This window comes from Palaemon carinicauda, chromosome 18 (assembly GCF_036898095.1).
Source record: "Palaemon carinicauda isolate YSFRI2023 chromosome 18, ASM3689809v2, whole genome shotgun sequence".
Lineage (NCBI taxonomy): Eukaryota > Metazoa > Arthropoda > Malacostraca > Decapoda > Palaemonidae > Palaemon > Palaemon carinicauda.
The window spans coordinates 12,956,228-13,028,316 of record NC_090742.1 but is presented as its reverse complement, the minus strand read 5'-3'; the positions used below and the strand labels follow the sequence as shown (position 1 = coordinate 13,028,316).

At 45.5% G+C, this 72,089-nt stretch overlaps 1 non-coding gene and 1 pseudogene across 1 annotated transcript; one reads left to right on the top strand and one right to left on the bottom strand.

Annotated features, from left to right (window-relative positions):
* Positions 1 to 40,835: 40,835 nt before the first annotated feature.
* On the bottom strand, positions 40,836 to 40,954 carry LOC137658055 (5S ribosomal RNA). Its single transcript, XR_011047243.1, has one exon. It is a non-coding gene; the product is annotated as a 5S ribosomal RNA (ribosomal RNA).
* Positions 40,955 to 59,301: 18,347 nt separating this feature from the next.
* Positions 59,302 to 61,044, top strand: LOC137657171 (piggyBac transposable element-derived protein 4-like; annotated as a pseudogene).
* Positions 61,045 to 72,089: the final 11,045 nt, after the last annotated feature.

Sequence of the window (72,089 nt, the reverse complement as noted above, 5' to 3'; positions counted from 1 at the left end):
CATGTGTATTCGACTCCGTATATGCCAAGTGCGAATGGGTTGGCTGAAAGGACTGTAAGAACCTTAACAGAAATTTTGCGGATGATGAGTACGTGTGATAATGATTGGGATTTATATGTTGGGCGTGCGTTGTGGGCGTATAATGCGACGGTGCACAAGAGTACTGGTATGTCTCCGTGTAAGTTTGTGTTGAATTTTGAAAAGATAGTAAGACCGAGATTGAGTGTGTCCGAGAATGATAGAGATGTTTGGAAGAAAGCAAATGAGAGATTTGAAAGCTACAAAGTGGGAGAGAAAGTGTTAAAAGAAGTAATTGAAAAGGGAAGAATGAATGTCAATAAGGTACGTGATAAGTTTGAAGGTCCATATGAGGTGTTAGATGTCGGTTCTAGTGGGTTGAGTTATGTTTTAGGTAAGGTAAGTGTGGATGGTAGTGTGGAAAAGGTTAGGGCACACCACAATCAGTTGCGAAAATGGAAGGAGGTACCAAGATATATTCAGGAGAATGGTATGAATAAATGGCTGAAAACGAACAAGTATGAACCGAGTATGTGTGAGGCATTAGGTTTAGAAGATAAGCAATTGGTGTTAGTAGAGTATGGAAAGAAAAGGAAGTCTGAGAATTTTACTGGGGATAAAAGGCGGGAAAATTTTGTAGTTGTAGGCGGGAATCAGAATAAGCAGGACAAGGGTGTAAATGTACAGGTGAGTATGGAAGATAAATGTATTAATACAGATGAAACTTGGATGAGTATGAATGATACTTATAGTGTGTGTGGTTTTTCGTTAGATGAGGCAAGAGAACGTATGACGGACACGAGAATGAAAGATAGGAGAATGATAAGCAGTATGAATGATTCTTTTGTTAAAGTAGAAAATGGTTTAGATGTAATGGATGAATTATTGACAGAAATTAGTGGGATTTTTGGGCCAGATGAAACTGAGGTAGATGAAATAGTGAATGATATCTTAGACGAGCAGAGCATAGACGGGAATCGTAATAGTACGTCGAATGAAAACGACATGGAAGAAGTGAATGAGAGAGTGCAGGTATATGAAGGCCCAGTTACTCGAAGCCGAGGCCCTGTTCCTGATTGCGACTGGGTAATGAGAAAATAAGTAAGTGTTGTGTGAGGATTTGGCAAAGTAAGGGGGGAGGAATGTGGAGGATTAATTTTATTTTAATTTATTTTTTTTGTTTGCCAAATCAAAGAGAGAGAGAGAGAGTGTGAGTGTGTTTATTTAAGTTTTGTCAGAGAGAGAGAGAGAGAGAGAGAGAGAGAGAGAGAGAGAGAGAGAGTTGTTTTAGTATTGTTAAATAGAGACATTTTATTTGCTTTAGCTTTGTCATTAGAGAGAGAGAGAGAGAGAGAGAGAGAGAGAGAGAGAGTGTGTGTGTGTGTGTGAGAGTGAGTGTTTATTTACTTAAGTTTGTCAAACCACAAGAAGGAAAGAGTGTTTATTTGCTTTAGTTTTGTCAGAGAGAGAGAGAGAGAATTTAATTTGCTTTAGTTTTATTAGATCGCGCGTGCGCGAGAGAGTATGTGTGTATGTGCGTTTGTGTGTGCGTGTTTTGTGTGTCCGCGGTGCGCGCTGAAGAAAAAAGGGTAATTAGCGAATGATTGTTTGAAGTTGGAAAGATTGTTGGTATAATTGAGGTTGTTTGTTTACCTTTTTAGCTAGGATAGGGTGGTGATGAATGTCTTGGGCGAAAGCATTGGATATCGAACGATAGAAGGAGTCGGTTGTGTATTTTTTTTGCTCTTCGAAAGCCGGCTGTGAAGCTTTTTTTTATATTCTGAGTAAGTACTGTTTTTATTTATTTTTGTTAGGCGCGTTCATGAGTGATAGAAAGTTTATTGTTTATCTTTGATTATAGTGCGATAGTTTAGTTTAGTTAGGAGTTTTCGTAAGCGTTTTTTTTTTTTTTGGCAGGCCGCGATTCCTCCTTTGGAGAGACCGAATTTTGAAATTGGATTATTGTTGATGACCTGGCCTGTATACGATTTTTTTGGACTGTTTTATTGGATTGCTGAACTGTTGATGACCTGGCCTGTATACGATTTTTTTTGGACTTTTATTGGATTGCTGAACTGTTGATGACCTAGGCCTGTGAATTGAGATTGCTGATAATAATGATGTTTATGATGATGATTATGATTAGAACGACCACCCCAATCACTGAGACAGTTATGGCAAATGGCCACCGAGTGGATTGTTGACCACAAAGCTGTGGTAGTGGGCTGCAAAAGACAGTTGGCAGTGTGTGGACGACTGTTCCATAAAATATATATACGTACATATTTTGGTGTTGGTGGTGTGAGGTTAATGTTAAGTTTTGATAGGTTTTTTTTTTGGTTTATTTGAATGGTGTTTATTGTATATTTAGTGTTAAGTTTTGAATGCAGTTGATTCTAGTTTTAAGTGTAAGTTTTTGAGAATATAGTTTTAAGGCTATGTTTTGTTTTCATTTTCCTTCTGTCCAAGAGTCTAGTTTAAAGTAAAGTAAGGGGAAAGTTTGTGTTGTGGGATATTTTGGAAGTAAGAGTGATCAAGGGTGTGGGGGTTGTGTTTTGTATACATCCCGCTACATCTTGACTTAGAACCTGAGAGAAGAGCCCAATCATATATATCGTTAACACATATTATTGTTAAAGGAAAATATTTCCCAAAATGAAAAGTTCCTTTGTAGAATTAAAACCATTAAGTTAAGAAAGAATGAACAAAACGCTAGACACGGTTACTCTTACTGCAACGTGACACCGTGAAAATTCTCTCTCTATCGTAACGATAGAGCGCAAGTTGAACGTTCTGAAACGTCAACAACTGCAGAGACAAAACAAAACGTTAGTTCAACTTTGAAAACAGTACGAGACTATCAAAGAAATTCTTTCAAAAACATTAAAATAGCATAATATGTTAACAGGTAAAACCGAAATGACGGGCTCAATGTTAATTAACTTCGGTACAAGAAAAGACCGCCTACCATTAGGAAAGGTCGAATATATAAAAATTAATTTTAATAATTTTATAATAAAAGGAAGTTAATCGAAGAGGCCTATAAAATGCGGAGAGATATAAAATAAATCTATAACTTTTGTTAAGCAAAATTAAGAAAGAGAGTCTATACTCTCTTAGACACCAACACTTCCGTCTAAGGGAAGGGTCGGCCATTTAAAGGTGAAAGAGAGTTCATACTCTCTTCGTCACCATAATTAAATTAATTCCAAAAGCTAACTAAGCTAATATAGAAGTTTCTAGTATAGCGAATAGCTGCAAATTTTAGAGAAATACTTCACCAAACCGTGAACAATACTCCAAAATCATAAGCGTATCCAAGAACGTCTTGCCGGAAGCACGACAGAGGAAAAAGTGAGGTGGCGTCAACAACAAGTACTGTAGTACCTGGCCACAGGTGGCGCTTGTGAGTACACCCCCTTCTAGTATAGTGATAGCTGGCGTATCCCTCCCGTAGAATTCTGTCGGGCAACGGAGTTGACAGCTACATGATTATCGGGTAAGTTTAATATTGAAAAACCGCAAGCACAATAAATCAAGTGTTTATGAGGTTAGCGCACGAAGAAAACGAGAGCGTGTTGGAGGGTGGACGCTGTGTTATCACTGCTCATTACACTATTTAGCAGCAGCATCTCGAACTCCTATCTCAAATTCTTGCTCGCATAACAAAGTAAAAATAGATCAAGTTACAACTCTTATCTCTGAAAACACTTACATTAATTCACTCGTAGGTGAAGGTATTGGGCTACCATAATCTACTCTTGATAACACTATTACTGTACTTTATACATCAGTAAAATATGTGTCTTTGCAATCCATATGGTACTGTATTAGACAACTTCTTCATTAGGTTTAGAGCAATATTACATTTAGATTTTATGTAAGATACATGTACTTTCCAATTGACCCTTTTACCCCCAGGCTCTTTGGAAATTTCCAACCCTTAACCCCCAGGGGGTTATTTTTTCCCAGCACATTTTGCAGTATATTTTTTTAAATTGCTCTAACAGCCTTAATTTTTGTCATAGAGAGGTCAGGTTGGTCTCATTCTCTTGGAAAATGCCTGAATTTTCTCAAAAAATTATCAAAAATATGAAAAATAGATTTTTATAGCATTTTTTTGCAAGGACGTACCGGTACGTCCATGGGGGTAAAGGGATGGGTTTTGTGAAACGTACCAGTACGTCCTTTGGGGGTAAAAGGGTTAAGGTATCTGATATTAGTCTTGGAAGTCGATTTGAGTACTGTATTACCCAATGAGATATTTATTTCTTGATTTTGCTTCCATATGCTGTAATATTCTTATAAAACATTTTTGCTAGCCTTTTTCTTCAGAAAGTGAAACCAACAGATACAATCCAAACTTCTATTTTACAAATGAAGTTATTTAGAATTCCCTAAAGGTGAAAAAAATTGTTCGAAGAGTAGTTCATGGCTACTGTGATCTGCTTTCGTTCAAAACCTCTGCGTACATAATTTTCCAAGTGTGAAAGTCCCCCCATGGTAGATCGCTGTTACGACAAACACCAATTCAGTCTATAATTTACCATTTTTTCAAGTCATTTGCAAACACAACTGATCAGTGAAACTGGTCTATAATTGTTTGGGTTACTGGGATCTTTTCCTTGCTTAGCTAATGTTATTACTATTGCATGTTCCCATGCCTTTGGGAATACATGTACAGTAGATGTTCGGTCCAAAGGTGAATATAAAATTCTGATAAATAGGCCTTTGCCAAAGGGGCTAGATTTCTTATATCAAAATTCATGTCCTTACCAGGGGCCGATGAACCACAATTTGATATTACAAATTCCAGCTCCTGCTTAGTAAAAATCTTTCATAATAATAGATATCTTCCATTGCATCGGAACTCAATGCAAATGCTTCTTTTCTTTTAATAGATGGAAAGTGGGTATCCAGATAATTAACAATACTTATGCTTTCAATATTTCCCCCCAATAGCTTTCGAGATGATCTGTGTATCAAGAATTGGTGACCCAATATGCATTAATTCACGTGTTGCAGGTCTTTTATAGGAACCATTAATTTTTCAAAATTTATGCCATGTCTCTTGCACTGAAGTATTTTCTGATATACTAGACATTATTCTCACCATGATATTATCTTGCTTTTTATTACTTTTCTAAATTTAGCATAAATATACCGGTAATCAAAATATGTTTCACAATACATCCATTTCCATCGCTATTATCAACCAGTTTGTTAGTTGTATTTCCAAACATTAGGGGACCAGTACTCACAATTTTAAATCTTTCAATTAGTTTCTAATTTCCTTCCAATTCCATGCTTTTCCTTTATTAGCTGGACCACTTTATCAACCACCAAAGGATTGAGTGTCATTGATCGGGTTCCAGTCAGAAGTATAGACTTATCAGCTGCTTTTGTGATGTTCACAAAGAAATAATTTGTTTCATCATGATCTTATGAATAACTGAATCGTATAAAATTTTAACTTATCCCAGTCAGCTTTACTTGTATTATAATGTTGACTGGGAGGACTTTTTGTACGTCCTAAAGTGGTTATTAATACAGTGAACCCTCGCTACTTCGCGGTTCGACAATCGCGGATTCACCACTTCGCGGGGTTTTCCCATAACCCATATATATATACATATCGCGGATTTTCCGGAAAATTCGAAAATATCGCGAAATCTGAAGATAACCAAATACGATATTTTGTTACCTGTAATTCCATTAATACTGTAATTAGTAATATCTGCTCTTACTGATTGTTCATTGCATTACATATGATATATAATTCAGCACAGAAAGAAATAAAACACGAAAAGAGAATGTGATCATACGATAATTCAGTACGTAGTAAAATTAAATCGAACATGAAACGCAAATCAGATGCAGTCATACCATATTAGAATGGTGTGTACTGTAATGGATGTGCTTCTTTTCCATGAATCTTTTGTATGTATACGTACGTAGTACAGTACTGCATCCAATAATATTCTTTGTTGCAAAAATCACATTTCGAATAAGTACTGTAAGCGTACGAGAGAGAGAGAGAGAGAGAGAGAGAGAGAGAGAGAGAGAGAGAGAGAGAGAGAGAGAGAGAGAGAGAGAGAGGCGTAAAATAGCGTACGTACGTAAATTTTTATTATTATTGTTATTATTATTATTATTGTTGTTGTTGTTAATAAAATTATTATTGTTATTATTATTAATCATTATTATTATTATTATTACTGTACAGTATTATTATCATTATTTATTATTATTACGGTATTGTACTTAATCTACGTACGTTCAGTGTGCGCGGGACATCTTCTATGAGTAACCAACGCACCATAGTACTGTATAAGACGGGTTGTGATTGGTTCAAGCGCTGATAGATGACGAATCAAAACTCAAGTTTTGTTATCTAGCCTGTGATTGGTGTTTTGCCCGCATCTTCAACTTCCAGCATCACAGTTCTCGCGGGTCTGCATCGTTCACTTTCTCTTTCCGCGTATTGCTGAGTAGACGTTCTTAAGTTTGTGAAGTTGAATCTGTGCTGTGTGCGACTGTTTTAAGTTGAACTTTCTGTTAAACCCTACTGTACAATGCCTCCCAAGCCTTCTGCTTCTACTAAGGCTGGTAGTGAGCCTAAACAGCACCGAAAAATGATGATTGCTGAGAAGGTGACGCTTCTCGATACTATGTTAAAAGACGGTAGAAGTTACGCGGCCGCAGACCTCGAAGACCTGACGAAATCGGGCAGTGAAGACAGTGAAACACAGGAAGAGATCCAAGAAAATGTCGAAGAAACGGTCTTAACTATAGAACGGCTTGCCAAGCTCTGCAAGCTTGCTAATGAGGTGAAAGAAATGTCGCAAGAGTGGGACGAGGATATGGTTCGTTCTCTACAATTCTGCACCAAGATCGATGAACAAATGGCTCCCTACAGGATGCTCTTGCGAAAAAAGAAGCAGCGGCAGCAACTTCCGATCACAATGCCCTCGGAAGAAATTGAAGAAGTGTCTCAGGAAGAAGTTGAAGAGGTGTCCCAGGAAAAGACACCTCCGTCTGAAGAGACGTAAAATACTATTATTGGCTGCACAGTAGAAGACATCATCAGCTTCATCATCATCATTTCTACTGTGCAGCAAATTCATCGCCATCATCATTCAAGTTTTTCTTGAACTTCTTTCGTGGTGAGTACAGTAACAATCTTTATTTTTTACTTAAACATTTTACTGTAATATTTGTGTCTGTTTTATAGTTTAGTACTGTATGCATTAAGTTAAAGGGAAGGTTTTAAAAGCCTATCATATTTTTTTTGTTTAAAATTTACATTTACGTACGTAAAACAATCTCTCTCTCTCTCTCTCTCTCTCTCTCTCTCTCTCTCTCTCTCTCTCTCTCTCTCTCTCTCTCTCTCTCTCTCGTAAATTGTTTTCCTGCTTTGCTACGTACAGTATGTACTGTATGATTTTATATAGATACGGTAAATAATATTTGTAATAACATATTTTGTAAATGCTTTTACTGTAAATATCATTATTTATCACTTTCATCATGCGCGTTAAATGCCTTCTTTGTTCTGAGCGTGGTTGTTTACTGAGCGTACTTTATGACGCCGTCGTTTCAGGTGGCGTCATAAAGAAAAACATTTCATTTGGAAGTCCTAAGGAAAATTAAGTAAAACATTGGTAATAACAAAATCAACATACTGTATACTGTACATCAATATAATCGATGCAAAAACTAACCTATACATATATGTGTACAGTACACTAAATGAGTTTGTTTCTTCATTATGATCAGAGATAAACGTAAACAAAACATTGGTTGCCATTTTTTATCGTGCTTTTTAGGTGTTTAGGAAACGCATGATATAAAATTGCCTTTAATATTTGTGCCTGTTTTAGTTTAGGGTACTGTAGTACATGCATTAAGTGTTCTGTACATTAAAGGGTAGTTTGTTAACAGTACTACGTACAAGGGAAGGTTTTAAAAGTCCGAATATACATGTTAAATAAATAGGTAAATATGGTGTCAATACTTCGCGGATTTTCACCTATCGCGCCCGCGTCTGGAACCTATCTACCGCGATAAACGAGGGTTCACTGTATAGGCAAATGGTCACTGCTATAAGGGGCATTTAGCAGATTCCATTCACCCTTATTGACAAGATTGTTGTAACAAAGACAAAGAGTAAGGTTTATTGAGGAATATGTTCTAGGAGTTTTTAATACTAAGTACTGTATTAGAATCTACCTCGTTTAATATACAGTGAACCCTCGCTACTTCGCGGTTCGACAATCGCGGATTCACCACTTCGCGGGGTTTTCCCATAACCCATATATATATACATATCGCGGATTTTCCGGAAAATTCGAAAATACCGCGAAATCTGAAGATAACCAAATACGATATTTTGTTACCTGTAATTCCATTAATACTGTAATTAGTAATATCTGCTCTTACTGATTGTTCATTGCATTACATATGATATATAATTCAGCACAGAAAGAAATAAAACACGAAAAGAGAATGTGATCATACGATAATTCAGTACGTAGTAAAATTAAATCGAACATGAAACGCAAATCAGATGCAGTCATACCATATTAGAATGGTGTGTACTGTAATGGATGTGCTTCTTTTCCATGAATCTTTTGTATGTATACGTACGTAGTACAGTACTGCATCCAATAATATTCTTTGTTGCAAAAATCACATTTCGAATACTGTAAGCGTACGAGAGAGAGAGAGAGAGAGAGAGAGAGAGAGAGAGAGAGAGAGAGAGAGAGAGAGAGAGAGAGGCGTAAAATAGCGTACGTAAATTTTTATTATTATTGTTATTATTATTATTATTGTTGTTGTTGTTAATAAAATTATTATTGTTATTATTATTAATCATTATTATTATTATTATTACAGTACAGTATTATTATCATTATTTATTATTATTACGGTATTGTACTTAATCTACGTACGTTCAGTATGCGCGGGGGCATCTTCTATGAGTAACCAACGCGCCATAGTACTAAGACGGGTTGTGATTGGTTCAAGCGCTGATAGATGACGAATCAAAACTCAAGTTTTGTTATCTAGCCTGTGATTGTTTTGCCCGCATCTTCTACCCGCAGCATCAAAGTTCTCGCGGGGCTGCATCGTTCACTTTCTCTTTCCGCGTATTGCTGAGTAGACGTTCTTAACTTTGTGAAGTTTAATCTGTGCTGTGTGTGACTGTTTTAAGTTGAACTTTTTGTTGAACTTTCTGTTACAATGCCTCCCAAGCGTTCTGCTTCTAGTAAGGCTGGTAGTGAGCCTAAACGCCACCGAAGGATGATGACGATAGCTGAGAAGGTTACGCTTCTCGACATGTTAAAAGATGGTAGAAGTTACGCGGCCGCCGGCCGCCATTTTGGCATCAACGAATCCACCGTTCGCTACATCAAGAAGGACGAGGCGAACATTAGAAAGACTGCTGCAATCACCTTTAGCAGATCAGCGAAGCGAGTCGTTACAACGCGTAATAAAACGATCGTACGCATGGAAGGTGCTTTAGCTGTGTGGATTGCCGACTGCCGGAAGAAGAACATAGCGTTGGATACGAACACCATCCAAACAAAGGCTTTGAGCTTATATGAGAATTTTGCTGCAAAGGAACCTAAAGAGGACGACGGCAACCATGCTGAAGATGATGATGATGCAGATGATCCTCAACCAGGGACATCCACTGATTCCCAGCCTCAGAAACGTTTTTCCGCAAGCAAAGGATGGTTCGCGAAGTTTCAGAAACGCTTCGCCCTGAAAAGCGTTTCCCTGCATGGGGAGTCTGCTTCCGCTGACACTGCCGCTGCTGAAACTTACGTGAACCAGACTTTCAAGAACATTATCGCTGAAGGTGGATACAAGCCGGAACAAGTCTTTAATATGGATGAAACCGGCTTGTTTTGGAAGAGAATGCCGTCGCGAACTTTCCTGTTCAAAGAGGAAGCCAAAGCCTCTGGCTTTAAGGCATTCAAGGATCGCGTTACCCTCGTGATGTGTGGCAATGCTGCTGGATTTTTGTTAAAGCCGGGGCTTATTTATAAGTCGAAAAATCCTCGCGCTTTGAAAAATAAAAATAAGAATCTCCTTCCCGTGTACTGGATGCATAATCAAAAAGCATGGATTACGAAGATGCTGACCTCCAACTGGTTCCACCAGTGTTTCATCCCGCAAGTCCATGAATATCTCTTAGAGAAGGGCTTGCCATTCAAGATCCTTCTCCTTATGGATAACGCTGGTGGACACGCAACTGACCTGTCGCGTGAGGGCGTTCAGGTTGAGTTCCTGCCACCCAACACCACGTCATTAATTCAACCAATGGACCAGGGGGTTATCAGGGCGTTCAAGGCCCTCTACACGAAGAATACCTTGGCGGACCTCGTTGCGTGTGTGGATGCTGCCCAAGATGACGAGGATGAAGACTTCAACTTGAAGGCGTACTGGCGGCAGTACACCATAGCCACGTGCCTGCAGAATATTCAAAAGGCACTTCAAGAGATGAAACCTGCAACCGTAAATGCGAGCTGGAAGAAGCTGTGGCCCGATATTGTTTACGACGACAAGGGATTTACTCCGTCGGAAATCCAACACTCTGCAATACGGAAATCTGTGCAGTTGGCTGCCATAATTGGGGGTGACGGGTTTGGCGACATGACGACTGAAGACGTCGACGAGTTGTTGGACTGCCATTCCCAGCCCCTAACTGACGCAGACCTCGAAGACCTGACGAAATCGGCAAGTGAGGAAGAGAGTGAGGGTACCCAGGAAGAGACCCAAGAAAATGTCGAAGAAACGGGCTTAACATTAGAACGGCTTGCCAAGTTCTGCAACCATATGAAGGAGGCGAAAGAAATGTTACAAGAGTGGGACGAGGATATGGTTCGCTCGATGCAATTCTGCAACAAGGTTGATGACATCACGACTCCCTACAGGATGCTCTTGGATCGAAAAAAGAAGCAGCGGCAACAACTTCCGATCACAATGTTTTTTCAGCCTCGCAAAAAAGAGCCAGTTCCTCCTGCTAGTACGCCTTCGGAAGAAATTGAAGAAGTTGAAGAGGTGTCCCAGGAAAAGACACCTCCGTCTGAAGAGATGTAAAATACTATCATTGACTGCACAGTAGAACACATCATCAGCTTCATCATCATCATTTCTACTGTGCAGCAAATTCATCGCCATCGTCATTCAAGTTTTTCTTGAACTTCTTTCGTGGTGAGTACAGTAACAATCTTTATTTTTTACTTTAACCTGTTTTATAGTTTAGTAATGTACGTACTGTATGCATTAAGTTAAAGGGAAGGTTTTAAAAGTCTACATGTTGTAACCTATCATATTTTTTTTGTTTAAAATTTACATTTACGTACGTAAAACAATCTCTCTCTCTCTCTCTCTCTCTCTCTCTCTCTCTCTCTCTCTCTCTCTCTCTCTCTCTCTCTCTCTCAAATTGTTTTCCTGCTTTGCTACGTACAAGTACTGTATAATTTATATTTGTAAGGTAACATATTTTGTAAATGCTTTTACTGTAAATACTGTATGTACTGTATCATTATTTATCACTATCATCATGCGCGTTAAATGCCTTGTTTGTTCTGAGCGTGGTTGTTTACTGAGCGTACACGCCGTCGTTTCAGGCGGCGTCATAAAGAAAAAGATTTCATTTGGAAGTCCTAAGAAAAATACGTAAACTAAAACATTGGTAATAAAAAAATCAACATACAGTACTGTATAATCAATATAATCGATGCAAAAACTAACCTATACGTACATATATGTGTACACTAAATGAGTTTGTTTCTTCATTATGATCAGAGATGAACGTAAACAAAACATTGGTTGTCATTTTTTATCGTGCTTTTTAGGTGTTTAGGAAACACATGATATAAAATCGCCTTTAATATTTGTGCCTGTTTTAGTTTAGGGTGCTGTAGTACATGCATTAAGTGTTCTGTACATTAAAGGGTGGTTTGTTAACAGTACTACGTACAAGGGAAGGTTTTAAAAGTCCGAATATACATGTTAAATAAATAGGTAAATATGCTGTCACTACTTCGCGGATTTTCACCTATCGCGCCCGCGTCTGGAACCTATCTACCGCGATAAACGAGGGTTCACTGTACATAGGTTATGACCATTCACAATTATTTCAATCTTGGATCAATTTGTATCGACTGTAACACAATTTGCATCCCAGAGGGGTTTCTGTGCACTGAAATCTCAGATAAGAAAATTTCTTGCTTATTTGGGAATTCTTTGGCTAAATTTTACGAGTAAAGCGCAAGGTAAGTGAGGCAAAGAGGGCAGCTGACCTGAGGTGGGGTCAGGGATTGGGTCATTCATATGAAGAGAATAAGTAGTAGTTTTGGAAAAAAGTGAAGAGAGTAAGGAAGGCTGGCTCAAAAATTGAAAAGACAGTGAAAGATGGAAATGGAAGGTTGTTAAAAGGAGAGGAGGCAAGGAAAAGGTAGGCGGAATATTTTGAAAGTTTACTGAATGTTGAGGATAATAGGGAGGCAGATATAATTGCTGTTGCAGGTGTTGAGGTGGCGGTGATGGGAGATGGGAATGAGAGAGAGATTACAATAGAGGAAGTGAGGAGAGCACTAGATGAAACGAGAGTAGGAAAAGCATCTGGTATGGATGGTGTGAGAGCTGAGATGTTGAAGGAAGGGGGTGTGACTGTACTTGAATGGTTGATGAGATTGTTTAATGTGTGTTTTGTGTTGTCAATGGTACCAGTAGATTGGGTTTGTGCATGTATTGTACCACTATATAAGGGTAAGGGAGATGTGCATGAGTGTTGTAATTCAAGAGGTATTAGTTTGTTGAGTATAGTTGGAAAAGTGTATGGTAGAGTAATGATTAATAGGATTAAGGATAAAACAGAGAATGCAATCTTAGAAGTACAGGGTGGTTTTAGAAGAGGTAGGGGTTGTATGAATCAGATTTTTACAGTTAAGCAGATATGCGAGAAATATTTACCAAAAGGTAAGGAGGTGTATGTTGCGTTTATGGATCTGGAGAAAGCGTATGATAGAGTTGATAGGGAAGCTATGTGGAATGTGATGAGGTTATATGGAGTTGGTGGAAGGTTGTTGCAAGCAGTGAAAAGTTTCTACAAAGGTAGTAAAGCATGTGTTAGGATAGGAAATGAAGTGAGTAATTGGTTTCTGGTGAGAGTGGGGCTGAGACAGGGATGTGTGATGTCGCCGTTGTTATTTAACTTGTATGTTGATGGAGTGGTGAGAGAGGTGAATGCTCGAGTGCTTGGACGAGGATTAAAACTGGTAGACGAGAATGACCATGAATGGGAGGTAAATCAGTTGTTGTTTGTGGATGATACTGTACTGGTTGCAGACACAGAAGAGAAGCTTGGCCGATTAGTGACAGAATTTGGAAGGGTGTGTGAGAGAAGGGAAGTTGAGAGTTAATGTAGGTAAGAGTAAGGTTATGAGATGTACAAGAAGGGAAGGTGGTGCAAGGTTGAATGTCAAGTTGAATGGAGAGTTACTTGAGGAGGTGGATCAGTTTAAGTACTTGGGGTCTGTTGCTGCAGCAAATGGTGGAGTGGAAGCAGATGTACGTCAGAGTGAATGAAGGTTGCAAAGTGTTGGGGGCAGTTAAGGGAGTAGTAAAAAATAGAGGGTTGGGCATGAATGTAAAGAGAGTTCTATATGAGAAAGTGATTGTACCAACTGTGATGTATGGATCGGAGTTGTGAGGAATGAAAGTGATGGAGAGACAGAAATTGAATGTGTTTGAGATGAAGTGTCTAAGGAGTATGGCTGGTTTATCTTGAGTAGATAGGGTTAGAAACAAAGTGGTGAGCGTGAGAACGGGTGTAAGAAATGACTTAGCAGCTAGAGTGGATATGAAAGTGTTGAGGTGGTTTGGCCATGTTGAGAGAATGGAAAATGGCTGTCTGCTAAAGGTGATGAATGCAATTGTTGATGGGAGAAGTACAAGAGGAAGGCCAAGGTTTGGGTGGATGGATGGAGTGAAGAAAGCTCTGGGTGATAGGAGGATAGATGTGAAAGAGGCAAGAGAGCGTGCTAGAAATAGGAATGAATGGCGAGCGATTGTGACGCAGTTCCGGTAGGCCCTGCTGCTTCCTCCAGTGCCTTAGATGACCGCGGAGGTAGCAGCAGTAGGGGATTCAGCATTATGAAGCTTCATCTGTGGTGGATAATGGGGGAGGGTGGGCTGTGGCACCCTAGCAGTACCAGCTGAACTCGGTTGAGTCCCTTGTCAGGCTGGGAGGAACGTAGAGGGTAGAGGTCCCCTTTTTATTTTTGTTTCTTTTGTTGATGTCGGCTGCCCCCCAAAATTGGGGGAGGTGCCTTGGTATATTATGTATGTAAATTTTACAAAATGAAGTTTTTATGATAAAACAAAGTTTTATGAATACTTACCTGGCAGTTATATATAATTTATATAGCTTAGTCTCTGACGTTCGGCAGAATTTTTCAAAAATCGCGGCAACCGCCTTGTGGTGGTTGTGCGGTTAGGTGGTTAACAACCCTTACAGGGTGGTACTTGGAATCATTCCCGTTTTCTGTTCCTCAGATCATATTTTCCCGACCTGTCTCCTGAGGGGAGGTGGGTGGGCCTTAAAATATTTATATAACTGCCAGGTAAGTTTTCATAAAACTTTGTTTTATCATAAAAACTCTATTTTTATGAATAGAACTTACCTGGCAGTTATATATATATATATATATATATATATATATATATATATATATATATATATATATATATATATATATATATAGCTGATTCACACATTTGGAGGAGGGTGACAGACAGTAAACATCGTTGGGGAAACAACAAAAAGTTGTAGGAGAAAAAACACCTTGATTCCTTACCTGCTAAGGTAGCTGACTTCAAAGGTTCCTACCTCTTGAGTTGCTTTCCCTTATGAGTGTCAGCCAGGAGTGGACCTGTCATGCTGAAAACAACTCAATCGAGTCTGTCAATGGGGTGAGACCAACAACTTGACTAGAATTTAGAACTACCTTCGTCCCTTATATTAAACACTACAACCTTACTAAAACTAACCACCTAACCTTGCTGAATAGATATAAACTATCTATCTAGACTGAGGGTACTGTACCACAAGTCGACGTCCTCAGACAACCATAAAAAACACCAACCCACACACAGGTATACAAAACTAAGGTTGAGGGGAGGTAGTAACTCCTTTGCCTAATACATCGCCGTAGCTACGTATGGGCCCAAGGTATAACACCTTTCATAATCCACTTTCACCTCTCTGAGGTAATGAGAGGCAAACACAGAGTTGCTTCTCCAGAACGTTGCATCCATAATTTGCCTAACTAACATATTCTTACGACATGCCAGCAAAGTAGCAATGGCTCTCACTTCGTGAGCCCGCACTTTCAAAAGGCCGAAGTGCTCTTCCTCACACAAGAGGTGAGCTTCTCTTATAGTCTCCCTCAGGAAAAAAGACAAAGCGTTCTTAGAAAGGGGTTTTTGCGGATCTTTCACTGAGCACCATAAGGAGCTAGATGCACCTCTCACATTCTTAGTGTGAGACAAATAAGCTTTTTAAGGGCTCTAACTGGACAGAGGAGCCTCTCCTGCTCTTGACCCACTAGATTAGTAAGGTTAGGAACCTCAAGAGTCCTCGGCCAGGGTTTTGATGGGTTCTCGTTCTTGGCAAGGAAGTCAATCCTTAAAGCACAAACCGCTCCATTCTGATTGAAGCCCACTTGTTTTCCAATAGCAAGAACTTCGCTGACCCTTTTAGCTGTGGCTAGAGCTATCAGGAAGAGGGTTTTCTTCGTTACATCTCTAAGAGGAGCTTGTGAGATGGGTTCGAACCTCTTGGTGCAAAGAAACTTCAGAACCACATCCAGGTTCCAAGATAGGGACCTTAACTGAACCTGCTTAGTTGTCTCAAAAGACTTCACGAGGTCTTGCAAGTCTTTATTTTGAGACAAATCTAAGCCTCTATGCCTACAGACACCTGAGAGCATACTCCTATACCCTTTGATCGTGGATGCTGCCAGTTTAGCATCCTGTCTGAGGTACAACAAACAATCCGCAATCTGACTCACAGAGGTAGTGGTTGAGGAAACTTTGTGCTGCCTACACCAAGCTCTAAAAGTCTCCCACTTAGATTGGTAGACCCTTTGTGAAGAGACCCTCCTTGCTCTGGCAATAGCTTTTGCAGCTTGCGCCAAAAATCCCCTCGCTCTGACAAGCTTCTCGATAGTCTGAAGGCAGTCAGTTTGAGCGCGAGGGGGTTTTGATGATACCTCTCGAAGTGGGGTTGTTTGAGAAGCTTTGGACTTGTAGGAAAGCTTCTTGGGAAGTCCATCAACATGTCCACCACTTCCGTGAACCATTCTCTCGCTGGCCAGAATGGAGCTACTAGGATCATTCGTCCTGAATCGAGGAGAGCGAATTTCCTTACGACCAGATTGATGATCTTGAACGGGGGAAACGCATATGTGTCCATCCCCGTCCAATCCATCAAAAAGGCGTCTACCGCTATTGCCTCCTTGTCCGGGACTAGGGAGCAGTAGTTGGGGATCCTCTTGTTTTGGTTGGAGGCGAAAAGGTCTATTAAAGGTCTCCCCCACAACTTCCAGAGACTCTGACAGACCTGCTGGTTGAGGGTCCATTCTGTGGGAAAAACTTGCCCTTTCCTGCTGAGCATGTCTGCTCTTATATTTCTCTGTCCTTGTACGAATCTTGTTAACAGCTCTATCTTGTTCTCCTTCGACCATAGAAGGAGCTCCCTTGCTGTTTCGAACAGAGACAGAGAATGAGTCCCCCCTTGCTTCCTGATGTAAGCTAGAGCTGTGGTGTTGTCCGAGTTGACCTCCACTATCTTCCCTGACACTGAGTCTTTGAAGGCCTTTAGGCCTAACAGAATGGCCATCAACTCTTCCTGTTGATGTGCCATCCGATCTGACCCTTTTCCCAAGAGCCTGAGACCTCCTTGCTTCCTAGTGTTGCACCCCATCCTGACTCCGACGCGTCTGAGAACAACACTAGGTCTGGGTTCTTCTTGTACAGGGAGATCCCTTCTCCTAACAAAGCTGGATCCAGCCACCACATCAGATGATCCTTGACCTCTGCTGGAATGGGGAAGAAAAAGGAGTCTTCCTGTGTCTTCCTGTTCTACACCTTTGATAGGAAGTGTTGAAGAGATCTTAGGTGCAGTCTCCCCAAAGAGACAAACTGTTCGAGCGAGGAGAGACTTCCCAGTAAACTCATCCACTCCTTCACTGAGCACTTCTGTTTCTTCAGGAATTCTCGGACCTTCTCGAGGCCCTTGGTCTGTCTCTCCTGGGAGGGAGAAGTCTGAAAATGAACTGAATTCAGAACTATCCCCAAATAGAGAATAGTCTGATTTGGCTCGATCTGAGATTTCTCTCTGTTGATGACGAGACCCAGTTCTTGAGCCATCATGAACGTCTTTTGTAGGTCCTCGTATCAACCAATCGTCCAGATAAAAGGATACTCTTATCCCCTCTTGATGCAGCCAGCCTGCCATGTTCGCCATTATCCTGGCTAAGACTTGCGGAGCAGTGCTGAGACCGAAGCAAAGTGCCATGAACTGGAAGCACTTGCCCTGGATCACAAATCTCAGGTATTTCCTCGAAGTCGGATGGATGGGGATGTGAAAATAAGCGTCCTGTAGATCGAGAGACACCATCCAGTCCCCTGGACGTACTGCTGCCAGCACAGACAGAGTTGTCTCCATTGTAAACTTCATCTTCTCCACGAAGACGTTCAGAGAGCTGACATCCAGGATGGGTCTCCATCCACCTGAGTTCTAGGGTACCAGAAACAGGCGATTGTAGAAGCCTGGGGAGGAAAGGTCCAGAACTGGTTCTATCGCTCCCTTGTCCAGCATCTGATCGACCAGATCCAGAAGAGCCTTTTGTTTCCCCGCATCTGCGTACTGAGCCACTAAGGCTAGAGGAGTATCTGAAAGAGGAGGCTTCTTCAAAAGGGGGATCTTGTATCCTTCCTTGATGACTGAGAGGGACCAGGTGTCCGCCCCTCTTCTCTTCCAAGACTGCCAAAAACGTGAGTCTTGCCCCTATCGTTGTCTGGAGGACTTCTACTTCATTTCTTGGAGCGGGATCTGAACGAACCTCTATTCGTCCTTGCTCCTGACTCCTGTCTTCTTCCTCTGAAGTCGGATCTCGAAGGAACCCTACCTCGAAAGGGCTGTTGGAATTTTCTCTCCTCCCTCTTCCGAGACGAAGGAGCGACTGGCAAAGGCTTCCGAGCCGAGCGCGATAAGAGGTCTTGAGTGGTCTTTTGTGCAAGAGAAAGCGTAATATCTCTCACAAGAGCCTCAGGAAAGAGATGTTGCGACAGGGGGGCGTAAAGGAGTTCAGACTTCTGCGCAACAGTCACAGATCTCGAAGCAAAGCAACATAACAGGGCCCTCTTCTTCAAGACTCCTGCTGAAAAAAGGGAAGCCAACTCAGCTCCATCCCTCAGAGCTTTATCCATGCATGACATGATACTCGTTAGGTCTTGTGTTCCCTCCATTTGCTCTATCTTCCTGGCCAGAGTCCCTAGAGACCAGTCCAAAAAACTAAAAACCTCAAAGGCTCTAAAAATCCCTTTGACGAGGTGATCAAGTTCAGACATTGACCACATAACTTTGGCCGAGTTAAGGGCATGCCTTCTGGCAGAGTTCACAATACCAGAGAAGTCACCCTGGGAGGAGGCAGGCACTCCCAGACCCAGAGGTTCCCCAGTCTCGTACCACATACCAGCCTTCGAAGCAAGACGAGCTGGTGGAAAAGAGAAGGTGGTCTTAACCGCTTGTCTTATGTTCCTTCATCCATTCGTCCACTTTAGCGAGAGCCTTCTTAGCAGAAATAGAGCGCTTCATATTGATGAAGGCCGACTGTTTCTTGGCCGCCTTCTTGCTAAACTGAGATTGAGGAGAACGAAGAGCAGAAGGTTGAAACTCCTCCCCATACAGCTCAAGGAGGGAGCGAGAAAGAACTTTGTAGTCGCCAGCAGCGTCAGTAGGCTTGTCTTCGTCCTCTGAGACATCATCGAGACCCTGTCCCAACTCTATTACAGCTTTCGTTCGGTAAGAAGGTTCACCTGAATCCGAAAGAGGGAGATCGAAGGATGCGTCCTGAAGAGGAGGGATGCAAGCAGCCTGACACCAAGAACCGCTTGCGTCCTGGCGCCGAGCGCTAGAAGAGTCCTTGAGGTGGTAGGCGGATGCGTCCCGGCGCCGAGAGAAGGAAGCGTCCTTGCGCCGAGAGCTGCAATCGTCCTGGCAACGAGAAGCGGCAGGCTGGAATCATCCTGGCGCCAAGAGCGAGAGGCGAAATCGTCCTGGCGCCAAGAGCGAGAGGCGAAATCGTCCTGGCGCCTAGAGCGAGAGGCGGAATCGTCCTGGCGCCGAGAGCGAGCGACGGAATCATCCTGGAGGCGAGCAGATGAGGAAGGAGTGCTGTGTCGTGCCTTTGACGAAGCGTGCAGAGGTTCCCTTGGAGAGGAACTCCATTCCCTCTTAGAAGTCGACTTCTTGACAGGTAACGAGTCGTCCTTACGTCTGTCGGACTGGGAGGGAGGGCGGCTAAAAGCTTGCACTAAAGAGAAAAGTTGCTCTTGCATAACCGTCATGAACGATTTAGTGACCTCTGCTGGATCCTGCGGTGCCGAAGGATATGGCTGTCGAGTAGCGCTGATAGAAGGAGAAGGATCTTTCGCTGGTCTATCTTGACTATCGGCTCTTGATTTCGTCCTCTTCACAGGAACGGAATCCAAATCGTCCTCCGAAGGACAACGTTCGTGGCTACTAGAACTGGGGGTGTGAGACCGAGACCGTTCATTTTGGTTCCACCTCCTCTTCGTCGGTCTCGAAGCCTCATACCGCCACTTGCGTCTGGGAGAGGGATCCGGGGGAAGACACTATCACATCCGACACACCTTTTCCGTGGCAGTCAAGAGCAGCCTGGGAGCATACAACAGGACTGTCTGAGGCGACAGCTGACCGAAGATACGCACCTCTCACCCCCTTTCGGTTGTCGACGTACCTTCTCCCTAGGTCCTGGGAGCTTGGTAGAGGTCTAGACCTAGGGTAATGACAGGTTCGATCAGTCGCCACCTCCACTGCACTTTCACAAGCACTAACTTCACTCTCACTCTTACCTTTTAAAGACGCAAGTTGATCTTTAATAGCCTTCAACTCGGCAGCCATTCTGGCGTACCGAGGGTCATCCGCAGATACAGATTCTGTAGAAGGGGCCGGAGTTACTACCTCAGGGGAAGGATCAACTTCCAAAGAGGAATTAATTAAAGGTTCAATTGATATATCTAGACTAGGTTCACTAGCAGACTTAGATTTAGAAGATCTAGAAGCTCTCCTTACTCTATCTAGCTCTAATTTGCGCACATAGCGCTTCATAGCTAACCAATCTTTCTCATTCAAAATCTCGCATTCTTTGCACCTATTATCCAGTGTACAATCAAAACCCCTGCAACCCATACAAACCGTGTGAGGGTCTACCGAAACTTTCGGTAACCTCACCTTGCATTCCTCATTCGCACACACACGAAAATGAAGTTTCTCACTCATATCAAACAACTCAACAAATATCAGAAAAAAAACAAAAACACGATTGCCAAATCCCCAAATCAATGTACTTCACCAAAAAGAAGTCCGGTACAGCGATACAGGGAAAGCAAAACGAAAAACTCTAATGGAGGACCAACGGTGTTGTCGATCCGGCCGGCAGAGATGATCTGAGGAACAGAAAACGGGAATGATTCCAAGTACCATCCTGTGAGGTTGTTAACAACCTAACCGCACAACCACCACAAGGCGGTTGCCGCGATTTTTTAAAAAGTCTGCCGAACGTCAGAGACTATGCTATATATATATAACTGCCAGGTAAGTTCTATTCATAAAAATGTACTTGCAAGATGGTTAATTGTATATATCATTAATATTAAAAGTTATTATTCAGATGTACTTTAATTACAGATAATCGAAATTCGGACATATCAAATATCTTGGCATTGCAAGTTACACTAATATGAACACGGTATACAGTGAACCCTCGCTACTTCGCGGTTCGACCATCGCGGATTCACCACTTCGCGGATTTTTTCCATAACCCATATATATACAGTAACATATATATATATATATATATATATATATATATATATATATATATATATATATATGTATGCATGTATTTATGTATATATGTATGTATGTATATATGTATGTATGTATGTATGTATATATGTAGGTATGTATATGTGTATACATATAAATATATATATATATATATATATATATATATATATATATATATATATATATATATGCATATATATATATATATATATATATATATATATCTAAAGTAGGAAGATGTGATGTAGTTCTAAGGGAATAGTATGGGAAATATGTCTGGGTAATAAGCAAAGCTCTACCTCCAGTTTGTTTCTTCATTATGATCAGAGATAAATGTAAACAAAACATTGGTTGCCATTTTTATCGTGCTTTTTAGCGTGTTTAGGAAACACATGATATAAAATTGCCTTTAATATTTGTGCCTGTTTTAGTTTAGGGAACTGTAGTACATGCATTAGGTGTTCTGTACATTAAAGGGTAGTTTGTTAACAGTACTACGTACAAGGGAAGGTTTTAAAAGTCTGAATATACATGTTGAATAAATAGGTAAATATGGTGTCACTACTTCGCAGATGTTCACCTATCGCGGCCGCGTCTGGAACCTATCTACCGCGATAAACGAGGGTTCACTGTAGATCACATTTCTTAATGCATCAACATAAGGGACCGAGTGAGATACTAGAATGTAATTTCCTATACAGTAGAGGGAATTTTATTGTTATTATGTTATATGCATATTGCAATAAGGTTACAGTATAATTCTTTAATGGTCTTTAAACCTCCTCTAGATGCAAACTTAAGACCATCATTTCTGGTTGTTTTGCTGCAGTTGGATTTCTGTTTAACTGCGCTAGCATAATTTTTTTTTATAAGGTTTTTGGATACAGTTTCCTGATGTTTAATTGCATTATAATTTACTTTCTGGTTATTTTTAGCTTGGTTAATCTTTTCTTTAGTTTTTTCAAGAAGAAGAGTGCCGGTTGCTCACTTCTTTTCCAGATGATCAACACATACAACCAGCATTGAGAGTTTCTAATTTGCCAAAATGACAAATTCGTAGATAATTTGTATTTTTTCCTAACTATACAAACCTTAGCTATTTAATATGGGTTATTACTTCAGCGTAGCTGAAATGACGAGCCTTTAGAATTTTAACAAGGGTTTACTACCCCCTCGCTAGTTAGCGGGGGGTAGGGAGGGGTAGCTTGCTAACCCCCCCCCTCACACACACCGGTGAATACTTCATTTTGCTTAGAGGAAGGACTTCACGGGGGACAGGGCTGGCGGGCAAGTTTGATTAAATAGCTAAGGTTTGTATAGTTAGGAAAAATACAAATTATCTACGAATTTGTCATTTGTTCTGTAACTGAAATACAAACCACGCTATTTAATATGGGTGACTCACCCCTTAGGAAGGGTGGTAAGTCCCGGCCATACTGGCTTTGTCTTTGCCCGGGGACTCAATATTTGAGTGTGTAAGTACTCAAGAAATAAGGAGTCCCTGCACCTCGCTAGCATTTGCTGTGCAATTGCTGCGGCCTACATAAGCTGTGTGTGAAGGTAAGAAGTGTGACCCGTCCTAGGAAGTTGACCTGGAGTTCTTCAGATGGAATTCTAAGCTAGGACTCTCCCAATACCACCTCGTCAGGGTATGGGGACGTGACAGTATTAACCTTAATACTAGGAACACAAGGAAGCATGGTTTACCTGCAGTGGTTTGAGGTCAGCTGTGCAGAGAACCCAGGATGCTGCTTTCTCCAAGGGATGAGAGGATGAAGAAAAGAATACGGGCCAGACAAACCTTTTCATTCATGCAGACTAAAACCGGGTAACAATGCCCTCAACCTTCTGCTACCTGTCCATTAAGGAGCCTGAGGTTAGACCAGCTGTTGTGCAGCCACCACAGGGCCGATAGAGAACATATCGAGTCTCCTGTGTGTCACGTCTTGCAGGTAGAGGGCTGTGAAGGTCGTCTGACGCTTCCACACCCCAGCTTGAAGGACCTGCGTCACTGAATAGTTTTTCTTGAAGGCCAGGGACGTAGCTACGCCCCTGACATCATGTGCTCTAGGGCGACGTGACGGAGGAGGGTCAGGATTCAAGGCTAGATGTATTACCTTGCGAATCCAGGCTGAGATGGTATTCTTGGTGACCCTCCTCTTCGTTTTCCCAGTGCTCACAAACAAGGCTTGCACCTGGGGACAAACTGCAGCTGTTCTTTTAAGATATAACCTCAGACTCCTTACTGGGCACAGTAGGAGATAGTCTGGGTCATCTGTTACAGAACGAAGACTCCGGCACTCCCGGATTCTGAGTCTTGGCAATAAACTCAGGGACGACCCTGAACGTTACCTCCCCCCATCCCCTTGAATGGGCGATGTCGTATGAGAGACCATGAAGGTCACTGACTCGTTTGGCCGAGGCCAAAGCTAGCAGGAACACCGTCTTCCAAGTAAGGTGGCGATCTGAAGCCTGGCGTAATGGTTTGTAGGGAGGTCTCTTAAGAGACCTGAGAACTCGAACCACGTTCCATGGAGGCGGTCTCACTTCCGACTGAGGGCAGCTAAGTTTATAACTCCGTATGAGAAGGGAAAGTTCCAGCGAGGAAGAAATGTCCACTCCTTTGAGCCTGAAGGCTAGACTTAAGGCTGAGCGATAGCCTTTCACTGCCGAGACTGAAAGGTGCATTTCTTCCCGCAAATAAACGAAGAACTCCGCTATTGCTGGAATAGCGGCATCGAGTGGAGAGATACCCCTTCCACGACACCAACCACAGAAAACTTGCCACTTTGCCTGGTAGACCCCTGCGGATGACCTGCGCAGGTGTCCAGACATCCTATTCGCAACTTGTTGCGAAAATCCTCTCTCCAGGCGTGAAGTCGAAGCGAAGCTACGGCTTTGTGGAAGATGTTGGCGTGTGGTCGTTTGAGTAGCTCGTGTCGTGGAGGGAGTTCTCTCGGGAGCTCCGTAAGGAGTTGCAGAAGGTCCGGAAACCATTCTGCGTGATGCCATAGCGGAGCTATCAGGGTCATCCATAGATTGACTGATATTCTGGTCTTGTTGAGCACCCTCCTCATCACACAGAACGGGGGAAAGGTGTATACATCGATGTTGTCCCACCGTTGTTGGAAGGCATCTTGCCAGAGCGCCTTGGGATCCAGGACTGGGGAGCAGTACAGTGGGAGCTTGAAGTTCAGCGCTGTAGCGAACAGATCCACAGTCGGGGAACCCCACAAAGTCAGGACTTTGTTGGCTACTTGACGATCCAAAGACCACTCGGTACTCACTATTTGCGTTGCTCTGATCAGACTGTCGGCGAGCACATTCCTCTTGCCTGGAATGAAGCGAGCCGATAGTGTGACCGAGTGGACTTCGGTCCATCTCAGTATCTCTACTGCAAGATGGGATAGCTGTTCTGAAAAGGTACCTCCCTTCTTGTTGATATAAGCCACTACTGTGGTGTTGTCGCTCATCACCACCACAGAGTGGCCCGCCAGGACCTGATGGAACTTCTGAAGAGCCAGGAATACGGTCTTCATTTCTAGCAGGTTTAAATGGAGGTACTTTTCTTATTCTGACCACAGGCCTGAGGTCCTGTGGTTCAGAACGTGGGTCCCCCACCCCTTTCTTTGATGCGTCCGAAAACAACATCAAATCTGGGGGAAGGACGAGAAGATCCAATCCCTTTTGTAGGTTCTCGTCTGCCACCCACCACTGAAGATCCGTCTGTTCCGCAGGACCTATAGGGCTCAGAGTGTCTGGGGAATCGTGATCTTGATTTCACCGAGACTTGAGTCGCCACTGGAGAGATCTCATTCTTAGGCGACCATTGGGAACTAGACGGGCCAGGGACTAGAGATGGCCGAGGAGATGTAACCACGCTTGGGCTGAAAGTTCTTCTCGTTTGAGGAAAGGCCTTGCAACCTTCCTCAGCCTTGCTATCCTGTCGTCTGATGGGAAGGCTTTGTGGAGATTGGTGTCTATGACCATGCCTAGGTATACCAGTTTCTGCGTGGGCAGCAGAGAGAACTTCTCGAGATTTACCATGATCCCTAGATCTTGGCAAAGTTCGAGAAGCTTGTCTCAGTGGCGAAGAAGGGTTGCCTCCGAGTCTGCTAAGATCAGCCAGTCGTCCAGGTAACGGAGGAGACGGATACCGATCCTGTGAGCCCACGATGATATCAGGGTGAACACTCTGGTGAACACTTGAGGAGCTGTGGAGAGACCGAAGCACAGCACCTTGAACTGGTAGATCTTGTTGTCTAGGCAAAATCTTAAGTACTACCTTGAAGACGGATGTACTTTGATCTAGAAGTACGCGTCCTGCAGGTCCAGTGTACACATGAAGTCTTGCGGTCTCACTGCAAGCCTGACCGTGTCTGCCGTCTCCATGCTGAACAGTGTCTGTTTGACAAACCCATTCAGGGTTGAGAGGTCGATGACTGGTCTCCAGCCTCCAGACGCCTTCTTTGCAAGAAAGAGTCGACTGTAGAAGCCTGGGGACCGGTCTGCTACCTCTTGGAGAGCGTCCTTCTTCAACATGGTCTTGACTTCTGCCCGAAGGGCTTGCCCCCCTACCGATCCCATGGTAAGGGAGCTCAATGACACTGGATTCGCTGTCAGGGGAGGTAGAGATGTTGTGAACGGGACGCGATATCCCTGACCGATCACGGAAATCGTCCAGGTATCTGCCCAGAGTTGCTGCCACCTTGTCGCGCAACTTTGTAGGCATCCCCCACTGGTGCACATGCAGGGGGCCTGCCAATCCTAGCGTTTGCGGCCTCGGCCGCTCCCTCTAGGATTTTTACCTCCCCTGGAGGACTTTTTGCCCTTCTTGTCCTTGACAGGAAAGGGCTCAGACACCTTTGTCTTTGCTGCTGGGGTCTTCTTCGTATTCTTGGAAGGACGGGGCTGTTGGGTTGCTGGAGGATTGTAGGGCCTCGATGTCAGGGCCCTATGGAGAAGAGAATCCTGGTTGGATTTCCTCCACCTCTCAGCAGCTTGCTCCACGTCCTTAGGCTCGAACAAATTCTTACCGAGAACGGAAGAATGTCTGAGCCTGCTGACGTCGGTACTGGGGACCTTTTGATGAAATCTCTCAGCCACTGCATCCCATCGTTTCAGGATTGTGTTAGCCCACAAGCTCGAAACTTGGTGGGCTAGAAACTCGATGGGCTGTGTGCCTGAGAGCAAGGTCTCCAGAGCCTTCCTGGTGCTTTCCTTGGACAAGTCCTCGGAACGCACCAGGATTCCCAGAGACCTTAGCCAGATGTCCAGCCACGAGGTTGCCTACATGGCACACTTCGCCACCTTCTCCTGGCTTAGGATCTCTGTTGCTGAATACGAGACATGCCAGTTGGAAAGTCTCTCAGGAGGGACTCCCCGGTAAGATCTTCCAAAGAATGGTGTAAAGGAAGAGCTAAACAAGTCTCCTCCAAGATCTCGAAGTACCTCCTCTGGTGGACTCGAGGAGGTGGGAGGAGCTTGTTACTGGTGCTGGATCTGCTGGAGGAGGCAAGCTCAGAGAGCTGGCCTTCGACCTTGTCTCTGGCACTCTTCATCCCCTGTGACCAAGGCAAAGCTGCACTGGCCCTAGAAGGTTTCTGGGTACCATAGACTCGGTCCAAGACCGTGTCCTTACCCTCACGAGGAGGGATCTCTGGGTCCGGGAACCCGTTGAGATTTCTCATGAGGGTCAGAACTTGCCAGAATGCATGTTCTGACTCTTGAAGCTCTCCTCCTGAAGGGCTAGCAGCAAAGTCTCCTGTCCCCAGTGGCTCTTCCTGGGGGGACTGGTGGACATTCTCCGAAGGTCTAGCTGGCTCCTGTCTAATCCTTGCCGAAGACTTAGGTAAAGTCTTCGAGTCCTTCGGCTCCCTCCTAGGAGGGATACAGGACTCCAGTAACGATGGTTGCAGGCTCTTCTTTACCCCAATGGGAGAATACTTCTCAGGGAGAGGCGGGGTTTCCCCCATTGGTGCAATGGGGGAACGACCCGACTCCCCCGACTCCCCTGAGGACGGGAAATTCTCATCCGCCGGGGGAGGGAGAGAAAGTCTGAGGGGGAGAGGGAGCCTTGCGCAAGGACTTCCGAGGAGACAGCTTAGTCCTAGGAGAAGTTACCACGGAGGGAACTCCTCTCTTCCGCTTCAGGGGGGATGAAGCCGCCACTGCTTTGTGACCTAGTTCAGAGAATACAGGCTTAAAAGCCTGTACGAGAGCTCTAACAATGGTCCCAAAACAGGGCTGCTGGCTGACAGTTGCACTGTCAGACACTCCCTCTGGAGGGAAGGGGATCGTTCGATCCCTCTCAGGAGTCAACAAACGAGGGTTCGCCTGAAAGGAAGCTTTAGAGAAAGAATCCTTGGACCTGTCCGGAAACCTCCCCTCCTCCGGAGAGTGCGCTGTTCTGCGCTTGCGGGGAGGGTAACGAGAAGACAATGACCTGGCCGACTGGAGTCCCGTGCTATCGCGTGTGGGATCGCGCTGGCGATCGTGCCGCAATTCGCGCTGGTGGTAGCGCGATGAGCCCTGCCCTAGGTTGCGTGTGGGAGAATCCTCACCCGCGGGCGCGCGAAGGTGATGGCGAGGGCGCGAAGGTGATGGCGAGGGCGTGAAGGTGATGGCGAGGGCGCGCAGGAGATGGAACGAGGGGCTGCGTAGGAGGCTGGATGGGCGCTCGCGCGCGAGCAAGCAATTGATCACGCGCGGGCGTGCAGGATTGATTGATTGATTTAAAGTTTTCAGGCATCCTGACATCTGAGGTCATTGACGCCGGTAACATTTAATTTATGTATACAAAAATAAAAAATAAAATAAAATAAAAAATAAAAGAGTATTCAATTAAAATCATAAAAGTTGAATGTCATAAAAGTTAAATATTTTTCAGAAGACCTGCTTCTGAAATAAATCTAAAAATGCCACTTGCATGGTAGGACACATCATTTCCAAGAATCTTGGCAAGGATGAACCTGCCACCCTCACCTCGAGCCTCAAACAAATATCTATTCCGCAAGTTGTTATAATTGGGACATTCGGTCAACAAATGCCTTACTGTTAGAGGTACTAAACAGTCGTCACAATACGGTTGGTGTTGGCCCTTCAGCAGAAACTCGTGTGTCAACCGAGTGTGACCAATACGGAGACGACAAAGAGACGTCTCCCATTTTCGGGGCATCATATTATACCTCCAAGGAGATATGTCATTTGTTATCTCTCGCATTTTATTGCCATCTTGACTATCCCATTGCTGTTGCCATTTATTGCAAACCAATTTCTTGATGTCAGGTAAGAAATCATTACAGGGAATGGGATACCTTCTTGGCAGCATCTCGGATGCAGCCTCCTTAGCCAGTGAATCTGCCTTCTCATTCCCACACACACCTAAATGTGCTGGAACCCAACAAAATTGAACTGTTATACCTCTCCGTCCAAAAATGAAAAGCCATTCTAAAATCTTTAAAACTAGAGGGTTATTAGAATTAAAAACTTCCATAGCTTGAAGGACACTCCTTGCATCACTAAAAATTGTAAAATTACCCTCCTTCTCCAACGCTATTTTCTCAATAGCGGTTAATATGCCATACAGTTCGGCAGTAAATATGGAAGCGGTCAGAGGAAGTGCACCTCTACAATTAAAACCATTACTATGTACTCCAAATCCAACGCCAGCATCAGATTTGGAGCCATCAGTATAGATAAAAGTTGATCCTCTATGTTCTTTAACATGTTCATTAAAAAGAGACCTGGCTTCTAGGTCTGACATATTCTTCTTATCTCCAATAAAATATTTACAAATAGATATCTCTGGTAACTTCCATGGAGGTGTTGATGATACCTTGAATGGAAGTACCTTATTTCTAATTATATCCAGACTATTTAATAATCGTTTCACCCGAAAGCCATAAGGTTGAGGAGATTTTGGGTGCAACTCAAAGTATGATGCGTGTCTTACAAGGCTTGCAGTCTGAAAGGCTAGAGAGTTAGGGAGTCTTTGCAATCTAAACCAATACCGAAGAATGGAAGACATTTGGTAAAGGTCTAGAGGTAACTCTCCAGCATCAACAAGGAGACTTGGGATAGGCGAGGTTTTAAAAGCTCCAGTAGACAATCTAATACCTGCATGATGTATCGAGTCCAATATTTTTAACCGGCTTGGGGTGGCTGAAGAATATACCTCGCAACCATAACTAATTTTGGAAAAAATCAAGGCCTTGTATAATTTTAAAATAGTATTGCGGTCTGCCCCCCACAATGTATGGGACAATACTTTTAAGATATTCAGAGCTTCAACACATTTAGCTTTTAATGCTTTTAAGTGAGAAACCCATGTAAGCCTACAATCAAATATCAAACCTAAAAATTTAGCTTCTCTTGCATATGGTATCCATTGACCTTTAATGTATATATCCGGGTCTGGATGTACTCCCCGGATACGACAAAAATGGACAATGGTAGTTTTACTTGTCGAGAACTTAAATCCATTCATGTCAGCCCACTGGATAATTTTATCAATAGAGAGTTGGATTTTTCTCTCAACCATTGCCATTCTAGTGCCAGCAAATGATATTGAGAGATCATCCACAAATAATGTTGAGAGAACATCCTGGGGAATGGCTGAGGATATCCCATTAATTGCTAGTGCAAAAAGGGTTACACTCAGCACACTACCCTGAGGAACTCCTTCTTCCTGGCACTTCCTCTCTGATAGAGTTTCCCCCACTCTCACTTGAAAAACTCTACGTGAAAGAAATGCCTGAATAAATAGTGGCAGCTCTCCTCTCAATCACAATTCATAAATGGTTTTAAGAATACCATATCTCCATGTGGTATCATATGCCTTTTCAAGGTCAAAAAATACTGTAACATGGTGCTGTTTGGAAGCAAAGGCTTCACAAATAGAAGACTCAAGTCGTATCAACACATCAGTCGTTGAGTGCATTTTTCGGAATCCACATTGAATCGGTGATAAAATACCTTTCTTTTCAAGGTACCATATCAGCCTTGCATTGACCATCTTCTCCATGATTTTACATAAACAAGATGTCAATGCAATAGGACGATAGTTTGCCGCTAAAAACTTGTCTTTACCGGGTTTTAAAAAGGCTAAAATAATGGCTAGTTCCCAAACACTTGGGTAACTATGATCATGCCATATTCTATTAATAATGCTTAAAATAAATAGCTTTGTATTAAAATGTACACGTTTAATCATTGCATATGGAATTCCATTGGGTCCAGGGGCTGTATCATTGCAATGAGCAAGTGCGGAATCAAATTCTCTTTCAGAGAAAGGAGAATTATACGACTCTTTCCTTCTTGTTGCAAAATTTAAAATTTTCTTTTCTTCAGTGCTCCTATACTGGTGACCAGGGGCTCCTTCACACTTGCTGGATACATTTGAAAAATGATTAGCTAGGGCATTGCTAACTTCATTTGCTTCAGTTACATACTGGCCATTCATCTTCAACACTGGTGGTGGGTTGGGGGTGAATTTGCCAGCTATCTTTTTTACTTTCCTCCACACAGAAGATGGTGGTGTTATACTGTTAATGGAGGAAACAAAAGACATCCATGACTGGCGCCTTGCTTCTTTCATGGCACAACGGAACTGTGCTCTACATTTCTTGTACATAATTAAATTCTCATCAGTTCTGCATCTACGCAATCGTGTTAGAGATCTTCTTGTGGCTCTGTGGAGGGCAGTTAGTTCTGAAGACCACCACGGGACTGGTCGTCGTTTGAATAACCCTGTTGTTTTGGGAATTGAATTGACTCCTGCTGTATGAAGAGTTCCATTCAGTAGGTCTAAGGCATCATCAACACTTTCAATTTCGATTTCACTTAGCTCAGAAAATTTAACCCAGTCTGCCTTGTCTAGATTCCAACGTGGCGATCTTTGCAAAGGCGAACCCTTGTTGGTGTTTATAATGATTGGTGCATGATCACTAGTATGCCAATCATCTAATGTCCTCCAATCAAAATCAAGAAGGCAGTTAGAGCTTGCAATTGAAAGGTCAATGCATGACAAAGTACCTGTCTGAACATGGAAGTGTGTGGGATCTCCTGTATTAAGGAGTCCCACATCCTCATTCTCCACAATTGATGAGATAATATTGCCCCTTGTGTTGGCCAAAACATCACCCCATAAAGGATGTCTACCATTCATATCTCCCAGTAAGCGAAAAGGTTGAGGGAGTTGTTGAATGACCTCTGCTAAATCATCATATAAAATATTATCATTTGGAGGTAAGTACAGAGAGCATATTGTATATTTTCTCCCTATATCAATTTGTACAACAACTGCCTGCAGGGTTGTACGTATAGATATAGGTATTTGGGGAACATCTCGACGAATGTACATGAGACTTCCGCCATGGCTCCCTACTCCGTGATCATAAGGTGTCCTATAACTAATATATTCGCGAGGACAAGGGGTATTAGCATCAAGCTTGCTCTCCTGGAGACATACAATTATGGGGGAATGCTCGTGAATTAAGAGCTTAAGTTCTTCATATTTGGCCCTCAAATCCTGACAATTCCATTGCAAAATGGATGAAAAAACTATGTAATATTTTCTGGAAGACATCTTTGATGAGGTCTTCCCATTGACAGTTTTTGATTTGACAATATTTTCTGTAGGCTTTTTAAGTTTGGGTCTTGATAAATTAGGTTTTATATTAGCCTTTTCAGTGTTGTTGTTACCTAATTCTTGTGGGGGATGGTGGACCTCCACTTGAATTTTTGATTGATTCAAGAAGTTTTCCTGTTGATCTGAAATATCAACAGGCAAAACATCATATCTATTTGATGTCATAACTTTGGTGTTTTTAATGGATGGGGGTGAGAGAGATGGAGGTCTCTCTCTTTTCCTATTGACAGGTGGAGATTTATTAGGTTTTGATGTTTTCCCCACTACAGGCGCACCTGATAATTCTGTTTCATGTGGAACCTCCATCAAATCAGGCAAAGATATAGCCTGAGAGAGGTTAGTATTATCCTTTGTAGTGGGGGACAAAGGTTTACTAGAGGTGAGAAAGGTCTTACGTGATATTCTTGCCTTATCCTCTAGAATTCTATCAGAAGATGGAAAATTTCTTTACTGGGGAATAGAGGCAGTATTAGGTGGGTTGGATGTCTCCTGCCTCACTTTTTCTCCGATTTCAATACTTTTGCATAACTTGCTGATTTACTCAATAGTCTCTTGGCATGCCCCACACTTATGTGTTCGATACTGGATTTATTGAGAGCAGCCTCTTCCAATTTATATTGCTGGCAGTTCCTATCCGTAGATTTGTGATTCAAATTGCAGTTTATACAATTGGCCTCTAGTGTACAGTCTCCATGGTAAACATTAGAGCATGTACTACACATTTTATCATTCTTACATACTTTAGATGGGTGCCCATATCTAAAGCAATTAAAAAATTGCAGCGGCTTCTGCTTAAAAGTTTGCACTTTAATTCGTTCATTCTCTATGTAAATGTGGAAAGGCACATCAGCATCCTGGAAAGTCAGGATAATCATTGACGTTCCAGGGACTTTATGCACTTTCCACACAGTTAAAGGACACATGGCCAATATCTCCTCTTCTGTGAATTCATATAAGTCTCTATTAAAAACTACTCCCCTTCCATAACTGAAGTTTAGATGGGGTTTCACATCCAGCTTTATGTCTTCGTTATCTGTATTTAAATTGGAAAGTATAACCGATTGAGTTTCTGATTTGGCACTTATTATGAAACTGTTCTTTCCAAACCGAGATATATCTCCTGGTGCGATAGTACCTACTTTCTTTTGAAGAAATTTACATATTTTGAAATAATTTCCAGTACTCCCTTTTGATTGAGCAACAAGCCACTTTGGTGGATTTGGCTTTCTCTGGGAAGGTACAACTACATCTATACCTTTATCAATCCAATCTGCAGGCCTATATACATCCAGATTCTTAGGTACCCGATCGCAAAGAGCACCCTTGAAATTCAAATTACTGATTTTAATATTTATGATATCATTGATAGCTTTGAATGCTTCATCATGGTTATCAAATGATATCCATGAATCCCATTTGTCACCTTCAAGCCTCATTCTAATTTCCCTGATGTGACCATAACATTGAAATAATTTATATAGAACATCGTAATTGGTTTCAATGGGGATCTGAGTGACGTGAAGGATTCGCAAATTCTCCATGTCACCCAAATTACTTTGTTTTTGAACATAAGTAGAGTTTCCAGGTCGTCAACAGAGGGGTTAGTTTTTGGAGTAGAAGCAAGCCGGGTTATCCACCTCTTATCGGAGGATTTCAGTCCTCCTATCCCATGTGGCCCAACACGAGAAGAGGCTTCAGCGGGGACCAGTCCTCTATTACAGAGGGGCTGCCTCTCTTAAGGTGGGCGTACACTGGTCAGTGGGGGTAGTTAGCCCCTCCCACCGACGACTCCAATGCCTAGCGTCACCCATTACCCGCAAATATGGGCGACTTAAAACCGGATCATTGGAGCCCGACTCTTAACAGACTTAGTCTGCACCCAATGGGGTCTGCCCGAGGGTGATGGCATCTAAATTTGTACAGGTTGAGATGGTATGACATCCATCCCACCCTGCGCCAAATCCAAAGCAGCAGTCAAAACCTAAGTCGTACAAGCTAAAGTCGTCAACAAGTTCATGCCCAAGAGGAAGAGATGGGAGAAAATAAGAAGTAATCAAAAGAACGGAGAGAAAGTGCTGACTAATTTAGTTGGATCAACAGTTGGGCACCGAGGTCCAGTGGGGAAGTAGTTCCCATTGTTAATTAGAGCCCAACTGCTAGTCCCTAAGCCCCCCATCCTCATCAAGGCTTCAGCATCTGGGGGGCGGGCGTGCAGGAACCTGCTGAAGAGCCCGTGAGGGCGAAACTGTGGAGCGCGAGCAGGAGAAGTATCTCTATTGCGTGGGCGTGGAGCGCGTGTATCTGGCTGAAGCAGGGGGCGAGGGTGCGTTAGCGCGGCCTCGTAAGAGCGCGATGGAAAATGTGCGCGCGGGCACGCAGGCAAGGGCTGACGGGCAGGAGAGACAGGAACTGCGCTCTGAGCAGATCCTGGGTGCGCTGTGCGTGCAGGAGATCGTGGGCGCGCATGGCGCACATCAGGAATCGGGCGCCCAGGAGTGCGCTGCTGGGTTGGGCGTGCATCAGGATGCGGGCGCTGGAGTACCTGTGAGCGCCTGTGTGCTAACTTAGGTGACTCCAGGGCTGTTTCAGGAACAACAGGAACAGCGCGCTTGAGTCCAGAAGTGCGCTGAGGCACTGGAGAGCGCTGACGAGCAGGAGAGCACCTGAGCGCTGTAAAAGGAACAGGCGAGCGCTGACGCGCTATTGCGGGAACTGCAGGTGCGCGCTGGTGCGCAGGTGGACGTGGGCGCGCAGGGGAACCCTGGCGCGTAGACACTGGATCAGCAGGTGCCAGGTGCACGGTGGGGCGCTAAGTCAGGAACTACAGCAACAGAACGATGGCGCGCAGGGGGTACATGGCGCTTAAGGGGCTGAGGCGCAGTTTTGCGCTCAAGTCCCTTGCCCCGAAGGGACTGTTGTCTGTACAATGACAGGATGTGTAGGCGCCCACAGCGCATCAGCAGCCCGAAACGGTAACGGCAGGTCAGCAGGTCTGGAAGGTGAAGGGTCAGAGGGTCCTGAGTAAGGACGACCTTCCACCGAAGGAGATCGCGAACGATCTCCGGAGAGGTCCAAGGTGGTAGCTGGCAGGATCGGTGAACGGCGAGTTTCCTCAGCGGAGGACTGCGGGGACGACGAGCCGAAGAGGCGCCTCCTAACTCCCTTGTGAGGAAAAGGAAGTCCTCTACGGCAAAGGGGAGGGCGAGCCTTCCGCCTTATATGCCCTCTAGGGGCCGTGGGATCAGCAAGCTGACCATCAGCAGGCCTCCGAAGAGGAGTCTTCAAGTGAACTCCCCCGAGGGGGAGAATCACCGGCAGGAGAGACCATAGGACTTAGATCCTCCCTCGAAGGATGTTCGGAGGGGGAATCTGAGCCTTCAGCTACCGCAGCAACAGGAGCAGATGTTTGAGCAGACACATCAGAGGCCTCAGTCACAACAACGTCGACGATAGACAGAGAATCTATCTGTGTTATCGTAGGCGATTGCTTGACAGCTGCTCCTAATTTGATCATGTCAAACAGGGCTTCCTTGGAGGGCGAACCCTGAAGCCCCAAGGAAGCCCAAAGCTGTAACAAATCATTATTATTTACAGGTAAAGAAATATCCTCCTCCGGGGGGGAGGGGGAGCTGCCTCGCTATGGGAGGCAACTACCTCTCCTGTACCCCGGGATCGGTCAACATAACTACAGCCTACGCTACCACTCGACAGCCTATCGGAAGAGAACGATCGAGTGGGAGCTTCGGAGGAGGTTTGGGCTACGGAAGAAGAGTCCTTGGGATTTCCTCTCTTCAAAGAAGCCTTTGAAGGAGAAATATCCCGTTTGGACTTCTTCTTCCGGCGCCGAGCAAACCTCTCCCACTGGGAGGTAGACCACTCCCTACACTCACCACATACGTTAGCTCTATCACACCGTTGGCCCCTACAATGAGGACACAAGGTGTGAGGATCTGTGTCGACTGCCGACATAAATGTGCCACAAGGGTGGTCAGGTAATCCAGGACACGTACGCATGAGGGTAGAGGCCAACTACACACGCTCTGTAGAAAAGAAAAAGCAAAAACAGATTAATGGCTGACAAGCGAGGGTGAAAGCGGACACGTCCGTCTGCCACCCGAGCCAAAAGCAAAGTGAAGTATTCACAGGTGTGTATGAGGAGGGGGGGGGGTAGCAAGCTACCCCTCCCCACCTTCCGCTAACTAGCGAGGGGGTAGTAAACCCTTGTTAAAACTCTAATGGCTCGTCATTTCACCTACGCCGAAGTAATAACCCATATTAAATAGCGTGGTTTGTATTTCAGTTACGGAACAAATGGTTTTTATTTTTTTTCTTAACCAAGTTATCAACCAGGATACTAAGTGTATGTACATTTAAATTTTTAATGTCATGAAGTTCAGATAAGAAGCAATCTCATAGATGCCGATGGATATCATCCTCAACTACTTGCTTGGTAACTTAATTAGTTGTGAAGTTAGTTTCCGATTGAGATAACGGTACATTAATAAATAAGCATTCCTGTATATTGGCGCTAGAGGGAGCGTCTTTCAGTTGGTTAAACAGTCATTATTTGTGTTTTATGATTCTGGAGGAGTTTTATTATCCAGTCCAAGTTCTCCCATACATATTTTGATTTTGGGGGTTCAAGCTCAACCATCTCCACTTCGGAAACTTCAATGTTTTTGGTGATGTCATTAGTTGCCAGTATGTCATATCTGTTCTGTACATAAATCGGGGATTTTTTCTTGATTTTATAATTTTGGGTAGTGGTTATTGTCTCTCTTAAGGCCCCTACACACAATCAATTTTTTCGTCAATTAATTGATATCAACTTATTGACGAAAATGAAATTGAGGAAATCACTGTGCCTACACACGGTCAATGATTTTACTTCAATTTTCAGTTTGATTCATAACTTCGAGATGAAAGCATCTGTGGCTCTAGGAATAGTGCTTGCTCTGGACACTTCAAAGCGAAAGAAGAGGAGTAAGTGGGCGAAGAAATGGTATCTCTGTCGAAGGGAACTAGGACATACACAATTGCTGAAGGAATTAAGGGATGCTTTGCCCACACACGATCAATTTTATTGGAGACCCATCAATAAATATCAAAGGATCTTTGATCTCTCAATGAATTGATTCAATGAAATTGTTTCATTTAAATTGATATCAATGTCCCCTACACACAATCAATTTCTCCATCAATTCATTGACGTCAATAAATTGATAAGATTCAGCGTCCATTCTGAGGAAATTCCTGTAATCCTCTGGCTCGTCGTCCCTTAATTCCTTCAGCAATCGTGTACTGTATGTCCTAGTTCCCTTCGACAGAGATACCATTTCTTCGCCCACTTACTCCTCCTCTTTTGCTTTGAAGTGTCCAGAGCAAGCACTATTCCTAGACCCACAGATGCTTTCATCTCGAAGTTATGAATCAAACTGAAAATTGAAATAAAATCATTGACACTGGGTAGGCACAGTGATTTCCTCAATTTCACTGTCGTTAATAAATTGATATCAATTAATTGACGAAAAAATTGATCGTGTGTAGGGGCCTTTATATAATTGTTAAGTACAGTAATATTGACAACAGTGGAAGAACACTATTTTAAATTGGCAGGCTTGGTCTTTTCACTAGGCAAGGCTATAGGAATAGAATTCTCAAATTTTTAGATTTTGAAGGACTTGATGGTGATAATGATTAGTTTTCAGGATTCTGAAACTTAGCGCCATCTGAAGAATAAGCAATTCTAGAGTTACCCGGTATTTGTTGAATTAGGTAGATTGTATACCACATTGGCATATGATGAACTATTACCTAAAAGTTTTTTTCCTGGCTGAACCAAAAGTAATATGTTCATCTTAGGCAATTTCAATGATAACTGTTCGAGCTTGTATTTAGGATAATGTTTCGAGTTCAGAGAACGAGCTCCCTTACAATGTAGAAAAAATTTGTCAAATTTGTCAACCTTGTATTCGGTGGCAGTTAAAACTTCTTTTTCTATGGGTACATTTGACATTGACATAACCAAAATCATGACAATTATAAGACTACATTGGTCTTTGATGAAATTTCTTTACGAAAATGTTTTAAGATGACAAATTCGGAGATAATTTATATTTTTCCTAACCATACAAACCTTAGCTATTTACATTGGGTATTACTTTCGACGTAGCTGAAATGACGAGCCATTAGATTTTAACGAGGGTTTCCTACCCCGCGCTAGTTAGCAGGGGTAGGGGGAGGGGTAGCTTGCTACCCCTCCCTCCCTCACACACCGGTGAAATGTCTCACTTCACTTAGAGGTATGACTTGACTTGGGGGACAGGGCTGGCGGGAAAATATGTGTAAATAGCTAAGGTTTGTATGGTTAGGAAAAATACAAATTATCTCCGAATTTGTCATTTGTTCCGTAACCGAAATACAAACCACGCTATTTACATTGGGTGACTAACCCCTTAGAAAGGGTGGAAAGTCCCCAGCCATACTGGCTTTGGCTTACCCGGGGACTCAGAATCCGAGTGAGTCGCACTCGACAAAAGGAGTCCCTGCACCTCACAAGTTCCTTGCTCCGCAAGAAAACGTGTGGCCTACATAAGCTTGTGTGTGAAGGAAGAAAGTGTGACCCGTCCTAGGCAGTTGACCTGGAGTTCCAGAAGGAACTCTGGGTTAGGACGTTCCCAATACCACCTCGTCAGGGTATGGGGGACGCGACAGTATTGACTCAATACTCGGAACACAAGGAAGCATGGTTTACCTGCAGAGGTTTGAGGTCAGCTATGCAGAGACCAGGATGCTGCTTCCCCAGTAGAGGGGACGATGAAGAAAGAAGTAAGGGCCAGACATACTTCTTTCGTTCATGCAGACTAAAACCTGATAACAATGCCGTCAACCTTCTGCTACCTGTCCAAAAAGGAGCCTGAGGTTAGACCAGCTGTTGTGTAGCCACCACAGAGCGATAAAACGTATCGATACTCCTGTGGGTCATGCCCTGCAGGAAGCGGGCTGCGAAGGTCATTAGACGCTTCCAGACTCCAGCTTGTAGCACCTGCGTCACAGAGTAGTTCTACTCAAAGGCGAGGGACGTTGCGATGTATCCGACATCGTGCTGTAGAGCGACGTGACGGGGAAGGGTCTGGATTCAGGTCGAGATGAATGCCCTTCAGTCCGAGCTGAAGAGGTATACTGGCGACTCTCCCTTGTGGCCTCCCTGTGCTCCCAAACCGGCTTGCACGTGAGGACAAACTGCAGCTGTTCTCAAAGATAACCCCTCGATTCCTTTACTGGCAAGAAGGAGAAGGTCTGAGTCATCTGATACAGAACGGAGACTCTGAATCTTGAAGGAGTCGAACCGAAGGTTCGGGACTCTCTGAGTCTAGAAAACAACTCAGGAGCGAACCTGAATGTTGCCTTCCCCATTCTCTTGAAAGGGCGGAGTCGTATGAGACCATGAAGATTGCTTACACACTGGCCGAGGCCAGAGTGAGCAGGAGCACCGTCCCCCAAGACGGAATACGATCAGAGGCCTGACGTAATGGTTCTTGAGAAGATCTCTTAAGGGACTAAAGAGTTCGAACCATGCTCCATGGAGGAGGTCTCACTCCGACTGGGGGCAGGGACGTTCGCAGCTTCGCATGAGCGAAGAAAGGTCCAGCGGGAAGGAAAAAGTCTATTCCTTTCAGCCTGAAGGCCAGGGAAAGGCTGAGCAATAGGCTTCACTGCCGAGAGCGGAAAAGTTTCCTCCCGCCGAAAAGCAATAACTCCGTTATTGCTGGAGAAGAGGCCTCAAGGGAAGAGGTATCTCTCCCACGACACCAACCACAGAAGACTCTACACTTCGTCTGATAGACCCCTGCGGATGACTATCGCAGGTGACACGACCTCCGCTCCGCGACTGTAGCGGGTTTTCTCTTCTTGAGGAGGCGGCGTAGTGTCTCCAGGAGTGAAGCCGAAGCGATGCAACGGCTCGTGAAAGATGTTGTAGTGTGGTTGTTTGAGTAGCCTGTGTCGTGGAAGAAGCTCTCCCGGGAGTTCCGTCAGGGGAAGCAGAGGGTCCGGAAACCGTTCTGCGTATAGTCACAGCGGAGCTCTCAGGGCCATCGAAAGGTTGACAGACAACCTGGTCTTGTTGAGACCCATTCTCAACAAACAACAATGGTGGGAAGACGCAGGCGTCGATGTTGTCCCACCGTCACCGGAAAACATCTTGCCAGAGTCTTGGGGTCTGAGACTGGGGGGAAGAACAGCAGAAGCTTGAAGTTCCAGGCTGTCGTGATCAGGTCCCCCAGGCCAGGACTTGCTGGTTACTATAGGCCAAAGACCCCCAGGTACTCTCTATCTGTGAGGCTCCGCTCAGATAGTCGGAGAGAGCATTCCTCTGCCCGGAATAAGCGAGCCGATAGTGGTATTGAGAGGACCTCGGATCATCTCAGTATCTCTACTGCAAGATGCGAACGTATGAAAATGCGCCTCCCTGCTGGTTGGAATACGCCAGTACCATGAAGTTGTCGCGCACGGAGCGACTCGGTAGGATCTGTAGGATCTGTAGAGGGGCCAGACTACGGCCCCTAAGCCTGCCTGAATGATGGGGAGGTACCCTTCAGGTCCTGACCATAGGCCTGAACCGGAACATGACCCCCCCCCTTTTCTTTGACGAGTCCGAGAACAGCATCAAATGTGGGGAAAGGACGAGAATAACCACTCCCATGCAAGAGGTTCCATAGGTCAACCCATTGCCGGTCTAAACGTTCCGCTGGTCCCATAGGGACCAGAAAGTCCGGTTAATCGTTGCTTGGATACCACCGGAACTTGGGCCGCCTCACAGGGAACTTATCCTGAGGCGACCATTCGGAACTAGACGGGTCAATGAGGAAAAAGAGACCCAGGGAACGTTCCAAGATAAGGCTGAGAGCTCTCCTTGACTGAGAACAGGTACTGCGACTCTCCTCAGCCTTGCCACAGTCAACTGAAGTGAAGGCTCGGAGAAGGAGGCAACAGCATCTGGTGTTCCCAGGCGGTCACCCATCCAAGTACTGACCAGACCCAAAGTTGCTTAACTTCGCTGATCGGATGAGAAGCAGTGTTTTCAACGTGGTATGGCCGTTGACTCAATATCATGGCTAGATACTCCAGATGTTGAGGCAGAAGTAGAGAAGGCTCCTAGCAAATTACCATGATCCCTCACTTTTGGTAAAGACCCGGGAGCTTGTCCCGGCGTTGAAGAAGGTCGAACCCGAGCCTACCGGAGTTGACCAGACCTCCAAGAAGCGAAGGAGGCGGAAGCCTGCTCCTGAGCGGCCATGAGGAAAGCAGGGAGAGTTTCTGGGGGAAAAACCTGCGATGCCGCGGCGGGATCGCCAGACCGCATCTTAAGCAGGAACATCTGTAGTCTAGGCTGAATTCCAAGAGCTTCCTGGAAGATGGATGGAATGGAAACTGGAAGTACCCGTCCTCCCGATCCCGCGCATAAGGAGTCCTGCAGCCTCGTTATCAGTCTGATCGACTCTGCTGTTCCACGCTGGACAAAGTTTGTTCGACAAACTTGATCAGAGCTGAGAGGTCGACGACGGAACTCCCGTCTCAGATGCTTTCCTACGAGAAAGGATCGACTGAAGAAGCCGGGGGGTGAAGCCGCCGTCGACCCTATGGAGGACCTTCTCCTAAGGCATGGGTCCTTCTGCCCAAACGGGCAAACTTCTTGCCGACCCCATGGCATAGAGGCTCAGTGACACTGGATTCGTTGACAGAGACGGAGAGATGGCAAGAGCGAGGCGCGATATCCTTGGCTGATCATGGAGATCGTGCAGGAATCGGCATTGGGAAGCTGTTATCCGGACGAGTAACCTTAGGCATCCACCTAGCGTGAGACCTGCAAGGGGGGGTTGCCAATCCTAGAGTTTGTGAACTCTGCCGCTCCCTCTAGGATTATGCCTCCCCGGGAGAGCCTCCCGTGCTACCTGTCCCTGACAGGAGGGGACTGCTATTGTACACCTTGTCTTAACTGCCGTAGCCGGTCCGATAACTTAGGCCGACAAGGCTGAAAGAAGAGGCGTTGGAGGCCTGCAGGGTCTGGAAGAAAGCACCTTGGAGGAGTGAAAACGGAAGACGACTTCCTCCGCACAACAGCTGTCCATGTCTCTGTCTTTGGGCTCAAACAAGCTCTTCCCAAGGATGAAAGTGTGTCTGAGCTTGTTGACATCCACGGATGAGACACCCGAGGGGAAGCCCTCGGTCACTGCGTCTAGATGCTCCAACATCAAGTTTGCCCGCAAGTTAGAAACTTGGTGACGGAACGCAAAGGTGCTTGAGCCTGAGAGGAGGAAAGTACCTATGATCTTCCTGGAGCTTCCTTGTACAAAACCTCGGGTCGCAACCGAGGAGGGAAAGGACCTGGTAAGCCCCTTCCACGGGATGGAGAAGAGGAAGGGCTAAACCAGTCACCCCTTGCCCGACGGAGAAATCTCGAAAGGAAATCTCCCTGGCACGACCCTTCCAGGGAATGACGAGGAGGAAGGGCTAACCCAGGTTCTGGAAAGAAGAATGTTGCTCAGACCTCCCTGAAGATTCTTCCTGCTCTTGCACGTGCCATGCTCTGCGTTTACGGGGTGAAGACCGTGTTCTGGAAATACGCGCTCTAGAAGACTCGCCAGGCTGGCCGTGTTGCGAAACCCCGACGGGAATCGCGGTCGCAATCGCCCTGGAGCTCGCGCGATGGTAAATCAATGGTTCGCGCGTGGCCGAACGTGGAAGCGCCCGAACGTGGAAGCGCCCGTGCGCGGGCACGCAGGAGCGCGGACGAATGTGCGCGAGGGAGCGCAGAAGGAGGGCGAGCGTGGTTGGAAGGGCGAGAGCTGGCGGTCGGAATCCGATAGTTCACAGGCGAGCGATGACCCGTAGGCAAGCACTGGCTACTGCAGGAATCGAGCCGGAGCTCGCGCGATGGAACACCGTCGGTTCGCGCGATGGAACACCGTCGGTTCGCGCGATGGAACACCGTCGGTTCGCGCGATGGAACACCGTCGGTTCGCGCGATGGAACACCGTCGGTTCGCGCGATGGAACACCGTCGGTTCGCGCGATGGAACACCGTCGGTTCGCGCGATGGAACACCGTCGGTTCGCGCGATGGAACACCGTCGGTTCGCGCGCAGGCGAACATTAGAGCGCACGTGCGCGGGCACGTGGGCGTGCGGTCGCGCGGGCACGTGGACGTGCGCAGGCGGTCGGGAGACCGATGGCGCGTAGGCGGGCGATGGCGCGTAGGCGGGCGATGGCGCGTAGGCGGGCGATGGCGCGTAGGCGGGCGATGGCGCGTAGGCGGGCGATGGCGCGTAGGCGGGCGATGGCGCGTAGGCGGGCGATGGCACGTCTTGGCGAGCGAAGGCCCGTAGGCGAGTGAAGGCGCGTTGGAGAGCGATGGCGCGTCGGCAAGCGATGGCGCATTGGCAAGCGACGGAGCGTTGGCGAGCGGTGGTGCGTTAACAAAACGCTAGCGCGCAGGCGAAGAATCGCACGGGCGCGTAGGAGATCGCTGACGCGTAAGAGACTAGGGATGATTAGCGCGCATCGCGCTAATCCGAAGCCGCGCAGGTGTATCAGGAAGGTGAGCGCTGATGCGAGCTGTCAATAAGGCGATCCTGGACGGTCAGGAAAAACTGTTGGCGCCCATTGGTGCGTGGCAGAAAAGGGCGCGCAGATGTGCGCTGGCGATTGAAGGAAGCTGGCGCACAGAAGGACAGAAGTAAAGGTGAGCGCTGGCGAGCAGGAGGAAGATCCACGGCAAGACTCAGCTACCGGAGATCGTGGTCCACAGCAGGCGAGCGCTAGATCGCTACTGATAGTGTCCAGGGAACCTGACACGCGTGGAAGATCGATGGCGATCGTTGACATGCAGGAGATCGCTGACGAGCAGGTGAACGTTGACGCGTCTGTGGTCGCTGGCGAGCTGGTGATCGCTGGCGAGCAGAAGGGCGACGCGTGGAATCCTGTGCGTAGAAGAAGAGTCCTTATCCAAGACCTGAACCGAAGTTCTAGGTCACGCGGGCGAACGTGGGCGCACAGGGCACGTATCAGGAACTGGAAGCGCAGGTGCGCTCTGACGGGCAGGAGATCTAGAGCGCTCAGGAGACCGATGGCGCGCAGGGCGCACAACAGGAACAGCAGGATGTTCGAAGTCCTCAGGAGAGCGCTGACGAGCAGTGGGGCGATGATCATCAGGAGAGCGCTGGCGAACAGGAGAGCGCTAGCGATCAGGAAAACGCTGACGAGCAGGAGAGCGCCTGTGCGCTAACACTGCAGAAGGGCGCACAGGGGAACCCTGACACACAAGGGAAGCACCCCCGTGGGAGGCAACCATTCGCCCCGAAGGGACCGTTGCCCGTCGGATGACGAGGTCAGACTGCTGTCCAGCTGCACCAGGGGCGGAAGGTCAGGAAGGCGTTGGAGATCGATCCCCGGAGAGATCTAATGAGGTAGGAGCTGCAGGCTACATACGGAGAAGATTCAAAAAGGCGCCTCTTAGCACCCATACAGGGAGACGGGAGGCCCTTACGACGTAGCGGACGGTGAGCCTTACGGCGAAGGCGGCCAACAGCAACAACAGCAGAAGTGTCTTCCGAAAAGGAGTCTCTATGAGTGTACTCCCTCGCGAACGAAAGTTTAACACTTTGTAGAAGAGACGGGTCAGCCAGTGACCTAAAAAGAGCAATCCTCCGAAGAAGGGCTCCTGCAGTTGCCCAGCCCCTTGAGCGTAACTGCAGGTGCGACAGCTCAGCACCAAGAGCATAGTCACACGAAATAAAGGCAAGAGGAGATCCCCCCAAAGGGAAAAAAACTCAAGCCTGGATAGGAAAACTTCCCTCGGAAGGAAAGTTACCCACCCAAGGAGGCGAGCCTCCTGAGAGTTCTAAAATGAACTGGAGAGCTGTCAATCGTCACGGGAGTACTTCCAGGAGAAGGAGACACGCCCCTGACGAAGATCTATAGTGGAGGCAGCAACAGCAGAACCCCCAGGCCTCAACAAGACAGCTCACTCCGTTGCCCCATTACAGAAACGAACTAGATCGTTACCTGTGAAAAATAAAAACAAAATCATTAGTTAACCTTCATTCCCCCAGGAAGACTCCGAAGAGGAATCCCGAGGGAAAAGAACACAAGAATTACACAACAGGCACATGCCCTCATAACCACTTACACTCACGGAAGGAGAGCTGTAACAAACGCAGAATTATAACAATTATAATTATGTAATTTAAAAATGAATGAACACTAAATAAAGAACGAAAACCCCGAAAGCAATCGTTCTACAAAACTGCAAAATCAACAAATACAATTAGATTCATAAACTAATTGAGACAAAACGTACGGCGTAGCAACCCCACCCACACGGGAAGGAAGCTACTCAGACGTAGTAAAGGTAACGTAGTAAAGGGTGAACGACCTCAACAGAGAGAGAGAGAAAGACCGAAGTCAAACTAGATCGCGACCCATGAAATTACACCGTGGTGGCCTAACTGCCGAGGGCTCCACGGAGATATCGTACACTACACACACAAGCATGAACTCTGAAAAGGAAACTTACTGATTTCTATACTCAAATATATACATAAACACGAAAAAATGTTTACATATATATTGAGTAAAAGAAAAGTAAGTGATTAAGTAGACAAAACAAATAATGGCTGCCAAGCGAGGACAAAGACAGGCACGTCTGTCCATTGTCCGAGCCAAAAGTGAAGTGAGACATTTCACCGTTGTGTGAGGGAGGGAGGGGTAGCAAGCTACCCCTCCCCCTACCCCTGCTAACTAGCGCGGGGTAGGAAACCCTCGTTAAAATCTAATGGCTCGTCATTTCAGTTACGCCGAAAGTAATACCCAATGTAAATAGCGTGGTTTGTATTTCGGTTACGGAACAAAGTGATTTTTACAGGTAGCCTAAAACAAACGAAGAAGAAAATACAAGTAAAATAGAATTGATGGCACCTTTCAGTTTTCTAGCTTTGAAAATAGTTGAAGGGCACCACCAGTTTTCTAGCTTTGAAAATAATTGAAGGGCATCAACTCTTCGAGTATGTATGTATTCTGAAAATTCATAAGGGTCCTTACAGTACTACAGTAATCCCTCGCCATTTCGCAGTTTCAGTGCATCACAGATTTTCAAAAATATTCATTAAAAATCAGAAAAAATGGTGCGAAAGTTACGTGGGCGCTAGCAGAAGGCAGGGAGAGTACAGTAGAACATCAGGTAGCAACACGGAGATGGCGCGCAACTCAAAATCCTCCTCTCTGATTCGCTGGCCATCTTGGCTCCAGAATCTCGCAAGCTGATTGGCTGAGCAGCTTTACCCAGCATCTCTCCCTGACGTGCGCTCCGCGAAGGGAGACTGTATTCATTGTTCTCTCTCGCTTCGCTTGTGTTGCTTAGTCTTGCCGTGAGGAACTTTTAGCTGTTTTCTTGTGCTTTTTTAGTGTAAAATAGTGCTTGTGACGCCTTTAAAAACGGCTCCTAAATGTCCTCTACCCTCTACATCCTCTAGTGAACCCAAGAAGAAGAGCAAAATGATGACGGTGAATGAGAAAGTGAAATTATTGGACACGCTTAAGGCAGGCAGCAGCTATGCGTCTGTTGCCGGCATTTACGGAATGAACGAATCGACGGTTGGCTACATAAAAAAAGATGAAATGAAAATACGTAAAACTGCCTCAATAACAATCTCTAACGACACTAAGCGCGTTATGACCCCTCGTAATAAGACGATTGTGCAAATGGAAAATGCGTTATCAATGTGGATATCGGACTGTAGGGAAAAGTAAGTTAGTCTCGATACCAACATGATTCGAACCAAAGCCAAAACCCTGTATGATAGCCTTAGTTCCTGAAGGAAAATCGAATGAAGACGACGAAGGTGATGATCCTGCCCCACGAGAAAAACATGGTTTTGTTGTCAACAAGGGCTGGTTCGAGAAATTCAAGAGGAGGTTAGGCCTTTGCAGCGTTCATTTGTAAGGGGAGGCCGCCTCGGCAGACCAAGAGGCAGCTCTTCATTACTTCGAGGACAAGTTCCCGAAATTAATCAAAGAAGGTGGCTATCTCCCAGAGCAGGTGTTCAATATGGATGAGACTGGCCTCTTCTGGAAGAGGATGCCATCCCGGACGTTCCTTTACAAGGACGAAGTAAAGAAGCCAGGGTTCAAGGCCCGCAAAGATCATGTCACTCTCCTCATGTGCGGGAATGCCGCGGGCTTCATGCTCAAGCCCGGCTTAATTTACAAGTCATTGAATCCTCGGGCTTTGAAAAACAAAAACAAAGCCTTGCTGCCCGTCTATTGAATGAGTAATGTAAAGGCATGGATGACCAAAGCCCTCACACTCGACTGGTTCGTGAACTGCTTTATCTCACAGGTGAAGCTGTACCTTACGGAGAATGGGCTGCCCTTTAACCCTTATACTCTGTGAGGCCACGATCATGGCTTTACCGGTAGACCCGGTGAGGGATCGTGGCTCGCTAATCCTCTGTTCAAATTCTCCGCTCTCACGTCCCCACTAGACAATTTTGGTGGCCTGGATACGTCACTACAATGCTTCCTTACCATTGGCTATCTGATTCCACGTCATAATGTAGCAACCAATGACATTATCAGCTTGTGTTTAGGTCTTGAATGTGGTTGCTTTCAGCGGCATGTTTGCTGTTGTGTGACACCAACTCATTGGCTACATATTTTACGTAATATTTCGGATTTATATGCCAATATTTATTGATATACTGGCTTCCTCTGATTCTTGAATGTTGTGTGTGTTTTGTAGTGAAGGAAAAATGTTTGGCAAAGCAGTAAACAACTGGATTTCATTCAAAAGAGTTTGTTTACAAAGACAACATCTTTGCCAAAACGTTTGTTATTTGTGTTGCTGTGCTGTTTGTGTTTATGTGAATTTTGTATTGTGAGCATTTCTTATGATTCAGTAGCAGTTTACACATATTGTATATTGCAAGATAACTACTACAAAAGCAAAACCACACCAAAATGTTTTCCTCTTTTTTTTTTTTTGACCGTCATAGACTCGTTTTGACAGCTGGATGTAAATACACGCACGTGAGTACAGGTCTCCAATGTAAACATTACTTGCTGCATAACTTTTTATTTAGTTTTAGAAGCATATTTAATTCTGTACTATTTAATTGAATGATAGTGGTTTAATTATCTATTATTTTACAGAATATTATCTATAACCCCACACTCTTTCAGGGAATAAAATATATTACAGGATAAGCCGAATAGTTTCACTTGAAAATTTGGTAACACTTTTCATGCATGGGTAACACACCACTTATGCGGACCTTCTTTTTCAATGTAATAATTGAACAAACGGATTAATGATTAGACACACTAATATATGTGAGTAACACTTTGTTGTAATTATGTTTTTGTTTGTGTCTTGTACTTGTGTATGTCTTTATGAATGTTTTTATAGATGTATATTGAATGTAAATTACAGTTTCCTCTGCTGGTCTTTGGTGTTGCCATTTTCAATTTTATATATGTGTGTGTACACACACACGCACACACACACATATATACACACACACACACGCACACACACACACACATATATACACACACACACACGCACACACACACACACATATATACACACACACACACGCACACACACATATATACACACACACACACACACATATATATACACACACACACACACACATATATATACACACACACACACACATATATATATATATATATATATATATATATATATATATATATATATATATATAATATATATATATATATATATATATATATATATATATATATATATATATATATATATATACGATATTTTAATTATAAAATAAATTTTTTAATATACTTAACCGGTGAATATATAATAGCTGCTGCTCCAGCGGTTCGACAGAAAAACACACAAAAACTCGCGAGCGATCGCTATGAAGGTTGCGGGTGTGCCCACCAGCGCCAACTATCGGCCAGATACCGCATATGCATGTAAACAAGCCTCAATTCTTCTCGTCCCGCTGCGTCTCTATTGGGGAGGAAGGGAGGGCCTTTAATTTATATATTCACCGGGTAAGTATATTAAAAAATTTATTTTATAATTAAAATATCATTTTTAAATATTTAACTTAGCCGGTGAATATATAATAGCTGATTCACACCCAAGGTGGTGGGTAGAGACCAGAGTTAATTAAGTTTACAGCATATATGCTTAGAGTTTTTGACAGTTATAATATAACAAAACCCAAATATATAGGTACCTGGTAAGGAAGTTGACTTAGACGATTACTCTGCCTTGTAAGTCTGTCTTCCTCACGAAGCCCAGCGATCCTCTTAGGATGCTGAAAGACTCCCAGGAGCTGAAGTATCAAGGGCTGCAACCCATACAACAGGACCTCATCAAACCCCTAATCTGGGCGCTCTCAAGAAATGACTTTGACCACCCGCCAAATCAACCAGGATGCGAAAGGCTTCTTAGCCTTCCGTACAACCCAAAAAACAATATTAAAAACATTTCAAGAGACAGATTAAAAAAGGATATTGGAATTAGGGTTATGTAGTGGTAGAACCCTCACCCACTACTGCACTCGCTGCAACGAATGGACCCAGTGTGTAGCAGTCCTCGTAAAGAGTCTGGACATCTTTTAAGTAAAATGACGCGAACACTGACTTGCTTCTCCAAAAAGTCGCGTCCATAATACTTTGCAGAGATCTATTTTGCTTGAAGGCCACGGAGGTTGCTATAGCTCTTACTTCGTGCGTCTTAACCTTAAGCAAACATCGGTCTTTCTCATTCAAGTGAGAATGAGCTTCTCGTATTAAAAATCTGATAAAATATGACAAAGCATTCTTTGACATAGGCAATGATGGTTTCTTAACTGAGCACCATAATGCCTCAGATCTACCTCGTAAGGACTTAGTACGGGCTAAGTAGAACTTAAGAGCTCTAACAGGACATAACACTCTTTCCAGTTCGTTGCCTACGATCTCTGATAAGCAAGGAATATCAAAAGATTTAGGCCAAGGACGAGAAGGCAGTTCATTTTTGGCCAGGAAACCAAGTTGAAGAGAACAAGTGGCTTTTTCTGTAGAAAAGCCGATGTTCTTACTGAAGGCATGAAGTTCACTGACCCTTTTAGCCGAAGCCAAGCACACTAGGAAAAGCGTCTTGAGGGTGAGATCCTTCAGGGAGGCTGAATATAATGGCTCAAACCTGTCTGACATGAGGAACCTTAGGACCACGTCTAAGTTCCATCCAGGAGTTGCCAAACGACGTTCCTTAGAGGTCTCGAAAGACTTAAGGAGATCTTGGAGATCTTTATTGTTGGAAAGATCTAAGCCTCTATGACGAAAGACCGAAGCCAACATGCTCCTGTAGCCCTTAATTGTGGGAGCTGAGAGGGAGCGAACATTTCTCAGATGTAAAAGAAAATCTGCGATTTGGGCTACAGAGGTACTGGACGAGGACACAGATGCTGACTTGCACCAGTCTCGAAAGACTTCCCACTTCGACTGGTATACTCTAATGGTAGAAGCTCTCCTCGCTCTTGCAATCGCACTGGCTGCCTCCTTCGAAAAGCCTCGAGCTCTTGAGAGTCTCTTGATAGTCTGAAGGCAGTCAGACGAAGAGCGGGGGGGCTTTGATGGACATTCTTTACGTGGGGCTGACGTAATAGATCTACCCTTAGAGGAAGACTTCTTGGAAAGTCTACCAGCCATCGAAGTACCTCGGTGAACCACTCTCTCGCGGGCCAGAGGGGAGCAACCAACGTCAACCTTGTCCCTTCGTGAGAGGCGAACTTCTGCAATACCTTGTTGACAATCTTGAATGGTGGGAATGCATATAAGTCCAGATGAGACCAATCTAGGAGAAATGCGTCTATGTGTATTGCTTCTGGGTCTGGGACTGGAGAGCAATAGATTGGAAGCCTCTTGGTCATCGAGGTGGCAGAGGTCTATGGTGGGTTCACCCCAAGTCGACCAAAGACTCTTGCACACGTCCTTGTGGAGGGTCCATTCCGTGGGAATTACCTGACCCCTCCGACTGAGACAGTCTGCCAAGACGTTCAAGTCGCCCTGGATAAATCTCGTTAACAGGGAGATGCCTCGATTTCTTGACCAAATGAGCAGGTCCCTTGCGATCTCGTACAGCGTGAGGGAGTGTGTGCCTCCTTGCTTGGAGATGTACGCCAAAGCTGTGGTATTGTCGGAGTTGACCTCTACCACTTTGTTTCGAAGGAGACTTTCGAATTTCATCAAGGCCAAGTGGACTGCCAAAAGCTCCTTGCCGTTGATGTGCATGCTCCTCTGACTTGAGGTCCACAGACCTGAGCATTCCCGACCGTCCAGGGTCGCACCCCAACCCAAATCCGACGCGTCTGAGAACAACACGTGGTTTGGGTTCTGAACTGCTAGGGATAGACCCTCTCTCAGACTGATATTGCTGTTCCACCATTTCAGGCATGCCTTTACTGGTTCGGAGACCGGGATTGAGACCGTCTCTAACTTCTTGTCCTTGTTCCAGTGAAAGGCTAGATGGAACTGGAGAGGCCGAAGGTGCAGTCTTCCTAGCGAGACAAACTGCTCCAGGGATGATAGAGTTCCTACGAGACTCATCCAATTCCTGACTGAGCACCGTTCTCTCTTCAGCATTAGCTGGACTTTGAGCAGGGCTTGATCTATTCGGGTGGCAGACGGAAAAGCCCGAAAAACTGGACGGCGAATCTCCATCCCTAAATATAGAATAGTTTGGGATGGAATCAGCTGGGACTTTTCTATGTTGACCAAAAGTCCCAATTCCTTGGTAAGATCCAATGTCCAATGAAGATCCTGCAGACAGCGATGACTGGACGAAGCTCTGAGAAGCCAGTCGTCCAAGTACAGGGAGGCTCGGATTCCCGATAAATGGAGGAATTTTGCCACATTCCTCATGAGCCTCGTAAACACGAGAGGAGCAGGACTGAGGCCAAAGCACAGGGCCCGAAACTGGTATACCACATTCCTGAAAACAAACCTCAGAAACGGTTGGGAATCTGGGTGTATAGGAATGTGGAAGTACGCATCTCGTAGGTCGAGAGAGACCATCCAGTCTCCCTTTCTGACCGCTGCTAAGACTGACTTCGTGGTCTCCATAGTGAACTTTGTTTTCGTAACAAAAACGTTGAGCGCACTGACGTCTAGCACCGGTCTCCAACCTCCTGTCTTCTTTGGGACTAGGAAGAGACGGTTGTAAAACCCCGGTGATTGAAGGTCCGAGACTTTCACCACCGCTCCCTTCTCTAGCAACAGAGACACTTCTTGGTTTAGGGCTTGTCTCTTTGACTCCTCTCGGTACCTGAGAGAGAGGTCTATGGGAGTTGTCACTAGAGGAGGTTTGCGTACAAACGGAATTTTGTACCCCTCTCTGAGCAACCGAACAGACTGTTGGTCTGCGCCCCTCTTCTCCCAGGCCTGCCAGAAGTTCTTCAATCTGGCTCCTACCGCTGTCTGAGGCTGTGGGCAGTCAGACTCTGCCACGTGAGGACTTGGCTCCTCTCTTCTTACCTCTCTTTCCCTCGGCACGAGCACTTCCCCTGCTGGGAGCTCTGCCACGAAAGGGCGGGATAAATCTGGAAGCCGGAGTCTCGATCCTGGGTCTTACAGCAAAGGATGTAGAAGGAGTCCCTTTGCGAGCAGAGGACGCCATCAAGTCATGGGTGTCCTTCTGCACAAGCGAAGAAGCTATGTCCTTAACCAATTGTTGCGGAAACAAAGACGTTGATAAGGGAGCAAAGAGCAGTTCTGATCTCTGACAGGGAGTAACTCCTGCCGAAAGAAAAGAGCAAAGGGAATCTCGCTTCTTTAAGACTCCCGACGTAAAAGTGGAGGCGAGCTCATTGGAACCATCGCGGATGGCTTTATCCATACATGACATGATAAGTAAGGAAACATCTCTGTCAGCAGACGAGATTTTCCTACTTAAAGCTCCTAATGACCAGTCAAGGAAGTTGAAAACTTCAAAGGCCCTGTATACGCCTTTCAGCAGATGGTCAAGGTCCGAGGAGGACCAACTAATCTTCGAGCGTCTCATGGCTAGGCGGCGGGGAGAGTCTACGAGGCTTGAGAAGTCACCCTGGGCAGAGGCAGGGACTCCCAAGCCGAGAACTTCTCCCGTGGCATACCAGACGCTCGATCTAGACGAGAGCTTTGAAGGAGGGAAGGCAAAGGCCGTCTTCCCCAAACTCCTCCTGGTATCCAACCAGTCGCCTAAAAGTCGTAAAGCCCTTTTGGAAGAGCGAGAAAGCACTAGCTTAGTAAAGGCTGGCATGTTAGCGGGTAAGCCTAGAGCAAACTCAGACGGTGGCGAACGAGGAGCAACGGTAACAAAGTGATCGGGAAAAAGCTCCTTGAAAATTAACATGACTTTCTTAAAGTCCATCGAAGGAGGAACCGTTCTAGGTTCGTCTACATCCGAAGGATGATCATCATGATGAGGGTCAGCAACGTCCTCATCTGAAGGATCTTCGTCCGACAACTGCTGAGTAACAAGCAAAGGGGTTGGCAATGCTTGACACGCAGAGTCAACACGCACTGGTGCATCAGTAGCAGTCCAGGACGCTACGTCATGTAACTGCTTAACAGCCTGACTGTCAACAACAACAGGAGCGGGAGGACGCTCGACGTCAACTCGAGACTGCTTTGACTGCCTAGACTGAGCAGTCAAAACAACTCTTGACTGCGGTGTTTGACGCTCAGCGTCAAAACAAGTCAATTCCGCTGGTTGGCGAACGTCCTGAACGTCAACAAGAGCATTAGGAAGCGGCTGAACGTCCATATGCGGCTGAAAGTCAACACGGGACTGCATCGAGTGAGGCTCTACATAGCGTGACTGACGTGACTTAGAAACACCAACGTCAACAGGACGAGCAAAGGCTCGTTTTGGCAGCTGAAGGCCAGGATCTAGATTAGCTAAGCGGCGAGGATCATCGTGAACCTTTTCAGCAGAATAGTCTTCCATAAGGGAGGCGAGCTTGATCTGCATGTCTTGCAGTACAACCCATTTAGGATCAACGGGAATGGGTGCAGTAAAAGACGAGGGTAACGTCTGAGACTGCACAACCTTGCCTACACCAAGACTCTCGGAGCCTGTGTAACGTTTCTGCTTAGGCGGCGAGCAGTCTTCCGATGACTGCAAAGGGTCAGAGCTGTCCCAATGGCTACAACCAGGACGCTGGACCTGTCCTGAAGGGACCGACTTTCGCTTCAAGGGCCTTGAAACCTTGCTCCACGGTTTCTTATGCGAAAAGCCTTCGGATGACGAGGAGAAAATGGTCTCTCTCGTCTTATGGTAGGGGCGGTCTTGATGAGACACGCCTGTTACCATAGAGGGAACGTCTGTTCGCTGATCAAGGCCTCTCGAACCCATAAGTCGTACGACATTACTTCTCCCCTGGGCTTGGGAGATTGCAAGAGGTCTCGGACTAGGCGAACGACAGGCACGAACAGACGAACCCTCGGTCGCAACACTGAAAACACTTTGCGCACTAATCACTTTCCCGCTGTGGCACTCTGACACTTTAGCTCTTTAACGTCAGCCATGAGTTGATTACGATCTGTAGCTAACGACTCAACTCTTTCACCCAAAGCATGAATGGCACGTAACATATCCCGCATTGATGGTTCCTGAGTGCTAGTAGAGGGTTCAGGCACAACTACTACAGGGGAAGGATTAGGTTCAGGGGCATGGGGAGAGGAAAAATCTACTGATCTAGAGGAACTCCTCCTCACCCTATCTCTCTCTAGCTTACGAGAATACTTGTCATATTCGAGCCAATCGAATTCCGAAAGGCCCACGCATTCCTCACACCGATCTCCTAATTGACAGGTTTTACCCCGACAATTAGAACACACAGTATGTGGGTCGAGAGAGGCCTTTGGAAGACGCCTATTGCAATCCCTAGCATTACACTTACAAAATCTAGGAATTTGAGATGGGTCCGCCATTTTGAAATAGTCAAAGAAAGTCCAAAAAACAATCCAAAGTCATCAACAATTAAATCTGTCCAAAAAAGAGTTCAAGAGTTTAAGTTGAGGATAAAACACCTGCACTGCGAAAGCTCAAACCAAAATGAAGTACTTCACCAAGTCTGTTGAAAAACTCCAGGTTATACAGTGAGTAATGATACGTCTTGTCGTTAAGGCCGACAGAGAAGAATTGAGGCTTGTTTACATGCATATGCGGTATCTGGCCGATAGTTGGCGCTGGTGGGCACACCCGCAACCTTCATAGCGATCGCTCGCGAGTTTTTGTGTGTTTTTCTGTCGAGCCGCTGGAGCAGCAGCTATTATATATTCACCGGCTAAGTTAAATATTTAAAAATATATATATATACATATATATACTGTATATATATATATAATATATATATATATATAATATATATATATATATATAATATATATATAATATATATATATATATATATATATATATATATATATATATATATATATATATATATATATATCGTCGTCGTCGGCGCCCACTCGTGTCCGAGTATTGGGTTCTGTCGATAGCCATCAGCCTCCTATCTATGGGGTGGGTGCTTATGTCTGATGTGGCTGCTAAGTCCTAGTCCGTGGTGGAAGAGTCGCGGACAGTGTTCACAAGGGAGGGTAGGTGGTGGGCGGGGCTGTTCTAATCGCTCTCTCCTTCTTCTCCTCCTAGCCTCCTCCTCTCCTCGAAGTCCACGGTGCCATGGTGTACTGTACTCCTCCAGGTTTTCCTGTCCCTGGCTGTTTCTTCCCATGAGGAAGGATCGATGTCAGTTAGAGCCAGGGTGCGCTTTAGTTGATCTTTATAGCGCATTTTCGGGGCTCCTCGTGATCTGGTGCCCTGGGTCAGTTCCCCGTAGAATATTTTCTTTGGGAGCCTAGATGGATCCATCCTATGCACGTGTCCTATCCAGCGGAGGCGGTGGTGGATGATGGTGGCCACCACGCTGGTCAGCGAGGCACGTTCTATGACTTCAATGTTGGTGGTGTGGCTCTCCCAGGGGATTTTCAAGATCTGCCTCAGTTTCATTTGTTGGAAGCGTTCTAGGTTTTTAATATCGTTTCTATATAGCGTCCATGTTTCACATGCATACAGGAGCGTGGAGAGGACTACTGCCCTGAACACCATTATTTTGGTGGTCATTGTCAGTGCATGGTTGTTAAATTCGCGGCAGTTGAGTCAGCCAAAGGCGGAGTGGGCTGCCCTGATCCTGTTCTCCACGTCCTTTTTGCTTGTGGGAGCTGATGTTAGGATGCTCCCTAGGTAGGAGAACTGGTCCACCTGTTCTAACGGTTGGTCATTCACTGTGGTATTGAAGTTTGGGAGCATCAGTCCTGGTGGATGTTGGACGAGGGTCTTGGTTTTGTCTGTGTTGACTTGCATCCCAAAACGTTCGTAGGCAGAGTTGTATGCATCAGCTAACGACTGCAGGTCCTCTGCCGTCTGACCTGGGGTAGCATTGTCGTCAGCATACTGCAGTTCTCGCACTGCACACAAGGTGGTCTTGGTTCTGGCGCGGAGTCTAGCGAGGTTGAAAGCACCTCCATCCATGTGGAAACGTAGGTCGACTGAGGGTGTGTCTGGGGGAATCTCGTTGAGCATTGCTGCGGTGTATAGCGAGAAACACATTGGGGCCAGAACACAGCCCTGCTTCAGGCCGCCGTTGATGGGGAATGGGTCTGAAAGAGAGTTCTGGTGGCAGACTCTCCCAACCATTCCGTCATGGAGGGCACGCACCAGCTTGACAAAATCGGGTGGGCAGCCATATCTTTTGAGGACAGCCCACATGGCATGTCAAGGTACTTTGTCGAAGGCCTTTTTCAAATCCCAGAAGATGAACATTATGGGCTGTTGTTGTTCGAGGCTCTTCTCTTGTAGTTGTCGCGCACAGAAGATCATGTCTATGGTCCCGCGGGAAGGTCGAAAGCCGCACTGGGACTCTGGCAGGACGTCTTCTGCGAGAATAAGGAGGCGGTCAAGGAGAATCCGAGCGAAAATCTTACTCGCGATGCTTAGTAGTGATATTCCCCGGTAGTTGTTACAGTTCTCCCTGTCTCCCTTCTTGAAGATGGTAACGATGTCTGCATCGCGGAAGTCACTGGGGAGGGTCTTGGTCTCCCATATTTTCAGTATAAGGAGCATCAAACGGTTCCTCAAACCGGGGCCACCGTGAGTGAGGAGCTCCAACGGGATGTTGTCTGGCCCTGGGGCTTTGCCGGGCTTCATGCGCTGCAGGGCCTTGTTGAAGTCCTGGATGGAGGGTGGTAGTGCCATCCAGTGACGGACGGGATGCTGCGGGGTCATTCGCAGGAGATCGTCTGGGGTGTCTGCTTGGTCATTGAGGAGGTTCTCAAAGTGAGACCTCCACCTGGCCAGGATGCCCTCGCTGTCGGTGATGGTCGTGGCCCCATCCGCGTCCTTCAGGCTGCCCACTGATGACCGTGTGGGACAGAATATTTCCTTTGTTGCTGCATAGAAGCTGCGCAGGTCACGTTGGTTAGCGAAACTCTGTATTTCTGCAGCTTTTCTTTGCCACCAGGTGTTCTGGGCTTCACGGATCCCTCTTTGGCAACCAGCTTCAGCCACCTTGTGAGCACATTTGTTAGCTGCTGTTGGTTGGTTTTCCAAAGTCAGGCGTGCTTGTCGTTTGGTTTCAATGAGAACAGAGATGGTAGCATCATTCTCATCAAACCAATCCTGCCGTTTCTTGGTGGTGTAGCCTAGTGTTTCCTCCGCGGCACGGGCCATGGCATTTCTGAGGGTGGTCCAGTGGTGCTCAACAGTGGCCTGACCCACGGGGTCTGCGAGGTGTTGTTCGCAGGCCTCCTTGTAGTTCTGTGCCACCTGTGGGTTGCGGAGCTTACTACAATCAAAGCGTTGGTGTGGTATGCTGTCAGGTGCCCTTCTGGGTGGTCGTAGGGTCGTCACGGAGAGTCGGGAGATGAGGAGTCTGTGGTCCGTCCAGCAGTCGTCCGCTCCGGGCATGGATCGGGTGATGCGGACGTCTCCTCGGTCTCTGGTCAGGACGTAGTCCAGGGTGTGCCAGTGTTTAGACCGTGGGTGTCTCCATGTGGTCTTTTGTCGCTTTGGTAACTGGAAGATGGTGTTGGTTACCACAAGTTGGTGTTCTGCACACAGACCCAGTACGAGTTGGCCATTGGCGTTGCAATTTCCAATGCCATGGCGGCCGATGATTCCCTCCCACAGGCCATGGTCTTGCCTACTCGGGCATTAAAGTCGCCAAGCACAACGAGCTTGTCATTGGCGGGCACTGCCTGGATGGTGCGGTCGAGCTGGGTGTAGAAGGCAGCTTTGTCATCATCGGTTGAGGTCATAGTCAGGGTGTAGACAGAGATCAGGGTGAGGTGTGTGTCCCGCGTGATGGGGATGCGGACAGTCATCAGGGGCTCACTGATGGCCTTGGGAGCAAGGTTGTGCTGCTGCACTAGCTGGGAGCGGATGGCAAAGCCGACACCGTGGATGCGAGGCTCCTCTAGGGCCTTGCCTTTCCAGAAGATGATGTAGCCTGTTCCAGCTTCCCTGATGTTGCCCTCTTCGGGTAGTCTGGTCTCGCTAAGAGCCGCCACATCAACATTGAAGCAGGCTAGCTCCTTGCAGACGAGGGCTGTACTTCGTTCCGGGCGGTTGGTGTTCGTCACGTCTTGGAGGGTGCGGATGTTCCACGCACCTAAGGTTAATATTTTTTCTTGTTGTTTCGACCGCATTAGTGGGATGTCCGCCAGCCGCGGTGAGCTGACCAGACGGGTTTGCCGTGTCCGATGTTTACCCCACCTTTTCTAGGGGCCTCCCCATGTGGGGTGGGCTGCGGTGTCCTCAATAGGCCAGCCCAGTCACGGGTCCAGCTGCCGAACTCTGGTGTCACGGCACCGTCACCAGAGAGCGACTGAATCTTAGACTCACCGCCTGAGTGCAGTCGTGGGCTAAGGGCTTCCAGCTATCCAGGCCTGCCCCCTTCACCCATGGTGCTGTCGCCTCAGGACTTGGTGGTGGTGATGATGATGATGGTGAGAAAGAGATGAAGAAGGGTGGAGGAAACGACAGAATGCCAGTAGCTGGGTATGTTGTTTTGGTTGGTCGTGGCTTTGCAACGGCCACGCACACACACTTGGCCCACACCGTTTTCACCGCGGCTCAAGACATATGAGACAGGCGGCTTCTCTGATGTTGGTTGCATCGGGCTGCCGGGTTCTTGTTATGTCAAGGCCCGCCTTGTTGCCTGCCCGACAGGCATTGCCCTCTTCCGCCGGCGCTGGGAAGCTCCGCCGCTGGGGTCTTGTTTGGTTTGATTTTGGAGTTTTCCTTCTCCTAGCCTTTGCCTATCTTAAATAAATAAATATATATATATATATATATATATATATATATACATGGATGATGAGAATGATAGGAGTTTTACCCAGTCAGAGACTGATGATGATAGCAATTACGATGGCTGTGACTCTAGTGAGGAAGATATTGCTACTGATGGGAGTGAGAATGATGAGGATTCAGTTGATGAAAGTGATGATAATCCCGATATTGATAGAAGTGATGAGGGAGACTCGATGAAGGTATTAGACAGCGAAGTTGGACCACCTACTGTAAGATTCACAGGCCATTGACGACCAATCCATCCCCCAAAACACGATGCACAACCAACAGAATACCTGAAGCTCTCTATAACAGATAATTTTGTTCAGAAAATTATTGTTGATGAAACTAATCTGTATGCAAGTCAGTGGATCCAGTCCCATATTGAGTATCTTCAACAAAAGAAAAGGTCTATGGTCAACTTATGGATCAAACAAGGTCAAACATTTGTGAATGAAATATTTGCTTTCTTAGGAGTTATTTTGAATATGGGGCTTATCAAGAAACCAACCCTGAGGTCTTACTGGGATTGTACAAATCCAAGCCAGGCAACACCGTGGTTCTCTAACCACTTCAGCAGAGAGAAGTTTGAAGTTTTACTCAAGATTCTGCATTTTGCAGACAATTAAAAAATTCCACCACCAGATCACCCAGCATATAAATTGTATAAAATACAACCAGTTGTCGATCAATTCAAAAGAACTTTCAAAAGTTATTATTACCCCGAACGAAAAATATCCATTGATGATAGTATTATTGGCTTTAGAGGTAAGACCCCTCATTTGCGACAGTATATGCCAAACGACCATCATGCTATGTTTGGGATAAAGGTTTGGTGTTTATGCAAGGCAAAAAGTGGCTATACTTATGCTTTTGAAGTATATAGGGGAACAGCTGGTATGCAATTAAGTGATAATGGGGCCACATATGACCTTGTTATGAGGCTTATTGAGAAAGCAGTGTTATTTCATCGTGGTCATCACCTAGGTCTTGATAGTTACTTTTCTTCACCTAAGCTATTTCAAGATCTTAGGCAGAATGGCACAGCAGCAACTGGAACAGTTCGCACTAACCGTAAAGGATTGCCTATGGATGCAGTAAAGAAAAAAATGAAAAACAAAGAGGTTTCAGAGCGTAGAAAAAGTCCTTTATGTGTGGCTTACAAGGATGGCAAGAAAACACCAGTTCTTTTATCTACTTCCTCAAAAGCAGGCTATAAAACTGTAAACAGAACAGGCAAACCTGACAAAATTGTTCCACATATTGTTGATGACTACAATCATGTCATGGGTGGTGTAGACATGAAAGACACCAAATTACACTCATACCTATCTGAACGTAAGACACTGAAATGGACTAATAAGGGAAGCTTTTCACTGATTGGTACTTCTGTCCTCAACAGCTATACACTGTATGCAGCTAATACATCAAAAAGCCATCCCTTCAATAGATATAAGTTCATGGTCTCCTTGGTCAAGTCACTTGTTCAAAACTATGAGCCGGTAAAAATCATCAGGAAAAGACGCTCTCTTGAACAGATACATGCAGCTTCACTCTCACCAGATCCAATAGGGAGTCCCTCCCATGTAGCATTATCTTCAGAAGATGGTCATAAAATTGTAAAGCTCCCAGTGGGAAAGAAAAGAAACTGTATAGCAGGTCACCCTAAAAGGGTCTGCGCAGGTTATCTTTGTCCAAAATGTGATGGAGGAATTTGCCCTGAGTGCTTCACAGTTTTCCACAATAAATTGAATCACTAGGCATCAACTGAAAAGGTTTTATTTACCTTATTTTTTGATACCTGTAACACTAGAAAATAACTATAAAATCATTTCATGGTCATTCAAAGTTAGTTTTTAAAAAAAATTGAAATTTTTTCTAAATCTATTTCAGTTTCAGCCTTTTATGTCATCATATTATTTGGATTTAGGATAATTTCTAATAATGTATCATAAAATTCAAAGCAATAGCTTTCTATTGATATATAACTTCATATACTTCATAGTTGTTCTACTTTTCTGGAATTTTGATCAAACCCAAATATCAAGAATTGGTGATGGCGGCCGTATTTTACGTACGTATTTACATTAGGCTAAAATTTATAATTATGGAGTTTTTATGATAAAACAAAGTTTTATGAATACTTACCTGGCAGTTATATATACATAGCTATTATCTCTATTTCGGCAGAATTTTTCTAAACTAGGCAACCGCCTTGTGGTGGTTGGGTGGTAACACCCGTTGAAGGGTGGTAGGAGGAATCATTCCCGTTTTCTGTTCTTCAGTTCATCTATGCCCGACCTGTCTCCTGAGGGGAGGTGGGTGGGCCTTCGAATGTATATATAACTGCCAGGTAAGTATTCATAAAACTTTGTTTTATCATAAAAACTCCATTTTTATGAATAGAACTTACCTGGCAGTTATATATACATAGCTGATTAACACACTTGGAGGAGGGTGAAAGACAGTAAACATCGTTGGGGAAACAACCAAAAAAGCTGTAGGATAAATAAACACCTTGATTCCTTACCTGCTAAGGTAGCTGACTTCAAAGGTTCCTGCCTCTTGAGTCGCTTTCCCTTAGGAGTGTCAGCCAGGATGTGACCTGCAGTGCTGAAAACACTCAATCGAGTCTGTCAACGGGGTGAGACCAACAATCTGACTAGACTTCAGGACTACCTATTGCCCAAAATAAAAACCGCAACCTTACCAAACCAACCACCTAACATTTGCAAAGTAGATAAAAATTATCTAACTAGACTGAGGTGATTGTACACAAGTCGAAGTCCTCAGACAACCAATAAAAAATACACCAACCTATGCACAAGTAAACAAAACTAAGGTTGAGGGGAGGTAGTAACTCCTTTGCCTAATACAGAAGCCGTAGCTACGTATGGTCCCAAGGTATAACATTTCTCATAATCCACCCTCACCTCTCTGAGGTAATGAGAGGCGAACACAGAGTTGCTTCTCCAGAATGTCGCATCCATAATTTGACGGAGCGACATGTTCTTGCGGTAAGCAAGCGAGGTCGCAATGGCCCTCACTTCGTGAGCTTGCACTTTTAAACGTCCGAAGTGTTCCTCCTCACACAAGAGATGCGCTTCTCTTATCACTTCCCTCAGGAAAAAGGACAAAGCGTTCTTGGAAAGGGGCTTTTGAGGATCTTTCACAGAACACCACAGGGAGCTAGAAGAGCCTCTCACACTTTTCGTGCGAGACAAGTAGGTCTTGAGGGCTCGTACTGGACAGAGCAGCCTCTCTTGCTCTTGACCCACTAGGTTGGTCAAGTTAGGAACCTCAAAGGTCCTCGGCCAGGGCTTAGAAGGGTTCTCGTTCTTAGCGAGAAAGTCTAATCTCAAGGCACAAACTGCCCCATTCAGATTGAAGCCTACCTGTTTTTCAATTGCATGGACTTCACTAACTCTTTTAGCTGTTGCTAAGGCCAAAAGAAAGAGGGTCTTCTTGGTAACCTTCCTAAGGGGAGCCTGTGAGATGGGCTCAAATCTCTTGGTGCACAGAAATTTAAGAACCACATCAAGGTTCCAAGAAGGGGGCTTTAACTGGGTCTGCTTGGTCGTCTCAAAAGACTTCAAGAGGTCATGTAAGTCCTTATCGCGAGACAAGTCCAAGCCTCTATGCCGACAAACGGAAGAGAGCATACTTTTGTACCCCTTGATAGTGGACACAGCTAGCTTAGCGTCCTGCCTGAGGTATAACAAGAAATCTGCAATCTGGCTCACAGAGGTAGTGGATGAGGAAATCTTGTGCTTCCTACACCAAGCTCTAAAAGTCTCCCACTTGGACTGGTAGACCCTCTGCGAAGAGACCCTCCTCGCTCTGGCAATAGCTTTCGCAGCTTGCGCTGAAAAGCCTCTCGATCTGACGAGCTTCTCGATAGTCTGAAGGCAGTCAGATTGAGAGCGAGTGGGTTTTGATGATCTCTCTCGAAGTGGGGTTGTCTGAGCAGATTTGGACTTGCAGGGAGGCTTCTTGGAAAGTCCATCAACAAGTCCACCACCTCCGTGAACCATTCCCTCATCGGCCAGAACGGAGCTATCAGGATCATCCGTCCCGAATCGAGGAGGGCGAATTTCCTGACTACCAGATTGATGATCTTGAACGGGGGAAAAGCATAAGTGTCCATCCCCGTCCAATCCATCAAAAAGGCGTCTACTGCTATTGCCTCCCTGTCCGGAACTAGGGAGCTATAGATGGGGATCCTCTTGGATAAGTTGGAGGCGAAAAGATCGATGAGGGGTCTCCCCCACAGCCTCCAGAGACTCTGACAGACCTGTTGGTTGAGGGTCCATTCTGTGGGAAGGACCTGCCCTTTCCTGCTGAGCATGTCCGCCCTCACATTCTTCTGTCCCTGAACAAACCTCGTCAGCAGGTTTATCCTGTTCTCCTTCGCCCAAAGAAGGAGCTCTCTTGCTGTCTCGAACAGAGACAGAGTGAGTCCCTCCTTGCTTCCTGATGTAAGCAAGAGCTGTGGTGTTGTCTGAGTTGACCTCCACAATCTTCCCAGACACCAAGTCCTTGAAGGCCTTTAGCCCCAGAAAAATGGCCATCAGCTCCTTGTTGTTGATGTGCCATCCCAGCTGAATTCCTTCCCAATAGCCTGAGACCTTGCTTCCTAGTGTTGCCCCCCAGCCTGACTCTGATGCGTCTGAAAACAACACTAGGTCTGGGTTCTTCTTGTGTAAGGAGATCCCTTCCCCTAACAAGGTTGGGTCCAGCCACCACTTCAGAAGAGTCTTGACTTCTATTGGAATGGGGAAGGAAAAGGAGTCTTCCTGCATCTTTCTGTTCCACGTCTTCGAAAGAAAGTGCTGAAGAGGCCTTAGGTGGAGTCTCCCCAGAGAGACAAACTGTTCGAGGGAGGATAGAGTCCCCAGCAAATTCATCCACTCCTTCGCTGTGCATCTCTTCTTGTCCAGGAAAGTTCTGACTTTTACGAGACACTTGGTCTGTCTTTCCTGAGAGGGAGAAGCCCGAAAAAGAACTGAATTCAGAACTATCCCCAAATAGAGAATAGTCTGATTCGGTCTGATCTGAGACTTCTCCCTGTTGATGACCAGGCCTAGATCTTGAGCCATCATAAAAGTCTTCCGTAAATCCTCCAGACATTTCTCCCTCGATCGTGAACGAATCAGCCAATCGTCCAGATAGAAGGATATCCTTATCCCCTCCTGATGCCGCCAACCTGACACATTCGCCATTACCCTGGTGAAGACTTGAGGAGCCGTGCTGAGACCGAAGCAAAGAGCTCTGAATTGGAAGCACTTGCCCTGCATTACACATCTCAGGTACTTCCTCGAAGTCGGATGGATGGGGACATGGAAATATGCGTCCTGCAAGTCGAGGGACACCATCCAGTCCCCTGGACGTACTGAAGCCAGCACCGACTGAGTCGTCTCCATGGAGAACTTTGTCTTCTCCACAAATACGTTGAGAGCGCTGACATCCAGGACGGGTCTCCATCCGCCCGAGTTCTTGGGGACCAGAAACAGGCGATTGTAAAAGCCTGGGGAGGATAGATCCCGAACCGGTTCTATCGCCCCCTTGTCTAGCATTTGGTCGACAAGGTCTACTAGGGCCTTCTGTTTCCCCGGATCTGAGTACCGGGCTACTAAGGCCAGCGGAGCATCTGCGAGAGGAGGTTTTTTCAGAAAGGGGATCTTGTATCCTTCCTTGATGACTGAGAGGGACCAGGTGTCCGCCCCTCTCCTCTTCCAAGACTGCCAAAAACCTGACAGTCTTGCGCCTACTGTCTGGAGGAGACGAACTTCATTTTCTGGAGCGAGGTCTGAAAGAACCCCTGGTAGATCTTGGTCCTGATTCTTGCCTTCTCCCTCTAAAATCTGGTCTTGAAGTAGTCCTGCCCCGAAAGGGCTGCTGGAATCTCCTTTCCTCCCGTTTCAAAGAAGAAGGAGGGGCTGCCAAGGGCTTACGAGCAGAACGAGATAAAAGGTCTTGGGTGGCTTTTTGGGCCAGAGAAAGCGTAATGTCATTAACCAGGGACTCGGGAAAAAGATGTTGAGAGAGGGGGGCGTAAAGAAGCTCAGACTTTTGTGCAGTGGTAACAGACCAAGAAGCAAAAGAGCAAAGCAGAGCTCTCTTCTTTAGGACCCCAGCTGAGAACAGAGCCGCCAACTCATTCGCCCCATCTCCGAGGGCCTTATCCATACAGGACATAATACTGGTAAGGTCCCTAGATCCTTCCATCTGGTCATTTTCCTTGCGAGAGTCCCAAGCGACCAGTCTAGGAAACTAAAAACCTCAAAGGCTCTAAAAATACCTTTGACGAGATGATCCAGCTCCGACATCGACCACATGACCTTGGCTGAGTTGAGAGCATGCCTTCTAGCAGAGTCCACTAAACCAGAGAAGTCACCCTTGAAGGAGGAAGGCACTCCCAGACCCAAAGGTTCTCCAGTTGCATACCACATACCCGCTCTTGAAGCAAGACGAGCTGGTGGAAACGAGAAGGAAGTCTTAACTGTCTGTCTCCTCTCCTGCATCCAGTCATCAATCTTCGTGAGAGCCTTCATTGCGGAGATAGACAGCTTCATCTTGATGAAGGCCGACTGTTTCTTGGCCTTCTTTCTGTTAAATTGGGACTGAGGAGATTGAGGGGCAGCAGGTTGGAATTCCTCTACAAAAAGTTCAAGAAGGGAGCGAGAGAGAACTTTGTAATCTCCCGCAGCGTCGGCAGGATTATCATCATCATCAGAAACATCCTCGAGGTCCTGATCCACATCTGCAATATCCTTCGAAAGAGAAGAAGGATCCTTAGAACCCGACAAGGGCAAATCAAAGGCATCATCCTGCAAAAGACGGGTTGCATCCTGGAGTCCCGCGCTAGAAGAATCCTTGGGACGAGAGGCAGTATCGTCCCGAAGAGGCAGGGTGGTATCGCCCTGGGACCGAGAACGAGAGGCAGAGTCGTTCTGATGTCGAGACCGAGAGGCGGTATCGTCGTGGCGGCGAGAAAGAGAGGCGGTATCGTCGTGGCGTCGTGAACGAGAGGCGGTATCGTCGTGGCGTCAAGAACTAGAGGAGGTATCGTCGTGGCGAAGCGAACGAGAGGAGGTATCGTCGTGGCGAAGCGAACGAGAGGAGGTATCGTCGTGGCGAAGCGAACGAGAGGAGGTATCGTGCTGGTATCGTGAACGGGAGGCGGTATCGTCTTGGCATCGAGAACGAGAAGCAGCATCGTTCGATAAGGTATCGTCCCGGTATCGAGAACGAGAAAAAGTATCGCCCTGGTATCGCGAAGAAGTATCGCCTGGCGTAAGCACACATTCCTCATCCTGGCGTAGAGAGGGAGAAGTTTTCTTTAAAGAAGAACTCCGTTCTCTCTTAGAAGCAGACTTCTTAATCGGTAACGAGTCGTCTTTACGTCTGTCAGACTGGGCGTGAGGGCGGCTAAAGGCTTGCAGTAAAGTCAAAAGTTGTTCCTGCATGACAGACATAAAGGATTTAGCAACATCAGCTGGGTCTTGCGGCCCCGAAGGGGGGGGGCTGACGAATAACACTCGTAGAAGGGGGAGGATCTTCGGCAGTAGGCTTCGCCCTTTTCACAGGCACGGAGTCGAAATAATCTTCCGACGGACAAGGTTCATAACTGCTAGAACCGGGAGAGAAAGAACGAGACCGTTCGTCGCGGTTCCATCTCCTCTTAGTAGGTCTTGAAGCTTCAAACTTCCATTTACGTCTGGACGAATTCGGAGAAGAAAACAACACATCCGACACGTCTTTCCCGTGACGGTCAAGAGCAGCCTGGGAATCGACAACAGGACTGTCTGAGGAGACGGCTGACCGAGGGTATGTACCTCTCACCCCCTTTCGGTCATCGACGTACCTTCTCCCTTGGTCCTGGGAGCTTGGTAGAGGTCTAGGCCTAGGGGTATGACAGATTCGGTCAGTCGCCACCTCCACTGCACTAACACAAGCACTCTCACTTTCCTTACCTTTAAAGGCCTCCAGTTGTTCTTTAATAGCCTTCAACTCGGACGCCAGGCTAGCGTACCGAGGGTCATCCGTAGATACGGAACCTGTAGGAGGTGCAGGAGTTACTACCTCAAGGGAAGGATCAACTTCCAAAGAGGAATCAATTATAGGTTCAATAGATAAATCTACGCTAAGTTAGTCTTCCTTACCACTAACAGACTTAGACTTAGACCTAGAAGCTCTCCTAACTCTATCGAGCTCTAGCTTACGCACATAGCGCTTCATAATTAACCAATCTTTCTCATCCAAAACCTTACATTCCCCGCACCTATTATCAAGGGCACAAACAAAACCCCTACAATTAGAACAAACGGTGTGAGGGTCTACCGCCATTTTCGGTAGTCTCACCTTACATTCCTCATTCGCACAGATACGGTAATGACTCTTTTCACTCATAATGAAAAACAGCAAAAAAGCTAAGAGAAAACAAAAAACACGATCGCCAAAACCCCAAATCAGAGTACTTCACCAAAAAAGCAGACTGGTACACCGAGCAGGGAAAGCGAAGAAAAACTCTTAATGACGGACCAACGTGTTGTCGATCCGGCCGGCAGAGATGAACTGAAGAACAGAAAACGGGAATGATTCCTCCTACCACCCTTTAACGGGTGTTACCACCCAACCACCACAAGGTGGTTGCCTAGTTTAGAAAAATTCTGCCGAAATAGAGATAATAGCTATGTATATATAACTGCCAGGTAAGTTCTATTCATAAAACTGGAACATAAGGGTTAAGATCCTCCTTTTGATGGACTGTGCAGGAGGACATGCAACGGATCTCCATTATGACGGGGTCCAAGTGGAGTTCCTGCCCCCCAACACCACTTCCAACCAAAAAAATGTACGTATTCCAAAAATAGGGAGGGAACCTCGGGGTTTTTCACCTATCGCGGTCGGTTCTGGTTCCAATTAACCTCGATATGCGAGGGATTACTGTATATATGATTCCTTTATCATGATTATAATTTTCGTGAGGAAATACCTTTTCAATATCATCTAAAGATGATAGATTAAGTCGTCAACAGGAAGGGAAGATATGGCTAGAGCAGAAGAGTCAGGATGACTTTCAATACCAGCATTAGCGAAGGTCGTCAACGATGCCGTGAGGTCATCAACGTACACAAAGGATTGGGGGTTGTTATTTGTAATGAACATCTTTATGTTTGCTTGTTTGTTGCATTTTATTGTGTTTGGTTGCATATTTGTTTATCCTGCTTAAGAATATTAAGAAAGTATCATATGGTGGAAAGAAAATTTATGTTCTATACCATCAGCACAGTGAGAGTAAACAGTACTTGAATAGATGGTCCACTCCATACCATACCTGTAGGATAGCACCAACAAATACAGAGGCACAGGTGTAAGCTAAGCATGCCAGTTAGGACTGAGGCCATTAAAACATGAAATCATCCCCCTGTATCTCACATCAAATGGAACAGCAAAGTACTCCAAGGGAATGTGTTGTCACCTATGTTATTTATCCTCCTCATAGATTTTGTAATGCATAGAACAGTTAAGGATGGGGTCAAGTAAAATTTGGAAATCAAATCACCAAAAATTACTGTACTGGAGATATAAAAATCAGGCTATATATCAGTTTAGCAAGATTGGTATTACAGTATGGATATGAGCCGTGGTATGACAATGAAACAATATCCAAAAGATTTGTGGATTTGAGAACTAAGCCCTCAGAAGAATACTGTATTGACAGTTAAATGACTGGCAGGATTAGAAATGAAACCATAAGAGATTACGAGTGTCATGTGTGGAAGAGATCATGGTGACTGGTAGATGGAGATGGTTTGGGTATGCTCTTAGCACTCCCCAAGAGAGATCAGTTCACCAAACTTCTAACCAGGCTTCACAAGGCACTAGAAGAGTTGGAAGACCCAGACCTACATGGCTGAGGACTATGAAGCGTGAGGTAGATGATGAATACAGAAGTATTGATTTGAAAGCTTGAGATAGAGACAACCGGAGAAATCTAACCGAGGCCCTTTGTATGAGAAGACGATGATGATGAAGATGTATCTGTGATAGTGAGCTTTCAGCTAGAAGCCAAGAGTCCTACTCCAAAGAATTGGATCCCCCATGATTTTGATGACCCACCCAGCTATATAGAGTACCGGTAGTTCTGAAAAAAAAAAAGAATGTTCAAACCATCTTCCAATGGCCGATGTCATCTCATACCCTCACATATAGCTTTGAATGCAAACACATTCCAACCACCATCCCTTCTCTCATTTAACTAAGCAGGCAATAATAAAGAATGTGGAAATATCCTCGCTATTGAAGGAAAAAAAATAATAAAAGTAAAGAACTAATAATAATAATAATAATAATAATATAGGTATATAAAACATATATGTAGAGGTAGATGAAGAATGCTGGCCAGAAACATTGACCCCACATAGAAGTGGGAAAGGATGCAGACAAAGAAGAAGAATAAAGTGATATTTTGATTATAAAATAAATTTTTGAATATACTTACCCGGTGAATATATAATAGCTGACGTCTCCGATGGCTCGACAGATTCCAAAAACTCGCGAGCGATCGCCGTGAAGGTTGCGGGTGTGCCCACCAGCGCCGACTATCGGCCAGATACCGCATATACTTGTAAACATCTCCAGTTCTTCTCAGTCCCCTAGGTCTCTATCGGGGAGGAAGGGAGGGCCTTTAATTTATATATTCACCGGGTAAGTATATTCAAAAATTTATTTTATAATCAAAATATCATTTTTAAATATTAAACTTAGCCGGTGAATATATAATAGCTGATTCACACCCATGGTGGTGGGTAGAGACCAGTATTAATACAATAAAGGCGTATATGCTCAAGAGTTTTTGACAATTATTCAAAAAACAGACTTAAGTATAGGTACCTGGTAAGGAAGCAGACTCTGATTATTACTCTGCCTCATTAGTCCGCTTTCCTCACGAAGCCCAGCCATCCTCTCAGGATGCTGAAAGACTCCCAGGAGCTGTTATATCCAGGGCGAACACCCCTATAACAGGACCTCATCAATACCCTTAATCTGGGCGCTCTCAAGAAACAACATTTGACCACCCGCCAAATCAAAAAGGATGCGAAAGACTTCCTAGTCTTCCGTACAACCCAAGACAAGATTGAAAACATTTCAAGAGAAGATTAAAAGGATATTGGGATTAAGGGAATGTAGTGGTAGAACCCTCACCCACTACTGCACTCGCTGCAACGAATGGACCCAGGGTGTAGCAGTCCTCATAAAGAGTCTGGACGTCTTTTAAGTAAAATGAAGCGAACACCGACTTGCTCCTCCAAAAGGTCGCGTCCATAATACTTCGAAGAGACCTGTTTTGCTTAAAGGCACCGAAGTCGCTATCGCTCTCACTTCGTGCGTCTTGACCTTAAGCAAACAACGATCTTTCTCATTTAAATGAGAATGTGCCTCCCGGATTAAAAGTCTAATAAAGTGCGATAACGCATTTTTAGACATGGGCAATGAGGGCTTCTTAACGGAGCACCATAAGGCCTCAGAACCACCTCGTAATGTTTTAGTTCGAGCTAAGTAAAACTTAAGAGCTCTAACGGGGCACAGCACTCTTTCAACTTCGTTACCTACGATTTCTGACAGACTAGGTATTTCAAAAGATTTAGGCCAAGGACGAGAAGGCAGTTCGTTCTTGGCCAAAAAACCAAGTTGAAGCGAACATGTAGCTTTATTTGTAGAGAAGCCGATGTTCTTACTAAAAGCATGGATCTCACTGACCCTTTTAGCCGAAGCCAAGCACACCAAAAAAAGCGTCTTGAGGGTGAGATCCTTCAGGTAGGCTGAATGCAATGGCTCAAACCTGTCCGACATTAGGAACCTTAGGACCACGTCTAAGTTCCAAGCGGGAGTTGACATACGACGCTCCTTAGAGGTCTCGAAGGACTTAAGGAGATCTTGGAGATCCTTGTTATTTGACAGATCCAAGCCTCTATGTCTGAAAACAGACGCCAACATGCTCCTGTAGCCTTTAATAGTGGGAGCAGAGAGGGAGCGAACATTTCTCAGATGCAGGAGAAAGTCCGCAATTTGGGCTACAGAGGTACTGGAAGAGGAAATAGAGGAGGACTTGCACCAGTCTCTAAATACCTCCCATTTCGACTGATAGATCCTGATGGTAGAGGATCTTCTAGCCCTCGCGATCGCTCTAGCTGCCTCCTTCGAAAACCCTCGAGCTCAAGAGAGTCTTTCGATAGACTGAAGGCAGTTAGACGAAGCGTGGGGAGGCTTTGATAAAATCTCTTTACGTGAGGCTGTCGCAAGAGATCCATCCGTAACGGCAGACTTCTTGGAACATCTACCAGCCATATAAGTACCTCTGTGAACCACTCTCTCGCGGGCCAGAGTGGAGCAACCAATGTCAACCTGGTCCCTTCGTGAGAGGTGAACTTCTGCAGCACCTTGTTTAGGATCTTGAAAGGTGGAAAGGCATAAACGTCCAGGTGAGACCAGTCCAGCAGGAAAGCGTCTATGTGGGCTGCCTCTGGATCTGGAACTGGAAAGCAGTAAGTCGAGAGCCTCTTTGTCAGAGAAGTCGCAAAAAGATCTATGGTGGGTTGACCCCATGTCATCCATAGCTTCTCGCACACAGTCTTATGCAACGTCCACTCCATGGAGATGACTTGTCCTCTTCTGCTGAGGCAGTCCGCCAAGACATTCATTTTTCCTTGCACAAATCTCGCCAAAGGAGAGATGTTACTTGCCTTAAATGGAGTTCCTTCTGATCCGTGGATCAAAGACCCGAGCATTCCAGACTGTC